Raw genomic sequence first — 71,390 nt, 5'->3', positions numbered from 1 at the left:
AACCTTAAATTGTCTTAATTTGAAATCATATTTAGTAGTTAAACTTTCTTAAACTTTTGTTTTCCTAGTTTAACTAAACTTGGTTAAATTGAGTTTAAGGCTTGCAAATGCTATCAAACGTTTTTAAACATTTCTAAATCCTTTAAACAACATAAATTTTTAGCAGTGATGCCATATTTTTGCTATTTTTAAATCTTTATAACAAAAATATGGCAACCCCGAAATTTTAATTTTTACCAAAATGTTTATTTTTTATCCCTATTTTATAAAATGGGCTTAAATTTAGCTAAACTTTATTTTAATGATTTAACCTAAACCTAGTTTAACAAATTTTAAGACATTCTCTAAGACCAAATTTTATTTTAAAAAGATTTCTTATTATCCCTAAACCAGAGATACAAGCCGAGACGGTTTAAATCGGCGGCGGCTGGCCGCCGGTAATATTTTGCAAGCCGCACCGCCGCCGACTTCTTCCTGCTCAAAAGCTGATAAAAATTGGAATCGCATACGTATTTCAGAAAATAATTTCACTAATTTGAATGGAGTTGCCACTTTTTTAAATTCTTATGACTAATTGAAAAGAGTTGCCACACAATATTGTGCTAGTATTAAAATAGTGATAACTACTATAATAATGTTAATTTGTTGTAGAAAAAAACTTATATAGAGGTAGGTTTCTATAACAGACTATAATACAGAGATTTTTCAATATAATAAACGCTTATAAGGTCAATTTTTGAAGAAAAAGTAAAATTGAGCCGACAATTTAGCCGCCGCCGATATTTTCTATAATAAGCCGCCGACCTAAAATGGTTGCGCCGCCGCCGCCGATCATTTTGCATCGGCTTGTATCTCTGCCCTAAACTCAATTTATGCGGGAAATTCTTTAATTTTGGTTTTTTACAAAAATTCTGCGAAAAATATGGCAACACCCAAAAAAATTTGTCATACAAATTAAAAACTTTTGATGGAGTTTCATATTATGGGGTTATATTTCACTAAACTTTGTTTTTGCAAGTTTAACTAAACTCGGTTGATCCAAGTTTAAGTTTTTAAAAATCCAGAATTCGAATGTTTAATGTGTGCAAACATATTTTATAATAAAATTTTTTTAACTTTTTGCATTATTTAAGAATTTTTACGCAAAAAACTGCTAAAAATATGGCAACACCAAAAAAATTTTGTCATACTAATTAAAGACTTTTGATGAAGTTTCTTTTTGTGGTAAAATTTTGCACTAATCTTAGTTTTTTCAAGTTTAACTAAACTCAGTTAAAGCAAGTTTAAGGTTTAAAACCCCAAGTTTAAGATTCTTAGATATCTGTAATAACAATAAACAATATTATTTTTTTATTCAAACAATTATTTATTGATTTTTTATTACAATTTGTTTACTTTTCTCAAATTTTGTTAAAACTTTAAAGTCAATTAATTTTGTAACTTATTTGAAAGTTTATTTTAACATTTATTTCTCTTCAAACCTATACTCATACTTACATACATACATAATCACACAAAATGAAACCCTAATTATTTCATTATTATACTAAACTCACACATGATTATTTTTAAACTTTTACTAGCTTTAAGACTATAAAAAAAACTCATACTAATATTAACGGAATAAAAATAAATCTATAAAATTATAAGAAAAAAAAATATTGTTCATAATTATAAGTTTCATTCATCAGACAAAAAACAAACATTTAAAAAAATTACTCACGAAAAAACAAACATCACTTGATTAAACACACTAATGGGCAAACAAGGAGTAAAAATATATGAAAATTATATTAATAAATTTCCATAAATTTAAGCAAATGAAATAAATAATAATGTTTAGATTTACCTTTCTTTAAGAAAAAATCATATATTAAAACAAAAATATAAGTAATAATAACAACAACAAAAAATGATAAGAAAACAAATAAGTATGAATAAAAAAATATAATTTTAAATATAAAATTAAAAAAAATTATAGATTTTATTGCATAAGGGAAAAAATGTCAAGTAAGTAAGAATTAAACTATTTTATTAAGCTTATCAAATTTAATTACAAAACCAGTGCTAAATAATGAAAAATTTTCAAAATGAATCAGACAATTTTTAAAGATGTGCAAAATTTTTAAAATCAGGGGATTTCCTAGTTAAAAATCGATTACATTACAACAACTTACACAATAAGGCTTAATAGTATTCTAATTTTATATGATAGTTTTAACATTTTAGTCATATTTAACCATTTTTCTTTAAAATTCTGCGAAAAATATGGCAACTCTCCAAAAATTTTATTTACAAAATAAATATAATTTTATTGTCTTTCATATTAAGATGTTCAAATTCACTAAACTTCCGTTTTCCAAGTTTAACTAAACTCGGTTTAACAAAGTTTAGGGCTTGAAAATCTAGTTTTTAACTATTTACTAACAGTAGAATCGTTTTACGAAATAGTTTTTAAAATTTTTGCCATATTTTATCTTTTTTCTCTAAAACTTTGCAAAAAATATGGCAACACTATAAACATTTTAGGGTAAAAATAAATATAATTTTATTGCCTTTCATATTAAGGTGTTCAAATTCACTAAACTTCCGTTTTCCAAGTTTAACTAAACTCGGTTTAACAAAGTTTAGGGCTTGAAAATCTAGTTTTTAACTATTTACTAACAGTAGAATCGTTTTACGAAATAGTTTTTAAAATTTTTGCCATATTTTATCTTTTTTCTCTAAAACTTTGCAAAAAATATGGCAACACTATAAACATTTTAGTGTAAAAATAAATATAATTTTATTGTCTTTCATATTAAGACATTAAAATTCATTAAACTACCGTTTTCCAAGTTTAACTAAACTCGGTTTAACAAAGTTTAAGGCTTAAAAATCTAGTTTTCAACTGTTTAATAACAGTAGAATCGTTCTACGAAATAGTTTTTAAAATTTTTGACATATTTTATCTTTTTTCTCTAAAACTTTGCAAAAAATATGGCAACACTATAAAAATTTTTTAATAAATATAATTTTATTGTCTTTCATATTAAGGTATTCAAATTCATTAAACTACGGTTTTCCAAGTTTAACTAAACTCGGTTTAACAAAGTTTAAAACTTGAAAATCTAATTTTCAACTAGTTACTAACAGTAAAATCGTTTTACGAAATAGTTTTTAACATTTTCGTAATATTTTACCTTTTTGCTCTAAAATGCTGCTAAAAATATGGCAACACTGTAAACATTTTTGTGTGAATATAAATATAATTTTATTGTCTTTCATATTAAGGTATTCAAATTCATTAAACTACGGTTTTCCAAGTTTAACTAAACTCGGTTTAACCAAGTTTAAAGCTTGAAAATCTAGTTTTGAACTGTTTAATAACAGTAGAGTCGTTCTACGTAATGGTTTTGAACATTTTTGTAATATTTTACCTTTTTGGTCTAAAATGCTGCTAAAAATATGGCAACACTGTAAACATTTTTGTGTGAAAATAAATATAATTTGATTGTCTTTCTTATTAAAGTGTTCAAATTCACTAAACTTCATATTTCTGAGTTTAACTAATCTTGGTTTAACAAAGTTTAGGGCTTAAAAATCTAGTTTTCAACTGTTTAATAACAGTAAACCCGTTTTACCTAATAGTTTTTAACATTTTCTTAATATTTTACCTTTTTGCTCAACAATGCTGCTAAAAATATGGCAACACTGTAAACATTTTTGTGTGAAAATAAATATAATTTGATTGTCTTTCTTATTAAAGTGTTCAAATTCACTAAACTTCTTATATTCAAGTTTAACTAATCTTGGTTTAACAAAGTTTAAGGCTTAAAAATCTAGTTTTCAACTGTTTAATAACAGTAAACCCGTTTTACCTAATAGTTTTCAACATTTTCGTAATATTTTACCTTTTTGCTCAAAAATGCTGCTAAAAATATGGCAACACTGTAAACATTTTTGTATGAAAATAAATATAATTTGATTGTTTTTCTTATTAAAGTGTTCAAATTCACTAAACTTCTTATATCCAAGTTTAACTAATCTTGGTTTAACAAAGTTTAAGGCTTAAAAATCTAGTTTTCAACTGTTTAATAACATTAAACCCGTTTTACCTAATAGTTTTTAACATTTTCGTAATATTTTACCTTCTAGCTCAAAAATTTTGCCAAAAATATGGCAACACTGCAAAAATTTGTGTGTGAATATAAATATAATTTGATTGTCTTTCTTATTAAAGTGTTTAAATTCACTAAACTTCTTATATCCAAGTTTAACTAATCTTGGTTTAACAAAGTTTAAGGCTTAAAAATCTAGTTTTTAACTGTTTAATAACAGTAAACCCGTCTTATGTAATAGTTTTTAACATTTTTGTAATATTTTACCGTTTTGCTCAAAAATGATGCTAATTTGATTGTCTTATTAAAGTGTTCAAATTCACTAAACTTCTTATATTCAAGTTTAACTAATCTTGGTTTAACAAAGTTTAAGGCTTAAAAATCTAGTTTTCAACTGTTTAATAACAGTAAACCCGTTTTACGTAATAGTTTTTTATATTTTCGTAATATTTTACCTTTTTGCTCGAAAATTTTGCTAAAAATATGGCAACACTGTAAACATTTTTGTGTGAATATAAATATAATTTTATTGTCTTTCATATTAAAGTGTTTAAATTCACTAAACTTCTTATATCCAAGTTTAACTAATCTTGGTTTAACAAAGTTTAGGGCTTAAAAATCTAGTTTTCAACTTTTTTAACATTTTGTAATATTTTACCTTTTTTCTCAAAAATGCTGCTAAAAATATGGCAACACTGTAAACATTTTTGTGTGAATATAAATATAATTTTATTGCCTTTCATATTAAAGTGTTTAAATTCAATAAACTTCTTATATCCAAGTTTAACTAATCTTGGTTTAACAAAGTTTAGGGCTTAATAATCTAGTTTTCAACTTTTTTAACATTTCGTAATATTTTACCTTTTTGCTTAAAAATTTTGCTAAAACTATGGCAACACTGCAAAAATTTGTGTTTGCAAATAAATATAATTTCATAATCTTTCTTATTATGGTGTTCAAATTCACTAAACTTCATATTTCTAAGTTTAACTAAACTATGTTTAACAAAGTTTAAGGCTTAAAAATCTAGTTTTCAACTGTTTAATAACAGTAAACCCGTTTTACGTAATAGTTTTTTATATTTTCGTAATATTTTACCTTTTTGCTCAAAAATTTTGCTAAAAATATGACAACACTCTAAACATTTTTGTGTGAATATAAATATAATTTGATTGTCTTTCTTATTAAAGTGTTTAAATTCACTAAACTTCTCATATCCAAGTTTAACTAATCTTGGTTTAACAAAGTTTAAGGCTTAAAAATCTTGTTTTCAACTGTTTACTAACAGTAGAATCGTTTTACCTAATAGTTTTTAACATTTTCGTAATATTTTACCTTTTTGCTCAACAATGCTGCTAAAAATATGGCAACACTGTAAACATTTTTTGTGTGAAAATAAATATAATTTGATTGTCTTTCTTATTAAAGTGTTCAAATTCACTAAACTTCTTATATCCAAGTTTAACTAATCTTGGTTTAACAAAGTTTAGGGCTTAAAAATCTAGTTTTCAACTGTTTAATAACAGTACACCCGTTTTACCTAATAGTTTTTAACATTTTCGTAATATTTTACCTTTTTGCTCAACAATGCTGCTAAAAATATGGCAACACTGCAAAAATTTGTGTGTGAAAATAAATATAATTTTATTGTCTTTCATATTAAGATATTCAAATTCATTAAACTACCGTTTTCCAAGTTTAACTAATCTTGGTTAAATAAAGTTTAAGACTTAATAATAAAGTGTTCAACTGCTTAATAACACCAGAACCGTTTTACGGAATAGTCTTTTAAATTTTCGTAATATTTTAACTTCTTGCTCAAAAATTTTACTAAAAATATGGCAACTCTGTAAAAAAAATGGTGTGAAAATAAATATAATTTGATTGTCTTTCCTATTAAGGTGTTAAAAATCACTAAACTTCAGATTTCCAAGTTTAACTAATCTCGATTTAACTAAGTTTAACAATTTATAACTCCCAACTGTGGATTGAAAACAAATCATTAAAAAGTTCTTGTTAGAACACAAAAACGGTAAGTTTATTATATGTTAATTATAATTAATAACTCCCAGCACTGGCTTGTTTACATTTGCAACATAACTGCTATATCAACATAACAGTAGATGTAAAAGAATAACAATAACATACATAGAAAAAACTTAAAGTTGCCATATCAAAGCAATATAAACATCCAAGTAATTCCTTTAATCACCTACACATATTGTTAAAAAGACTAGTTTAAGTTGTTTTTGCTAGTTTCTTCATCGCTGCCCATAAAAATGACTACATAAAGTCTAAATGAAATAATTTTCTACAAAAAAACACCCCGTTATCAAATATTTGAAGCATAAAAAAGTCTTTGAAATAAAAAGTAAACAAAAAAATTCACATTAATACCAAGAAAAAAATTTATATTTTTTTTAAAGATAAGAAATTTTTTTCGCAAAAACAATTAATTGTATAAACAAATTAAAAATATTTTACTCATTTTATTATAATCTTAGCTTAATAAAAAAAAGAAAAAAACTCTGTATACATTTAGTTGAACTTGAGCTTATGAAACGTTAAGTATAGAAAATCATTTCAAATATATTAAAAAAAATTGCAATTTTTAAGGCAGAAAAAAAGTATAAAATTACAATTTAAAAATTTTAAAAAATTTCTGTGTGCGTTTAAGAAAAAATGTTTAAAATATTATTAATTTTATTTAATATTTATGTGATATTTGCTTATCCTTCGACAACATATTCACGTGGTAAGTTTTAGTGTTATTATTATGATTTAAAACACGGGCCGCGAAATTTTTTTCTAGGTCAAGTTTCAAGGTTAAAAATAAACAATTTAAAAACATCAACAAACCGAGGCAAATATTTGCAAAAATTATAACAACGAAATTAACAACACTTTTAGAGGCAAATTTATGAAAAACTTATATTGGTAATTTATCTTCTATTTATTACGAGTGATTTAATGCTATTCAATTTCACTAAACTTTCATTTTCCTAGTTTAACTAAACTTGGTTAAACTAAGTTTAAGGCCTAAAAATCTACTGTTTTACTGATAATTAATTATGGAATCAAGTTATAAGAAAAATTTTAATATTTTCAAAATATTTCTTTAAAATTCTGCTAAAAATATGGCAACATTGAAAATGTTTGTTCACAAAAATAAAACTTTTTTACTAAATATTCTTTCCCAAGTGTCAAATTTCACTAAACTTTCATTATCCTAGTTTAACTAAACTTGGTTAAACTAAGTTTAAGACCTAAAAATCTACAGTTTTACTACTTATTACTAATAGAAACAATTTATAAGTAATTTTTTTTAATTCTCGTAATTTTTCACAATTTTTCTTTAAAATTCTGCTAAAAGTAGTGTTAAATTTCACTAAAATTCCATTTTCCAAGTTCAACTAAACTTGGTTAAACTAAGTTGAAGACTGGAATGGAAGCATTTTATAAGGTTCATTTTAATAAAAAAAATTTCACAAAATTCTTCATAAAATATGGCAACATCAAAAAATTATTGTTAAACTTCCGATTTTAAAGTTTAACTAAACTCGGTTAAATCAAGTTTAAGGTTTTAAAATGCAGTTCAACAAAGTTTTAAACAACAAAATTAACTTTCCTACCTTTTAACTTGCTTTCCTTAGATCATTACAATGCCAAATGCACCGATCCCGAAACAAATCGAGAATTATATATTGGGGAAGTTTTCACCCGTCCCGGTCAATGCATACGTGTACAATGCTCGGGTTCTCTGAAATTATGGGAAGATAGGTAAAGTATTATTTATCAAAAAGAAAACATTATACAATTTATTTAAATTACCGTTTTTTTTTTTTTTTTTTTTGTCTAGTTGTCAAGTTCCCCAATTGGAGGGTGATTGTTATCGTTTGCCCGCCGCCAATGAGTTTCTCGATTTCCCTCGCTGTTGTCCCAATTACGAGTGTAAATCGTCTAAATCCGATGATAAAAGTACTACCGATGAGACACGTCTTTATAATCATATGGGCCGTTTGCTACGTGAGCATATCACCCAAAGGGTTAAGGTGATGATACATGCACCGCCATCAACCACAACTTTTAATTATACGGAGGGCGGGAGAACTGCAATAACGACGAGGACTGGTGGAGATCAGAAAGAGTATAAAATCAATAATTATAGTTAGAGAAAAAAATATATTTTTTTTCATTTTTCTTGAAGGGCTTACAAATTGTGTTAGTTGGCCAAAAAGAAGAAGGATTTTGTGAAGACCTGTTGCTTAGACGTTAAATAATTTAATAAAATTTATTTAAATTTCTTTAAAAAATTGAGAATTTGAATGGTAATTTATTTAAATGGTATAATTTCAATAAAATGAATTATATTAGTGTAGGAAATCCCAGGCTTGTGAGGTTTTTCAAGAGCGACATCTATATGTCATATATGTTTACATCCATTACCATATTAATAAATTAATCGATAACACTGTTTTATTTTTGACACTTGCACTGTTTTAGCTGTGAATGTTTTAATATATTACTGCCTTATCCTTATTTATATATTTTACCTTTAAAAAGTATTAATAAAAATTTATTTAAGATTTATTAATTCAGTAAATTAATGATATTAGTAAAAAAAATCACTAGGTCTGTTGCATTAAAATAGGTACCATTTATAAATAAGTTTTTCTACAGCAATTATCATATGAATAACATTACCGACAGCACTGCTTTGACTTTAACTATTAACATAAACACTGTTTTATCATTTAATATTTTTGCAAACACTGCACTGTTCATACTAGGGCTACCGAATTAAAACGAGATAAAAACGCCAGACAAATATTAAATAAAAACAAAAATGTCATAATTAACTATAAATAGTACTAAATTAACTATAATAGTAGTATTAAAATAAAACCTATTGTATCTTTTAACTATTTCAACAAACACAACATTGTCCTTACTAGAGCTACCATATTAAAACTAGATATTTGTGTAATGTAAACATTGTTATAAAAACAATAATTTGCTAAATTAATTATTAATAGTACATACCATGGATGAATCCTATAGTCCAAAACTTAATTTAATATACATTTTTTTGCGAAATTGTTTTATTTTTCTTTTAAGTAAACTTTAACACACAAACAGCCTTTCCTTTGTTATTTCCATCAACTTTTCTTACACTGCCTTATCAGCAATTACAACCTTGTCAAATGAATACAACCCTGTGTGCTGAAAAATACCACATTGTTTTCACGAACTTGAAAAAAACGGCAAAATTGCCGAACAACATCTGCATTTCTTCATCATACAATAAGAAAGAGATAAAAGAAAAACGACATTTTAACACACACTCTATTATTAAGCGGCGTTATTTTTTTGTGCAGTTCCCGGAAAAAACGCAAATTCCCATTATCCAATAAGGATTTTTGCTGAAATATAATTGAAAAATAAAGCAATTTTCCCCAGGAGTGAAATTAAAGAAGTAAGAAGTTTTTAAAATAAAATTAATAATAAATATAATAAAAGACTTCTAAAAAAAGTGAAAAAATGTGGTTGTGAGGTGTGTGCAAAAAAACGAAAAAAAAAATTGTTAAAAGGTTGCCAAATTCCAAATAGAATATTCTACAACAAAAACCAAAAATGAATGACAAGTAGTGACGCATGTGAAAAAGTCAATAAAATTTAATATTTGCCCAAAAAAGTTAATTATTATAACATAAAACATTTTATTTAAACACAAGATTTTTTGTAATTTCTTAATAAGAAAAAAAAAACTCAAGCTAAAGTTGGCGCGGACGCTAAAAAACTTGTGTTTCCATGTCTGCTGTCTTTCCTAAAGAATTCAAAGCTTTGCAGCGCTGCGGCAGAGCCTGTAGCAAAAGAACTAAAAAAACATGTGTTTTTCACAAAATTGTGTAAACCAAATTATTAAAAATTACACATTTTTAGCAAAACTCTATATCAAATAAAATCTCGTTTTTTTCTTAAAATTTTCAACAATTTATTTCATTAACACAAGTAAATTAAAAAATGTGGCCAATTCTTTACCCTCTTTTAATTGAGGTTATGTGCTAATTTTTTTTCTTTTCTTTTTAAACTTTTTCGCACTCAACTGTCAATTTTATTTTAATTTCATGGCTTTTTCATTTGTTTGTCTCTTGTCATATTGTTTGCTGTTAATTAACATTGTCTTAAACTGTTAATTAACAGTGCTTTATTGTTCAATTGTTTACCTAAAATTGTGTAAATATTAGCAATTTTTAAAGAGTTTTTTTAAGGTTTTTATTTATAATTTAAATAATCTTTAGATTTGTTTCATTTTATTAAGCAAGTCTATATTAGTTAATTTATTTACCATTAATATTATTTGGAATTTGGCGCCTTTTATATTGACCATGTACATACTAGATATTTTGTAAGGTCAGTTATAAACGCGTGTTTTTATAGGATGATTCACTCTTTGAGTATTTCAAGATGTTAACTGTTATGAATAATTCATTTTGTAATTATTTATAAAGAACAAAAGAAACAATACAAATTAGGAAGAACACAAGCCTAATTGATTTTTATCCAAATTTTAGAATAACATATAGACTCTTATAGAAAAAACTAGAGTCTAGTCTATAGAATAGGCTAGTGTCTAGTCTATGGAATAAGCTGGTGTCTAGTCTATAGAATAGACTAGAGTCTAGTCTATAGAATAGACTAGAGTCTAGTCTATAGAATAGACTAGAGTCTAGTCTATAGAATAGACTAGAGTCTAGTCTATAGAATAGACTAGAGTCTAGTCTATAGAATAGACTAGTGTCTAGTCTATAGAATAGACTAGTGTCTAGTCTATAGAATAGACTAGTGTCTAGTCTATAGAATAGACTAGTGTCTAGTTTATAGAATATACTAGTATCTAGTCTATAGAATAGACTAGTGTCTATAGAGTAGACTAGTGTCTAGTCTATAGAGTAGACTAGTGTCTAGTCTATAGAGTATACTAGTGTCTAGTCTATAGAATAGACTAGAGTCTAGTCTATAGAATAGACTAGAGTCTAGTCTATAGAATAGACTAGAGTCTAGTCTATAGAATAGACTAGAGTCTAGTCTATAGAATAGACTAGAGTCTAGTCTATAGAATAGACTAGAGTCTAGTCTATAGAATAGACTAGAGTCTAGTCTATAGAATAGACTAGAGTCTAGTCTATAGAATAGACTAGAGTCTAGTCTATAGAATAGACTAGAGTCTAGTCTATAGAATAGACTAGAGTCTAGACTATAGAATAGACTAGAGTCTAGACTATAGAATAGATTAGAGTCTAGTCTATAGAATAGACTAGAGTCTAGTCTATAGAATAGACTAGAGTCTAGTCTATAGAATAGACTAGTATCTAGTCTATAGAATAGACTAGTGTCTAGTCTATAGAATATAGACTAGTGTCTAGTCTATTGAATAGTCTAGTGTCTAGTCTATTGAATAGACTAGTGTCTTGTCTTTTAAAATAGACTTGTGTCTTGTCTATTGAATAGACTAGTGTCTAGTCTATAGAATAGACTAGTGTCTAGTCTATAGAATAGACTAGTGTCTAGTCTATAGAAAAGACTATTGTCTAGTCTATAGAATATACTAGTGTCTAGTCTATAGAATAAACTAGTGTCTAGTCTATAGAATAGACTAGTGTCTAGTCTATAGAATAGACTAGTGTCTAGTCTATAGAATAGACTAGTGTCTAGTCTATAGAATAGACTAGTGTCTAGTCTATAGAATAGACTAGTGTCTAGTCTATAGAATAAACTAGTGTCTAGTCTATAGAATAGACTAGTGTCTAGTCTATAGAATAGACTAGTGTCTAGTCTATAGAATAGACTAGTGTCTAGTCTATAGAATAGACTAGAGTCTAGTCTATAGAATAGACTAGAGTCTAGTCTATAGAATAGACTAGAGTCTAGTCTATAGAATAGACTAGAGTCTAGTCTATAGAATAGACTAGTGTCTAGTCTATAGAATAGACTAGTATAGAATAGACTAGTGTCTAGTCTATAGAATAGACTAGTGTCTAGTCTATAGAATAGACTAGTGTCTAGTCTATAGAATAGACTAGTGTCTAGTCTATAGAATAGACTAGTGTCTAGTCTATAGAATAGACTAGTGTCTAGTCTATAGAATAGACTAGTGTCTAGTCTATAGAATAGACTAGTGTCTAGTCTATAGAATAGACTAGTGTCTAGTCTATAGAATAGACTAGTGTCTAGTCTATAGACTAGGCTAGTGTCTTGTCTATAGACTGGACTAGTGTCTAGTCTATAGAATAGACTATTGTCTAGTCCATAGAATAGACTATTTTCTAGTCTGTAGAATAGACTAGTGTCTAGTCTGTAGTATAGTGTCTAGCCTATAGAATAGGCTAGTGTCTAGCCTATAGAATAGACTAGTATCTAGGCTATAGAATAGACTAGTATCTAGGCTATAGAATAGACTAGTGTCTAGTCTAAAGAATAGACTAATGTCTAGTCTACAGAATAGACTAGTTGCTAGTCTATAGAATAGACTAATGTCTAGTCTACTGAATAGACTAATGTCTAGTCTACTGAATAGACTAGTGTCTAGTCTACAGAATAGACTAATGTCTAGTCTACAGAATAGACTAATGTCTAGTCTATAGCATAGACTAGAGAGGTCTGTAGCATAGACTATAGTTGACTTTTTTCAAAACTATTTTTTGCAATTTTGTACAAAAATCATTAAGTCTCTCTTCCACTGTCACCATTATTAAATCTATAATTTACTTCCTCCTTTCCCAAAGTGTTTTTGTTTTTCTTTTTGTGTTAAAGAAAACACAAATTTAGCATCTGCCCAGCTAAAATTCTTAATAATTTGTAATTGTGCACACACACTCACAACTTTACCTACGAAATTGCTATAAGTACACAACAGTTATTGTACGAAGGACTCTTTTTCTTAGCACATCTGTTTTCCTCCCCTAAACAAACAACAGGCTGCCTACCCGCCACTACTTTGCTAATAAAAGGTTTTGTTCTTAAGTAATAGTTAAAGCAAATTTTACGCTTTAGTTTCTTGTCTTATGTTTTCTTTTTCCCTTTTGTTATTATTACTTTTGCTGTTTTCTCTTTTATTGCTTGATTCGGTTTAGGGGTTCCTTAACCAGTTTCTTTACTTGATAAAACTAGTCATCACTAGTCCTTGTTAAAGAAAGGATCTTCACTGGAAAAAAAAGCAAATTAAAACAAAATATTTTAAGGAAATTATCTAAGATAAAGAAGAAAATTTAATAAATTTATTTAGTTATAAAAAGTAAAGAAAACAAAAAAAAAAGTAATATTTTTTCTGGTTGAAATCCTGTTTAAATAAAGAAAAAAGTGTATGGAACTCTTTTCAACTACGAAATTAACAAACAAACGCGTTTGGTTTTAAAAATCAGGAATTTAGGGTAATAGTTAGGAAAGTGAGTTAAAAGAAGCAACAAAATATCTTATAATTTTTAATAAAAACTAATTAATTTTTACCTTCCCGCTCTCTTTACAGTATTTTTTTTACGCTCACCAAATTTTATTACATTTTGTTTATATATAATTTATAATAAATAATAAAATAAAAGATGGCCCAACAAGAACAAGATATTCCAACTTTCAAATGCGTTTTGGTTGGTGATGGTGGTACCGGCAAGACTACATTCGTCAAACGTCACATGACCGGTGAATTTGAAAAGAAATACGTTGCAACATTGGGTGTCGAAGTACATCCATTAATTTTCCACACTAATCGTGGTGCCATCCGTTTCAATGTCTGGGATACAGCTGGTCAGGAGAAATTTGGCGGTTTGCGCGATGGCTACTACATTCAGGGACAGTGTGCTGTTATTATGTTCGATGTAACATCACGTGTTACATACAAGAACGTACCAAATTGGCACAGAGATTTGGTGCGTGTTTGCGAGAACATACCAATTGTATTGTGTGGCAACAAAGTCGATATTAAGGATCGTAAAGTTAAGGCCAAGAGTATTGTATTCCACAGAAAGAAGAATTTGCAAGTAAGTTGATTTATAAGTTTGTAATGTCTTAAGTATTTGATCTATAGTATTGATCAGTTTATGAGCTATAGTATAGTTTAGCTCACTCTTTGATCTATAGTATAGTTTAGATCAGTATCTAATCTATTCTATAGATCAATCTCTGATCTTTTCTATCAATCTGTCTCTCTATTCGGTACCTTCTTTATTTACATTCATAATTTTTCTACATTCTAGTACTATGACATCTCTGCCAAATCAAATTACAACTTTGAAAAGCCCTTCCTCTGGTTGGCCCGTAAATTGGTAGGTGATCCCAATTTGGAATTTGTGGCTATGCCCGCTTTACTGCCCCCAGAAGTCAAAATGGACAAGGATTGGCAATTACAAATCGAAAGAGATTTACAAGAAGCTCAAGAAACCGCCTTACCCGACGAGGATGAGGATTTGTAAATTTCCTTTTAAGACCCCAACAACAACAACACCCCCTACAACAACCACACTTTACATATTATTATTTGTTAAAAGAAAGTTGTAAATTCCTTTAATATCTCCAGGGAATTATATGTTTCTTTGTTCCATATTAAGCAACTTAAAAAAAAAAAACCTTTATAAGATTTTATTACAAAAACCAGCTAAAAAACTACAACAGAAGCTTAATTATTATAAATTTAAATTAAAAAAGAAAAGAAATAATTAAAAGAAGAAAACACACAAAATCTAATTTTAAAAAATTCAATAAAAATACAAAAGAAAACCTATTCAATAATGTTGTTCACTTTTTGCGCGGTATTTGTATAGTTTAAGGTTTTGCTGAGATTTGTTAAAAAAAAAACTCTTTAGAATTCTTTTTCTTTACATTCTTAAGCTATTCTAAAGCTCTGTACTGTTTTTTTTATTACTTTTCTTTAGTTTGTATATTTTTTTATATAAATATTTTTCTATTTTTTTTTGTAATTTATTCTGTATTTCTATCCAAAACATAATAATAATTGAATTTTTTGAATTTAATGAAAAATTACAAGATATTGGGGTTTTTCTTATCTTTTTTGGTCAAAATTTCTGAGAAAGTAGTTTAACTATCTGACTTAAAGATTGTAAACTATAGATCTATACTATAGATCAGTGTCTGATCTATACATATAGATCAGTGACTGATCTATACTTATAGATCAGTGTCTGATCTATACTTATATCTCGGTGTATGATCTATACTATAGATCAGTGTCTGATCTATACTATAGATCAGTGTCTGATCTATACTATAGATCAGTGTCTGATCTATACTATAGATCAGTGTCTGATCTATACTATAGATCAGTGTCTGATCTATACTATAGATCAGTGTCTGATCTATACTATAGATCAGTGTCTGATCTATACTATAGATCAGTGTCTGATCTATACTATAGATCAGTGTCTGATCTATACTATAGATCAGTGTCTGATCTATACTATAGATCAGTGTCTGATCTATACTATAGATCAGTGTCTGATCTATACTATAGATCAGTGTCTGATCTATACTTATAGATCAGTGTCTGATCTATACTTATAGATCAGTGTCTGATCTATACTTATAGATCAGTGTCTGATCTATACTTATAGATCAGTGTCTGAACTATACTTATAGATCAGTATCTGATCTATACTTATAGATCAGTGTCTGATCTATACTTATAGATCAGTGTCTGATCTATACTTATAGATCAGATTAGTGTCTGATCTATACTTATAGATCAGTGTCTGATCTATACTCATAGATCAGTGTCTGATCTATACTCATAGATCAGTGTCTGATCTATACTTATAGATCAGTGTCTGATCTATACTATAGATCAGTGTCTGATCTATACTATAGATCAGTGTCTGATCTATAATATAGATCAGTGTCTGATCTATACTTATAGATCAGTGTCTGATCTATACTTATAGATCAGTGTCTGATCTATACTTATAGATCAGTGTCTGATCTATACTTATAGATCAGTGTCTGATCTATACTTATAGATCAGTGTCTGATCTATACTTTAGATCAGTGTCTGATCTATACTTATAGATCAGTGTCTGATCTATACTATAGATCAGTGTCTGATCTATACTTATAGATCAGTGTCTGATCTATACTTATAGATCAGTGTCTGATCTATACTCATAGATCAGTGTCTGATCTATACTTATAGATCAGTGTCTGATCTATACTCATAGATCAGTGTCTGATCTATACTTATAGATCAGTGTCTGATCTATACTTATAGATCAGTGTCTGATCTATACTTATAGATCAGTGTCTGATCTATACTTATAGATCAGTGTCTGATCTATACTTATAGATCAGTGTCTGATCTATACTTATAGATCAGTGTCTGATCTATACTTATTGATCAGTGTCTGATCTATACTTATAGATCAGTGTCTGATCTATACTTATAGATCAGTGTCTGATCTATAATATACTTATAGATCAGTGTCTGATCTATAATATACTTATAGATCAGTGTCTGATCTATATTATACTTATAGATCAGTGTCTGATCTATACTATAGATCAGTGTCTGATCTATACTTATAGATCAGTGTCTGATCTATACTTATAGATCAGTGTCTGATCTATACTATATTTAAAGATCAGTGTCTGATCTATACTATACTTATAGATCAGTGTCTGATCTATACTTATAGATCAGTGTCTGATCTATACTTATAGATCAGTGTCTGATCTATACTTATAGATCAGTGTCTGATCTATACTTATAGATCAGTGTCTGATCTATACTTATAGATCAGTGTCTAATCTATACTTATAGATCAGTGTCTGATTTATATTTATAGATCAGTGTCTGATCTATACTTATAGATCAGTGTCTGATCTATACTTATAGATCAGTGTGTGATCAATACTTATAGATCAGTGTCTGATCTATACTTATAGATCAGTGTCTGATCTATACTTATAGATCAGTGTCTGATCTATACTTATTGATCAGTGTCTGATCTATACTTATAGAACAGTATCTGATCTATACTTATAGATCAGTGTCTGATCTATACTTATAGATCAGTGTCTGATCTATACTTATAGATCAGTATCTGATCTATACTTATATATCAGTATCTGATCTATACTTATATATCAGTGTCTGATCTATACTATACTTATAGATCAGTGTCTGATCTATACTTATAGATCAGTGTCTGATCTATACTTATAGATCAGTGTCTGATCTATACTTATAGATCAGTGTCTGATCTATACTTATAGATCAGTGTCTGATCTATACTTATAGATCAGTGTCTGATCTATACTTATAGATCAGTGTCTGATCTATACTTATAGATCAGTGTCTGATCTATACTTATAGATCAGTGTCTGATCTATACTTATAGATCAGTGTCTGATCTATACTTATAGATCAGTGTCTGATCTATACTTATAGATCAGTGGCTGATCTATACTTATAGATCAGTGTCTGATCTATACTTATAGATCAGTGGCTGATCTATACTTATAGATCAGTGTCTGATCTATACTTATAGATCAGTGTCTGATCTATACTTATAGATCAGTGTCTGATCTATACTTATAGATCAGTGTCTGATCTATACTTATAGATCAGTGTCTGATCTATACTTATAGATCAGTGTCTGATCTATACTTATAGATTAGAGTCTGATCTATACTACATAGATCAGTGTCTGATCTATACTATAGATCATTAGCTGATCTATATTATAGATCAGTGTCTGATCTATACTGTAGATCAGTGTCTGATCTACTATACAGATCGGTCTCTAATCTATTTATACCATAGATCAGTCTCTGATCTATACTTAACTGGCTAAATTTGCTAGATTTTTTGTTAAATTTTAAATCTTTATTTAAAAATTTCAAAACATTCCTTTATAATTCTCATTTAGTTTAACATTTAACACAACAAGCTGGGAATACGCCATTATAATTGTTCTTATTCTCACAAGTTACAGGGAAGGTTTTACATCTGAAATTTTTAATTAAAAAATATTAGAAAATTTCCAATGAATAATTACTTTTTTTCTTACTCTTCAATTTGATTGGTAAAAGTTTCGCTGCAAGTCACCTTCTTTAAACATTTACCATCCTTACCAAAGTCTACATATTCTTCACCTTTCTTGGTATAAGGAAAATATTTCAAGAAAATCATTTCATCTTCAGCATTCTTATAACCACAAACCGGCTGGGAAGTGCCACTGGAAACTAAATCAAATTTTCTATTAAAAAAATTAAAAAACAAATTATTTCACAAAATTCACAAACCTGATATTTGATTAACAAATACAGCCACCAATAAAACGGTTAATCCCAAAATTAATTTCATTTTGTTTAAAAAAATTAAATAAATTTTAAATTTAATATTCCTCCAACACTTGTTGTATTTGAAATGAATTGTATTTTAGAAAACTGGTAGCTTTTTATACGCTCTTGTCTTAATTTTAATTAAGCATTTAATAAGAAAATTAACAACAAAAATAAACAAAAAGCTGCACAAATATAAACAAATTAATATGAATATAAGTGTAGTATAATTAAACCTAGATTGTTTATTGTAAATCTAGCTAAAGTCTTAATGAAGGTGATTAGATCATAGATGATTTATTTTTTTTTTTTTTTGTTATTTTTACACAGCATCTGCCGACACTATTTTTTATTAAATGAGATCAAAATGCAAGAAAAAGTGATAAGAGGCGAAACGAAAATTGCACTACACTTAGCATAGACTATGGTCCATTCTATTGACTATGATTAAGCCTATTCTATTGACTTAGCTTTAGCCTATTCTATAGACTAGACTTTAGTCTATTCTACAGCCTAGACTTTAGTCTATTCTACAGCCTAGACTTTAGTCTATTCTATAGACTAGACTTTAGTCTATTCTATAGACTAAACTTTAGTCTATTCTATAGACTAAACTTTAGTCTATTCTATAGACTAAACTTTAGTCTATTCTATAGACTAAACTTTAGTCTATTCTATAGACTAAACTTTAGTCTATTCTATAGACTAAACTTTAGTCTATTCTATAGACTAGACTTTAGTCTATTCGATAGACTAGACTTTAATCTATTCTATAGATTAGACTTTAGTCTATTCTATAGACTATAGACTATATAGTCTATTCTATAGACTAGACTTTAGTCTATTCTATAGACTAGACTTTAGTCTATTCTATAGACTAGACTTTAGTCTATTCTATAGACTAGACTTTAGTCTATTCTATAGACTAGACTTTAGTTTATTCTATACACTAGACTTTAGTCTATTCTATAGACTAGACTTTAGTCTATTCTATAGACTAGACTTTAGTCTATTCTATAGACTAGACTTTTGTCTATACTATAGACTAGACTTTTGTCTATACTATAGACTAGACTTTAGTCTATTCTATAGACTAGACTTTAGTCTATTCTATAGATTAGACTTTAGTCTATTCTATAGACTAGACTTTAGTCTGTTCTATAGACTAGACTTTAGTCTATTCTATAGACTAGACTTTAGTCTATTCTATAGACTAGACTTTAGTCTATTCTATAGACTAGACTTTAGTCTATGCTATAGACTAGACTTTAGTCTATTCTATAGACTAGACTTTATTCTATACTATAGACTAGACTTTAGTCTATGCTATAGACTAGACTTTAGTCTATGCTATAGACTAGACTTTAGTCTATTCTGTAGACTAGTCTTTAGTCTATTCTATAGACTAGACTTTAGTATATTCTATAGACTAGACTTTAGTCTATTCTATAGACTATACTTTAGTCTATTCTATAGACTAGACTTTAGTCTCTTCTATAGACTAGACTTTAGTCTATTCCATAGACTAGACTTTAGTCTATTCTATAGACTAGACTTTACTCTATTCTATAGACTAGACTTTAGTCTATTCTATAGACTAGACTTTAGTCTATTCTATAGACTAGACTTTAGTCTATTCTATAGACTAGACTTTAGTCTATTCTATAGACTAGACTTTAGTCTATTCTATAGACTAGACTTTTGTCTATTCTATAGACTAGACTTTTGTCTATTCTATAGACTAGACTTTAGTCTATTCTATAGACTAGACTTTAGTCTATTCTATAGACTAGACTTTAGTCTATTCTAAGACTAGACTTTAATCTATTCTATAGACTAGACTTTAGTCTATTCTATAGACTAGACTTTAGTCTATTCTATAGACTAGACTTTAGTCTATTCTATAGACTAGACTTTAATCTATTCTATAGACTAAACTTTAATCTATTCCATAGACTAGACTTTAGTCTATTCTATAGACTAGACTTTAGTCTATTCTATAGACTAGACATTAGTCTACTCTATAGACCAGACTTTAGTTTACTCTATAGACCAGACTTTAGTTTACTCTATAGACCAGACTTTAGTCTACTCTATAGACTAGACTGTATAGACCAGACTTTAGTCTACTCTATAGACCAGACTTTAGTCTACTCTATAGACCAGACTTTAGTCTACTCTATAGACCAGACTTTAGTCTACTCAATAGACCAGACTTTAGTCTACTCTATAGACCAGACTTTAGTCTACTCTATAGACCAGACTTTAGTCTATAGACTAGACTTTAGTCTATAGACTAGACTTTAGTCTATAGACTAGACTTTAGTCTATTCTATAGACTAGACTTTAGTCTATTCTATAGACTAGACTTTAGTGTATTCTAGACTAGACTTTAGTCTATTCTATAGACTAGACTTTAGTCTATTCTATAGACTAGACTTTGGTCTATTCTATAGACTAGACTTTAGTCTATTCTATAGACTAGACTTTAGTCTATACTATACACGAGACTTTAGTCTATACTATAGACTAGACTTTAGTTTATTCTATAGACTAGACTTTAGTCTATTCTATAGACTAGACTTTAGTCTATTCTATAGACTAGACTTTAGTCTATTCTATAGACTAGACTTTAGTCTATTCTATAGACTAGACTTTAGTCTATTCTATAGACTAGACTTTAGTCTATTCTATAGACTAGACTTTAGTCTATTCTACTTTCTATAGGCTAGACTTTAGTCTATTCTTTAGACTAGACTTTAGTCTATTCTATAGACTAGACTTTAGTCTATTCTATAGACTAGACTTTAGTCTATCCTATAGACTAGACTTTAGTCTATGCTATAGACTAGACTTTAGTCTATTATTTAGACTAGTCTTTAGTCTATTGTATAGACTAGACTTTAGTATATTCTATAGACTAGACTTTAGTCTATTCTATAGACTAGACTTTAGTCTATTCTATAGACTAAACTTTAGTCTATTCTTTAGACTAGACTTTAGTCTATTCTATAGACTAGACATTAGTCTATTCTTTAGACTAGACTTTAGTCTATTCTATAGACTAGACTTTAGTCTATTCTTTAGACTAGACTTTAGTCTATTCTATAGACTAGACTTTAGTCTATTCTATAGACTAGACTTTAGTCTATGCTATAGACTAGACTTTAGTCTATTATTTAGACTAGTCTTTAGTCTATTGTATAGACTAGACTTTAGTATATTCTATAGACTAGACTTTAGTCTATTCTATAGACTAGACTTTAGTCTATTCTATAGACTGGACTTTAGTCTATTCTATAGACTAGACTTTAGTCTATTCGATAGACTAGACTTTAGTCTATTCTATTAAATAGACTAGACCTTAGTCTATTCTATTCAATAGACTAAACTTTAGTCTATTCTATTCTATAGACTAGACTTTAGTCTATTCTATTGACTAAGCTTAAGCCTATTCTATAGACTAGACTTTAGTCTATTCTATAGACTAGACTTTAGTCTATTCTATAGACTAGACTTTAGTCTATTCTATAGACTAGACTTAGTCTATTCTATAGACTAGACTTTAGTCTATTCTATAGACTAGACTTAGTCTATTCTATAGACTAGACTTTAGTCTATTCTATAGACTAGACTTTAGTCTATTCTATAGACTAGACTTTAGTCTATTCTATAGACTAGACTTTAGTCTATTCTATAGACTAGACTTTAGTCTATTCTATAGACTAGACTTAGTCTATTCTATAGACTAGACTTTAGTCTATTCTATAGACTAGACTTTAGTCTATTCTATAGACTAGACTTTAGTCTATTCTATAGACTAGACTTTAGTCTATTCTATAGACTAGACTTTAGTCTATTCTATAGACTAGACTTTAGTCTATTCTATAGACTAGACTTTAGTCTATTCTATAGACTAGACTTAGTCTATTCTATAGACTAGACTTTAGTCTATTCTATAGACTAGACTTTAGTCTATTCTATAGACTAGACTTTAGTCTATTCTATAGACTAGACTTTAGTCTATTCTATAGACTAGACTTTAGTCTATTCTATAGACTAGACTTTAGTCTATTCTATAGACTAGACTTTAGTCTATTCTATAGACTAGACTTTAGTCTATTCTATAGACTAGACTTTAGTCTATACTATAGACTAGACTTTAGTCTATTCTATAGACTAGACTTTAGTCTATGCTATAGACTAGACTTTAGTCTATTCTATAGACTAGACTTTAGTCTATTCTATAGACTAGACTTTAGTCTATTCATAGACTAGACTTTAGTCTATTCTATAGACTAGACTTTAGTCTATTCTATAGACTAGACTTTAGTCTATTCTATAGACTAGACTTTAGTCTATTCTATAGACTAGACTTTAGTCTATTCTATAGACTAGACTTTAGTCTATTCTATAGACTAGACTTTAGTCTATTCTATAGACTTTCTATAGACTAGACTTTAGTCTATTCTATAGACTAGACTTTAGTCTATTCTATAGACTAGACTTTAGTCTATTCTATAGACTAGACTTTAGTCTATTCTATAGACTAGACTTTAGTCTATTCTATAGACTAGACTTTAGTCTATTCTATAGACTAGACTTTAGTCTATTCTATAGACTAGACTTTAGTCTATTCTATAGACTAGACTTTAGTCTATTCTATAGACTAGACTTTAGTCTATTCTATAGACTAGACTTTAGTCTATTCTATAGACTAGACTTTAGTCTATTCTATAGACTAGACTTTAGTCTATTCTATAGACTAGACTTTAGTCTATTCTATAGACTAGACTTTAGTCTATTCTATAGACTAGACTTTAGTCTATTCTATAGACTAGACTTTAGTCTATTCTATAGACTAGACTTTAGTCTATTCTATAGACTAGACTTTAGTCTATTCTATAGACTAGACTTTAGTCTATTCTATAGACTAGACTTTAGTCTATTCTATAGACTAGAGTTTAGTCTATTCTATAGACTAGACTTTAGTCTATTCTATAGACTAGACTTTTGTCTATACTATAGACTAGACTTTAGTCTATTTTATAGACTAGACTTTAGTCCTATTCTATAGACTAGACTTTAGTCTATACTATAGACTAGACTTTAGTCTATTCTATAGACTAGACTTTAGTCTATTCTATAGACTAGACTTTAGTCTAGTCTATAGACTAGACTTTAGTCTATTCTATAGACTAGACTTTAGTCTATTCTATAGACTAGACTTTAGTCTATTCTATAGACTAGACTTTAGTCTATTCTATAGACTAGACTTTAGTCTATTCTATAGACTAGACTTTAGTCTATTCTATAGACTAGACTTTATTCTATAGACTAGACTTTATTCTATAGACTAGACTTTATTCTATAGACTAGACTTTAGTCTATTCTATAGACTAGACTTTAGTCTATTCTATAGACTAGACTTTAGTCTATTCTATAGACTAGACTTTAGTCTATTCTATAGACTAGACTTTAGTCTATTCTATAGACTAGACTTTAGTCTATTCTATAGACCAGACTTTAGTCTACTCAATAGACCAGACTTTAGTCTACTCTATAGACCAGACTTTAGTCTACTCTATAGACCAGACTTTAGTCTACTCAATAGACCAGACTTTAGTCTACTCTATAGACCAGACTTTAGTCTACTCTATAGACAAGACTTTAGTCGACTCTATAGACTAGACTTTAGTCTATAGACTAGACTTTAGTCTATAGACTAGACTTTAGTCTATAGACTAGACTTTAGTCTATTCTATAGACTAGACTTTAGTCTATTCTATAGACTAGACTTTAGTGTATTCTAGACTAGACTTTAGTCTATTCTATAGACTAGACTTTAGTCTATTCTATAGACTAGACTTTGGTCTATTCTATAGACTAGACTTTAGTCTATTCTATAGACTAGACTTTAGTCTATACTATACACGAGACTTTAGTCTATACTATAGACTAGACTTTAGTTTATTCTATAGACTAGACTTTAGTCTATTCTATAGACTAGACTTTAGTCTATTCTATAGACTAGACTTTAGTCTATTCTATAGACTAGACTTTAGTCTATTCTATAGACTAGACTTTAGTCTATTCTATAGACTAGACTTTAGTCTATTCTATAGACTAGACTTTAGTCTATTCTATAGACTAGACTTTAGTCTATTCTATAGACTAGACTTTAGTCTATTCTATAGACTAGACTTTAGTCTATTCTATAGGCTAGACTTTAGTCTATTCTTTAGACTAGACTTTAGTCTATTCTATAGACTAGACTTTAGTCTATTCTATAGACTAGACTTTAGTCTATCCTATAGACTAGACTTTAGTCTATGCTATAGACTAGACTTTAGTCTATTATTTAGACTAGTCTTTAGTCTATTGTATAGATTAGACTTTAGTATATTCTATAGACTAGACTTTAGTCTATTCTATAGACTAGACTTTAGTCTATTCTATAGACTAGACTTTAGTCTATTCTATAGACTAGACTTTAGTCTATTCTTTAGACTAGACTTTAGTCTATTCTATAGACTAGACATTAGTCTATTCTTTAGACTAGACTTTAGTCTATTCTATAGACTAGACTTTAGTCTATTCTTTAGACTAGACTTTAGTCTATTCTATAGACTAGACTTTAGTCTATTCTATAGACTAGACTTTAGTCTATGCTATAGACTAGACTTTAGTCTATTATTTAGACTAGTCTTTAGTCTATTGTATAGACTAGACTTTAGTATATTCTATAGACTAGACTTTAGTCTATTCTATAGACTAGACTTTAGTCTATTCTATAGACTGGACTTTAGTCTATTCTATAGACTAGACTTTAGTCTATTCGATAGACTAGACTTTAGTCTATTCTATTCAATAGACTAGACCTTAGTCTATTCTATTCAATAGACTAGACCTTAGTCTATTCTATTCAATAGACTAAACTTTAGTCTATTCTATTCTATAGACTAGACTTTAGTCTATTCTATTGACTAAGCTTAAGCCTATTCTATAGACTAGACTTTAGTCTATTCTATAGACTAGACTTTAGTCTATTCTATAGACTAGACTTTAGTCTATTCTATAGACTAGACTTTAGTCTATTCTATAGACTAGACTTTAGTCTATTCTATAGACTAGACTTTAGTCTATTCTATAGACTAGACTTTAGTCTATTCTATAGACTAGACTTTAGTCTATTCTATAGACTAGAGTTTAGTCTATTCTATAGACTAGACTTTAGTCTATTCTATAGACTAGACTTAGTCTATTCTATAGACTAGACTTTAGTCTATTCTATAGACTAGACTTTAGTCTATTCTATAGACTAGACTTTAGTCTATTCTATAGACTAGACTTTAGTCTATTCTTTAGACTAGACTTTAGTCTATTCTATAGACTAGACTTTAGTCTATTCTATAGACTAGACTTTAGTCTATTCTATAGACTAGACTTTAGTCTATTCTATAGACTAGACTTTAGTCTATTCTATAGACTAGACTTTAGTCTATTCTATAGACTAGACTTTAGTCTATTCTATAGACTAGACTTTAGTCTATACTATAGACTAGACTTTAGTCTATTCTATAGACTAGACTTTAGTCTATTCTATAGACTAGACTTTAGTCTATTCTATAGACTAGACTTTAGTCTATTCTATAGACTAGACTTTAGTCTATTCTATAGACTAGACTTTAGTCTATTCTATAGACCTAGACTTTAGTCTATTCTATAGACTAGACTTTAGTCTATTCTATAGACTAGACTTTAGTCTATCTATAACTTAGTCTATTCTATAGACTAGACTTTAGTCTATTCTATAGACTAGACTTTAGTCTATTCTATAGACTAGACTTTAGTCTATTCTATAGACTAGACTTTAGTCTATTCTATAGACTAGACTTTAGTCTATTCTATAGACTAGACTTTAGTCTATTCTATAGACTAGACTTTAGTCTATTCTATAGACTAGACTTTAGTCTATCTATAGACTAGACTTTAGTCTATTCTATAGACTAGACTTTAGTCTATTCTATAGACTAGACTTTAGTCTATTCTATAGACTAGACTTTAGTCTATTCTATAGACTAGACTTTAGTCTATTCTATAGACTAGACTTTAGTCTATTCTATACTAGTTAGTCTATCTATAGACTAGACTTTAGTCTATTCTATAGACTAGACTTTAGTCTATTCTATAGACTAGACTTTAGTCTATTCTATAGACTAGACTTTAGTCTATTCTATAGACTAGACTTTAGTCTATTCTATAGACTAGACTTTAGTCTATTCTATAGACTAGACTTTAGTCTATTCTATAGACTAGACTTTAGTCTATTCTATAGACTAGACTTTAGTCTATTCTATAGACTAGACTTTAGTTCTATTCTATAGACTAGACTTTAGTCTATTCTATAGACTAGACTTTAGTCTATTCTATAGACTAGACTTTAGTCTATTCTATAGACTAGACTTTAGTCTATTCTATAGATAGACTTAGCTATTCTATAGACTAGACTTTAGTCTATTCTATAGACTAGACTTTAGTCTATTCTATAGACTAGACTTAGTCTATTCTATAGACTAGACTTTTAGTCTATTCTATAGACTAGACTTTAGTCTATTCTATAGACTAGACTTTAGTCTATTCTATAGACTAGACTTTAGTCTATTCTATAGACTAGACTTTAGTCTATTCTATAGACTAGACTTTAGTCTATTCTATAGACTAGACTTTAGTCTATTCTTATAGACTAGACTTTAGTCTATTCTATAGACTAGACTTTAGTCTATTCTATAGACTAGACTTTAGTCTATTCTATAGACTAGACTTTAGTCTATTCTATAGACTAGACTTTAGTCTATTCTATAGACTAGACTTTAGTCTATTCTATAGACTAGACTTTAGTCTATTCTATAGACTAGACTTTAGTCTATTCTATAGACTAGACTTTAGTCTATTCTATAGACTAGACTTTAGTCTATTCTATAGACTAGACTTTAGTCTATTCTATAGACTAGACTTTAGTCTATTCTATTCAATAGACTAGACCTTAGTCTATTCTATTCAATAGACTAAACTTTAGTCTATTCTATTCTATAGACTAGACCAGACTTTAGTCTATTCTATAGACTAGACTTTAGTCTATGCTATAGACTAGACTTTAGTCTATTATTTAGACTAGTCTTTAGTCTATTGTATAGACTAGACTTTAGTATATTCTATAGACTAGACTTAGTCTATTCTATAGACTAGACTTTAGTCTATTCTATAGACTGGACTTTTAGTCTATTCTATAGACTAGACTTTAGTCTATTCTATAGACTAGACTTTAGTCTATTCTATAGACTAGACTTTAGTCTATTCTATTCAATAGACTAGACCTTAGTCTATTCTATTCAATAGACTAAACTTTAGTCTATTCTATTCTATAGACTAGACTTTAGTCTATTCTATTGACTAAGCTTAAGCCTATTCTATAGACTAGACTTTAGTCTATTCTATAGACTAGACTTTAGTCTATTCTATAGACTAGACTTTAGTCTATTCTATAGACTAGACTTAGTCTATTCTATAGACTAGACTTTAGTCTATTCTATAGACTAGACTTTAGTCTATTCTATAGACTAGACATTAGTCTATTCTATAGACTAGACTTTAGTCTATTCTATAGACTAGACTTTAGTCTATTCTATAGACTAGACTTTAGTCTATTCTATAGACTAGACTTAGTCTATTCTATAGACTAGACTTTAGTCTATTCTATAGACTAGACTTTAGTCTATTCTATAGACTAGACTTTAGTCTATTCTATAGACTAGAGTTTAGTCTATTCTATAGACTAGACTTTAGTCTATTCTATTCAATAGACTAGACCTTAGTCTATTCTATTCAATAGACTAAACTTTAGTCTATTCTATTCTATAGACTAGACCAGACTTTAGTCTATTCTATAGACTAGACTTTAGTCTATGCTATAGACTAGACTTTAGTCTATTATTTAGACTAGTCTTTAGTCTATTGTATAGACTAGACTTTAGTATATTCTATAGACTAGACTTTAGTCTATTCTATAGACTAGACTTTAGTCTATTCTATAGACTGGACTTTAGTCTATTCTATAGACTAGACTTTAGTCTATTCTATAGACTAGACTTTAGTCTATTCTATAGACTAGACTTTAGTCTATTCTATTCAATAGACTAGACCTTAGTCTATTCTATTCAATAGACTAAACTTTAGTCTATTCTATTCTATAGACTAGACTTTAGTCTATTCTATTGACTAAGCTTAAGCCTATTCTATAGACTAGACTTTAGTCTATTCTATAGACTAGACTTTAGTCTATTCTATAGACTAGACTTTAGTCTATTCTATAGACTAGACTTTAGTCTATTCTATAGACTAGACTTTAGTCTATTCTATAGACTAGACTTTAGTCTATTCTATAGACTAGACTTTAGTCTATTCTATAGACTAGACATTTAGTCTATTCTATAGACTAGACTTTAGTCTATTCTATAGACTAGACTTTAGTCTATTCTATAGACTAGACTTTAGTCTATTCTATAGACTAGACTTTAGTCTATTCTATAGACTAGACTTTAGTCTATTCTATAGACTAGACTTAGTCTATTCTATAGACTAGACTTTAGTCTATTCTATAGACTAGACTTTAGTCTATTCTATAGACTAGACTTTAGTCTATTCTATAGACTAGACTTTAGTCTATTCTATAGACTAGACTTTAGTCTATTCTATAGACTAGACTTTAGTCTATTCTATAGACTAGACTTTAGTCTATTCTATAGACTAGACTTTAGTCTATTCTATAGACTAGACTTTAGTCTATTCTATAGACTAGACTTTAGTCTATTCTATAGACTAGACTTTAGTCTATTCTATAGACTAGACTTTAGTCAATACTATAGACTAGACTTTAGTCTATTCTATAGACTAGACTTTAGTCTATTCTATAGACTAGACTTTAGTCTATTCTATAGACTAGACTTTAGTCTATACTATAGACTAGACTTTAGTCTATTCTATAGACTAGACTTTAGTCTATTCTATAGACTAGACTTTAGTCTATTCTATAGACTAGACTTTAGTCTATTCTATAGACTAGACTTTAGTCTATTCTATAGACTAGACTTTAGTCTATTCTATAGACTAGACTTTAGTCTATTCTATAGACTAGACTTTAGTCTATTCTATAGACTAGACTTTAGTCTATTCTATAGACTAGACTTTAGTCTATTCTATAGACTAGACTTTAGTCTATTCTATAGACTAGAGTTTAGTCTATTCTATAGACTAGACTTTAGTCTATTCTATAGACTAGAGTTTAGTCTATTCTATAGACTAGAGTTTAGTCTATTCTATAGACTAGACTTTAGTCTATTCTATAGACTAGACTTTAGTCTATTCTATAGACTAGAGTTTAGTCTATTCTATAGACTAGACTTTAGTCTATTCTATTCAATAGACTAGACCTTAGTCTATTCTATTCAATAGACTAAACTTTAGTCTATTCTATTCTATAGACTAGACCAGACTTTAGTCTATTCTATAGACTAGACTTTAGTCTATGCTATAGACTAGACTTTAGTCTATTATTTAGACTAGTCTTTAGTCTATTGTATAGACTAGACTTTAGTATATTCTATAGACTAGACTTTAGTCTATTCTATAGACTAGACTTTAGTCTATTCTATAGACTGGACTTTAGTCTATTCTATAGACTAGACTTAGTCTATTCTATAGACTAGACTTTAGTCTATTCTATAGACTAGACTTTAGTCTATTCTATTCAATAGACTAGACCTTAGTCTATTCTATTCAATAGACTAAACTTTAGTCTATTCTATTCTATAGACTAGACTTTAGTCTATTCTATTGACTAAGCTTAAGCCTATTCTATAGACTAGACTTTAGTCTATTCTATAGACTAGACTTTAGTCTATTCTATAGACTAGACTTTAGTCTATTCTATAGACTAGACTTTAGTCTATTCTATAGACTAGACTTTAGTCTATTCTATAGACTAGACTTTAGTCTATTCTATAGACTAGACATTAGTCTATTCTATAGACTAGACTTTAGTCTATTCTATAGACTAGACTTTAGTCTATTCTATAGACTAGACTTTAGTCTATTCTATAGACTAGACTTTAGTCGATTCTATAGACTAGACTTTAGTCTATTCTATAGACTAGACTTTAGTCTATTCTATAGACTAGACTTTAGTCTATTCTATAGACTAGAGTTTAGTCTATTCTATAGACTAGACTTTAGTCTATTCTATTCAATAGACTAGACCTTAGTCTATTCTATTCAATAGACTAAACTTTAGTCTATTCTATTCTATAGACTAGACCAGACTTTAGTCTATTCTATAGACTAGAGTTTAGTCTATGCTATAGACTAGACTTTAGTCTATTATTTAGACTAGTCTTTAGTCTATTGTATAGACTAGACTTTAGTATATTCTATAGACTAGACTTTAGTCTATTCTATAGACTAGACTTTAGTCTATTCTATAGACTGGACTTTAGTCTATTCTATAGACTAGACTTTAGTCTATTCTATAGACTAGACTTTAGTCTATTCTATAGACTAGACTTTAGTCTATTCTATTCAATAGACTAGACCTTAGTCTATTCTATTCAATAGACTAAACTTTAGTCTATTCTATTCTATAGACTAGACTTTAGTCTATTCTATTGACTAAGCTTAAGCCTATTCTATAGACTAGACTTTAGTCTATTCTATAGACTAGACTTTAGTCTATTCTATAGACTAGACTTTAGTCTATTCTATAGACTAGACTTTAGTCTATTCTATAGACTAGACTTTAGTCTATTCTATAGACTAGACTTAGTCTATTCTATAGACTAGACTTTAGTCTATTCTATTCTATAGACTAGACTTTAGTCTATTCTATAGACTAGACTTTAGTCTATTCTATAGACTAGACTTTAGTCTATTCTATAGACTAGACTTTAGTCTATTCTATAGACTAGACTTTAGTCTATTCTATAGACTAGACTTTAGTCTATTCTATAGACTAGACTTTAGTCTATTCTATAGACTAGACTTTAGTCTATTCTATAGACTAGACTTTAGTCTATTCTATAGACTAGACTTTAGTCTATTCTATAGACTAGACTTTAGTCTATTCTATAGACTAGACTTTAGTCTATTCTATAGACTAGACTTTAGTCTATTCTATAGACTAGACTTTAGTCTATTCTATAGACTAGACTTTAGTCTATTCTATAGACTAGACTTTAGTCTATTCTATAGACTAGACTTTAGTCTATTCTATAGACTAGACTTTAGTCTATTCTATAGACTAGACTTTAGTCAATACTATAGACTAGACTTTAGTCTATTCTATAGACTAGACTTTAGTCTATTCTATAGACTAGACTTTAGTCTATTCTATAGACTAGACTTTAGTCTATACTATAGACTAGACTTTAGTCTATTCTATAGACTAGACTTTAGTCTATTCTATAGACTAGACTTTAGTCTATTCTATAGACTAGACTTTAGTCTATTCTATAGACTAGACTTTAGTCTATTCTATAGACTAGACTTTAGTCTATTCTATAGACTAGACTTTAGTCTATTCTATAGACTAGACTTTAGTCTATTCTATAGACTAGACTTTAGTCTATTCTATAGACTAGACTTTAGTCTATTCTATAGACTAGACTTTAGTCTATTCTATAGACTAGAGTTTAGTCTATTCTATAGACTAGACTTTAGTCTATTCTATAGACTAGAGTTTAGTCTATTCTATAGACTAGAGTTTAGTCTATTCTATAGACTAGACTTTAGTCTATTCTATAGACTAGACTTTAGTCTATTCTATAGACTAGACTTTAGTCTATTCTATAGACTAGACTTTAGTCTATTCTATAGACTAGACTTTAGTCTATTCTATAGACTAGACTTTAGTCTATTCTATAGACTAGACTTTAGTCTATTCTATAGACTAGACTTTAGTCTATTCTATAGACTAGACTTTAGTCTATTCTATAGACTAGACTTTAGTCTATTCTATAGACTAGACTTTAGTCTATTCTATAGACTAGACTTTAGTCTATTCTATAGACTAGACTTTAGTCTATTCTATAGACTAGACTTTAGTCTATTCTATAGACTAGACTTTAGTCTATTCTATAGACTAGACTTTAGTCTATTACTATAGACTAGACTTTAGTCTATTCTATAGACTAGACTTTAGTCTATTCTATAGACTAGACTTTAGTCTATTCTATAGACTAGACTTTAGTCTATTCTATAGACTAGACTTTAGTCTATTCTATAGACTAGACTTTAGTCTATTCTATAGACTAGACTTTAGTCTATTCTATAGACTAGACTTTAGTCTATTCTATAGACTAGACTTTAGTCTATTCTATAGACTAGACTTTAGTCTATTCTATAGACTAGACTTTAGTCTATTCTATAGACTAGACTTTAGTCTATTCTATAGACTAGACTTTAGTCTATTCTATAGACTAGACTTTAGTCTATTCTATAGACTAGACTTTAGTCTATTCTATAGACTAGACTTTAGTCTATTCTATAGACTAGACTTTAGTCTATTCTATAGACTAGACTTTAGTCTATTCTATAGACTAGACTTTAGTCTATTCTATAGACTAGACTTTAGTCTATTCTATAGACTAGACTTTAGTCTATTCTATGGACTAGAGTTTAGTCTATTCTATAGACTTTAGTCTATTCTATAGACTAGACTTTAGTCTATTCTTTAGACTAGACTTTAGTCTATTCTATAGACTAGACTTTAGTCTATTCTATAGACTAGACTTTAGTCTATTCTATAGACTAGACTTTAGTCTGTTCTATAGACTAGACTTTAGTCTATTCTATAGACTAGACTTTAGTCTATTCTATAGACTAGACTTTAGTCTATTCTTTAGACTAGACTTTAGTCTATTCTATAGACTAGACTTTAGTCTATTCTATAGACTAGACTTTAGTCTATTCTATAGACTAGACTTTAGTCTATTCTATAGACTAGACTTTAGTCTATTCTATAGACTAGACTTTAGTCTATTCTATAGACTAGACTTTAGTCTATTCTATAGACTAGACTTTAGTCTATTCTATAGACTAGACTTTAGTCTATTCTATAGACTAGACTTTAGTCTATTCTATAGACTAGACTTTAGTCTATTCTATAGACTAGACTTTAGTCTATTCTATAGACTAGACTTTAGTCTATTCTATAGACTAGACTTTAGTCTATTCTATAGACTAGACTTTAGTCTATTCTATAGACTAGACTTTAGTCTATTCTATAGACTAGACTTTAGTCTATTCTATAGACTAGACTTTAGTCTATTCTATAGACTAGACTTTAGTCTATTCTATAGACTAGACTTTAGTCTATTCTATAGACTAGACTTTAGTCTATTCTATAGACTAGACTTTAGTCTATTCTATAGACTAGACTTTAGTCTATTCTATAGACATTAAAAAAATAATTTGTAAAAATGTTTGTGATTAATTGCATTATTAATTGCGCTGTTAAAAACACTTCGATAATATGTAATCAATTGTTATTCGTTTTTGGAATAATTTTGAAGATTATACAATAAAGTGTTATTTGTGAAAAGAATAAATATTTACTTTATAAATAACGTATTTTTCGTGCCTAAATTTATTGCGTTCTATGTGTTATCCGTAGTAGATAATTTTTCAAATTGCATTGAAATCCGCCAAGAGATTTTGAATAAATTTACTACAGACGGTTAGAATACTTTGTAAAATGTTAATTATTTTTGTTATGCGCATATAAATCACATAAACAACTAAACATTTAAACAATTAACTCATTTATTTAAAGATGATTGTACAACAACAATAATTAATGTGTGATTCAAGTGATATGGATATAAATGAGAAAAATATTAAGAAAGATCAGTTAAGTTTGTAATACAGATTCTTGAATCATAAATACAGACGGGCCTCTCCTACTTATTCCCAGTCACTTTGTCTTAATTTGAAATTTTCTAAATAAAGCTCTTTTTATTAAAAATTAACAACATTTTTATTTAACAAAATTTTTATAAAATTTCTTGTATTAACAAATTTAAACATTAACATATTTTCTTAATACTTTTTTTTAGTAATTATTGGAATCTTTGGTGGAGTTTTGGTTTTTTTCCATATTCATATAAAATTATTATCGTTTTGACAGACACGTTGAGGACAACAATCGGGATAGGGTTGACGCATATCCGATTCAATGCTGCAGGTGGCATTGGGTACTATATTGTGGCGGCCACAGCTGGAAAAGGAAGGAAAACAAATAAAAGTGCAATTTTACTATTACATTATAAATAGCTTGGACTATAGTCCAACATATACATATATCATCTCCACTATAATTTAAGCAATAGTCGATACGATAGTCAAGACTATGACCTGATTTAAATTGTAATTTAAAGTCTGAACTACAGTATTTCTGTACTTAGTTTAATCTGGTCTATAGTCTAATCTTTAGTATAGCCTATAGTATGGACTATAGTCTTGTATAGTCTAGTTTATAGCCTAGAATATAGTCTGGATCTACAGTCTGGAATATAGCCTGGATTATAGACTTTTATATAGTATGTACTATAGACTATTCTATAGTCTGGACTACAGTCTAGTATATAGTTTCGTATATTGTCTAGTCGAAATTCTGGCCTATGGTCTAGTATATTGCCTAGTTTATAGTTCAGTCTATAGTCCTAGTCTATAGTCTAGTCTATATCTAGTCTATAGTCTAGTCTATAGTCTAGTCTATAGTCAATTCTATAGTCCTAGTCTATAGTCTAGTCCTATAGTCAAGTCTATAGTCTAGTCTATAGTCTAGTCTATAGTCTAGTCTATTAGTTCCTAGTCTATAGTCTAGTCTATAGTCTAGTCTATGGTCTAGTCTATAGTCTAGTCTATAGTCTAGTCTATAGTCTAGTCTATAGTCTAGTCTATAGTCTAGTCTATGGTCTAGTCTATAGTCTAGTCTATAGTTTAGTCTATAGTCTAGTCTATAGTCTAGTCTATAGTCTAGTCTATAGTCTAGTCTATAGTCTAGTCTATAGTCTAGTCTATAGTCTAGTCTATAGTCTAGTCTAGTCTATAGTCTAGTCTATAGTTTAGTCTATAGTCTAGTCTATAGTCTAGTCTATAGTCTAGTCTATAGTCTAGTCTATAGTCTAGTCTATAGTCTAGTCTATAGTCTAGTCTATAGTCTAGTCTATAGTCTAGTCTATAGTCTAGTCTATAGTCTAGTCTATAGTCTAGTCTATAGTCTAGTCTATAGTCTAGTCTATAGTCTAGTCTATAGTCTAGTCTATAGTCTAGTCTATAGTCTAGTCTATAGTCTAGTCTATAGTCTAGTCTATAGTCTAGTCTATAGTCTAGTCTATAGTCTAGTCTATAGTCTAGTCTATAGTCTAGTCTAGTCTATAGTCTAGTCTATAGTCTAGTCTATAGTCTAGTCTATAGTCTAGTCTATAGTCTAGTCTAGTCTATAGTCTAGTCTATAGTCTAGTCTATAGTCTAGTCTATAGTCTAGTCTATAGTCTAGTCTATAGTCTAGTCTAGTCTAGTCTATAGTCTAGTCTAGTCTAGTCTAGTCTAGTCTATAGTCTATAGTCTAGTCTAGTCTATAGTCTAGTCTAGTCTATAGTCTAGTCTATAGTCTAGTCTATAGTCTAGTCTATAGTCTAGTCTATAGTCTAGTCTATAGTCTAGTCTATAGTCAGTCTAGTCTATGTCTATAGTCTAGTCTATAGTCTAGTCTATAGTCTAGTCTATAGTCTAGTCTATAGTCTAGTCTATAGTCTAGTCTATAGTCTAGTCTATAGTCTAGTCTATAGTCTAGTCTATAGTCTAGTCTATAGTCTAGTCTATAGTCTAGTCTATAGTCTAGTCTATGTCTAGTCTATAGTCTAGTCTATAGTCTAGTCTATAGTCTAGTCTATAGTCTAGTCTATAGTCTAGTCTATAGTCTAGTCTATAGTCTAGTCTATAGTCTAGTCTATAGTCTAGTCTATAGTCTAGTCTATAGTCTAGTCTATAGTCTAGTCTATAGTCTAGTCTATAGTCTAGTCTATAGTCTAGTCTATAGTCTAGTCTATAGTCTAGTCTATAGTCTAGTCTATAGTCTAGTCTATAGTCTAGTCTATAGTCTAGTCTATAGTCTAGTCTATAGTCTAGTCTATAGTCTAGTCTATAGTCTAGTCTATAGTCTAGTCTATAGTCTAGTCTATAGTCTAGTCTATAGTCTAGTCTATAGTCTAGTCTATAGTCTAGTCTATAGTCTAGTCTATAGTCTAGTCTATAGTCTAGTCTATAGTCTAGTCTATAGTCTAGTCTATAGTCTAGTCTATAGTCTAGTCTATAGTCTAGTCTATAGTCTAGTCTATAGTCTAGTCTATAGTCTAGTCTATAGTCTAGTCTATAGTCTAGTCTATAGTCTAGTCTAGTCTAGTCTATAGTCTAGTCTATAGTCTAGTCTATAGTCTAGTCTATAGTCTAGTCTATAGTCTAGTCTATAGTCTAGTCTATAGTCTAGTCTATAGTCAAGTCTATAGTCAAGTCTATAGTCTAGTCTATAGTCTAGTCTATAGTCAAGTCTATAGTCTAGTCTATAGTCTAGTCTATAGTCTAGTCTATAGTCTAGTCTATAGTCTAGTCCATAGTCTAGTCTATAGTCTAGTCTATAGTCTAGTCTATAGTCTAGTCTATAGTCTAGTCTATAGTCTAGTCTATAGTCTAGTCTATAGTCTAGTCTATAGTCTAGTCTATAGTCTAGTCTATAGTCTAGTCTATAGTCTAGTCTATAGTCTAGTCTATAGTCTAGTCTGTAGTCTAGTCTATAGTCTAGTCTATAGTCTAGTCTATAGTCTAGTTATAGTCTAGTCTATAGTCTAGTCTATAGTCTAGTCTATAGACTAGTCTATAGTCTAGTCTATAGTCTAGTCTATAGTCTAGTCTATAGTCTAGTCTATAGTCTAGTCTATAGTCTAATCTATAGTCTAGTCTATAGTCTAGTCTATAGTCTAGTCTATAGTCTAGTCTATAGTCTAGTCTATAGTCTAGTCTATAGTCTAGTCTATAGTCTAGTCTATAGTCTAGTCTATAGTCTAGTCTATAGTCTAGTCTATAGTCTAGTCTATAGTCTAGTCTATAGTCTAGTCTATAGTCTAGTCTATAGTCTAGTCTATAGTCTAGTCTATAGTCTAGTCTATAGTCTAGTCTATAGTCTAGTCTATAGTCTAGTCTATAGTCTAGTCTATAGTCTAGTCTATAGTCTAGTCTATAGTCTAGTCTGTAGTATAGTCTATAGTCTAGTCTATAGTCTAGTCTATAGTCTAGTCTATAGTCTAGTCTATAGTCTAGTCTATAGTCTAGTCTATAGACTAGTCTACAGTCTAGTCTATAGTCTAGTCTATAGTCTAGTCTATAGTCTAGTCTATAGTCTAGTCTATAGTCTAGTCTATAGTCTAGTCTATAGTCTAGTCTATAGTCTAGTCTATAGTCTAGTCTATAGTCTAGTCTATAGTCTAGTCTATAGTCTAGTCTATAGTCTAGTCTATAGTCTAGTCTATAGTCTAGTCTTTAGTCTAGTCTATAGTCTAGTCTATAGTCTAGTCTATAGTCTAGTCTATAGTCTAGTCTATAGTCTAGTCTGTAGTCTAGTCTATAGTCTAGTCTATAGTCTAGTCTATAGTCTAGTCTATAGTCTAGTCTATAGTCTAGTCTATAGTCTAGTATAGTCTAGTCTATAGTCTAGTCTATAGTCTAGTCTATAGTCTAGTCAATAGTCTAGTCTATAGTCTAGTCTATAGTCTAGTCTATAGTCTAGTCTATAGTCTAGTCTATAGTCTAGTCTATAGTCTAGTCTATAGTCTAGTCTATAGTCTAGTCTATAGTCTAGTCTATAGTCTAGTCTATAGTCTAGTCTATAGTCTAGTCTATAGTCTAGTCTATAGTCTAGTCTATAGTCTAGTCTATAGTCTAGTCTATAGTCTAGTCTATAGTCTAGTCTATAGTCTAGTCTATAGTCTAGTCTATAGTCTAGTCTATAGTCTAGTCTATAGTCTAGTCTATAGTCTAGTCTATAGTCTAGTCTATAGTCTAGTCTATAGTCTAGTCTATAGTCTAGTCTATAGTCTAGTCTATAGTCTAGTCTATAGTCTAGTCTATAGTCTAGTCTATAGTCTAGTCTATAGTCTAGTCTATAGTCTAGTCTATAGTCTAGTCTATAGTCTAGTCTATAGTCTAGTCTATAGTCTAGTCTATAGTCTAGTCTATAGTCTAGTCTATAGTCTAGTCTATAGTCTAGTCTATAGTCTAGTCTATAGTCTAGTCTATAGTCTAGTCTATAGTCTAGTCTATAGTCTAGTCTAGTCATAGTCTAGTCTATAGTCTAGTCTATAGTCTAGTCTATAGTCTAGTCTATAGTCTAGTCTATAGTCTAGTCTATAGTCTAGTCTATAGCTTCTAGTCTAGTCTATAGTCTAGTCTATAGTCCAGTCTATAGTCTAGTCTATAGTAGTCTAAAGTCTAATCTATAGTCTAGTCTATAGTCTAGTCTATAGTCTAGTCTATAGTCTAGTCTATAGTCTAGTCTATAGTCCAGTCTATAGTCTAGTCTATAGTCTAGTCTATAGTCTAGTCTATAGTCTAGTCTATAGTCTAGTCTATAGTCTAGTCTATAGTCTAGTCTATAGTCTAGTCTATAGTCTAGACTATAGTCTAGTCTATAGTCTAGTCTATAGTCTAGTCTATAGTCTGGTCTATATTTTAGTACATAGCCTACCCTATAATCTAGTCTATAGTCTTGGCTATCCGCTAGTCCACAGTCTAGACCGGTCTATTGTCTGTAGTTTGTACTGATGTCTGATTAATTTTTTAAACTTACAATTCCATAACTAAAACATAATCCGGACGGCAGAATATGCGTTCACAATGACCCTCCCGATTGAGGGGTGTAAAAGATTGATTAATGGGTATTGCCTGCTGTAATTCTTCATAGTAACACTGATTGGGATAATCTAAAATATTACATTTTTAAAGTATTTTTTTCCATATTAATAAAATTAAATTTTGACATCAAATTTCTTCTTTAACACACCTTTGTGAACGGCATTGCCACGATAACGCACATCAGCCAGAGCCAAACCGAGCACAAGGCTTAAAGCAAATAAATTTATTAAAAAATTCATTTTTAGATAAATTTTCTTTAATATTTTCTGAATTTTTATAAAAACACTTTCGCGCTTTAGTTTTTCTTGAACTAAAAGTAAAAACACTTGAACGGAAATAAACGTTAGTTTTTGAAATGACGATCGTGAGAGCGACTCAATTGGCGAGTGACTGTTGTAGATTCAATTAATTTTTGTTGCTTTTATATAAAATTAATTATTGTTTTTTTTTTTTATTGTTATCTTACTACCTACATACAAAACTTTTATTATAAAGAATACTGAATACGTAAATGCAGTAAAAAAGTAGTTGTTGGATATATTTTGTGTAAAAAATCTACAAGCATTTTGTAAGTTTTAATTAAAGTGATTACTAAAAATTAGGACAATCACAGAGTATTAATTAAAACGGAATAAAGGCTTAAGATATGAAAATTAAAGAAAAAAATCTAAAAACTTTTGAAATCAATTGCCATAATAACACCAAGCAAGATCGAAATATTAGTGCATTAAACATGATCTGTGATCTTCCTTAATATTTATCTCTAGTAAAGCTACTGTCTAATTTGTTTCTCTCTATCTCTTTTTCTATTGTTCTCATTTTGCTAAGAGTTTAATTAAAAATACCCATTTTTTTCTTTCGAAGAATCTGTCTAATTAAATTCTACAATAAAAAAAGATCGTGGTGAGTGAACTGTTAGAAAAAAAATTTAAACAAGATTTTGTTTATTATTTAAATACAGATATTTATTATTAAATATAAATATTTGCAAAGCAATAACTTTTAATAGAAAACAATTGATTAAATGTGGCAAAAAAATATTTAGGAGGAACTAATAATAATAAATTATATTTGTTAAACTCCAAAGAAAATGTTAGTTAATTAAAAAAAAGTTTTTTTTTTAAATTTTATTACTTAATCTATAGCCTGGACGACAAACTGAACTAAAACGTACTCTATAGTCTGGACTACAGTCTAGCCTATAGTCTGGAGTATAGTCTGGCCTATAGTCTGGACTATAGTCTAGTCTATAGTCTGGACTATAGTCTAGTCTATAGTCTGGACTATAGTCTAGTCTATAGTCTGGACTTTAGTCTGGATTATAGTATAGTCTTTAGTCTGGATTATAGTCTAGTTTATAGTCTGGACTATAGTCTAGTCTATAGTCTGGACTATAGTTCAGTATATAGTCTGGACTATAGTTCAGTCTATAGTCTGGACTATAGTTCAGTCTATAGTCTGGACTATAGTTCGGTCTATAGTCTGGACTATAGTTCAGTCTATAGTCTGGACTATAGTTCAGTCTATAGTCTGGACTATAGTTCGGTCTATAGTCTGGACTATAGTCTAGTCTATAATCTGGACTATAGTCTAGTCTATTGTCTGGACTATAGTCTAGTCTATAGTCTGGACTATAGTTCAGTCTATAGTCTGGACTATAGTTCAGTCTATAGTCTGGACTATAGTTCAGTCTATAGTCTGGACTATAGTTCAGTCTATAGTTCAGTCTATAGTCTGGACTATAGTTCAGTCTATAGTCTGTACTATAGTTCGGTCTATAGTCTGGACTATAGTCTAGTCTATAATCTGGACTATAGTCTAGTCTATAATCTAGTCTATAGTCTTGTCTATAGTCCAGTCTACAGTCGAGTCTATAGTCAAATCTATAGTTTAGTCTACAGTATAGTCTACAGTCTTGTCTATAGTCTAGTATATAGTATAGTCTATAGTCTAGACTATAGACAAGACTGTAGACTAAACTATAGATTTGACTGTAGACTATAGTGTAGTTTATAGTCTGGACTATAGTTCAGTCTATAGTCTGGACTATAGTTCAGTCTATAGTCTGGACTATAGTTCAGTCTATAGTCTGGACTATAGTTCAGTCTATAGTCTGGACTATAGTTCAGTCTATAGTCTGGACTATAGTTCAGTCTATAGTCTGAACTATAGTTCAGTCTATAGTCTGGACTATAGTTCAGTCTATAGTCTGGACTATAGTCTAGTCTATAATCTGGACTATAGTCTAGTCTATAGTCTGGACTATAGTCTAGTCTATAGTCTGGACTATAATCTAGTCTATAGTGTAGACTATAGTCTAGTGTATAATGTAGAATATAGTCTAGTCTATAGTGTAGAATATAGTCTACAGTGTGGACTATAGTCTAGTCTATAGTCTGGACTATAGTCTAGTCTATAGCCTAGTCCATAGTCTAAACTATAGCCTAGTCTATAGTCTGGACTATAGTCTAGTCTATAGTCTGGACTAGTCTATAGTCTAGTCTTTAGTCTAGTCTTTAGTCTAGTCTGTAGTCTAGTCTATAGTCTAGTCTATAATCTAGTCTATAATCCAGTCTACAGTCGAGTCTATAGTCAAATCTATAATTTAGTGTACAGTCTAGTCTACAGTCTTGTCTATAGTCTGGTATATAGTCTATTCTATAGTCTAGTCTATAGTCTAGTCTATAGTCTAGTCTATGGTCTAGTCTAAGTATAATCTAGTCTATAGTCTAGTCTATAGTCTAGTCTATAGTCTAGTCTATAGTCTAGTCTATAGTCTAGTATATAGTGTAGTCTATAGTAACTATAGTCTAGTTTATAGTCTATTCCATAGTCTAGTCCATTGTGTAGTCTATCGTCCAATATAGAGTCTAGTCTATATTCTAGTCCATAGTCTTGTTTATAGTCTGGTCTAAAATCTTCTCTGTAATCGAATCTATAGTTTGGCCTACGGCCTAATCTATAGCCTAGTCTATAGTGCAGTTTGTAGTCTAGTCTATAGTCTTGTGTTTAATCTAATCTATTATGTAGTCTATAGTCCTGTCTATGGTCCATTCTATAATCTATTCTGGAGTCTGATCTATAGTTTAGTATTTAGACTAGGTTATGGTCTAGTCTATAGTCTAATCTATAGTCCAGTCTATTGTGCAATTTGTAGTCTAGTCTAAAGTCTTATGTTTAATCTAGCCTGCTATCTAATCTATTATCTAGTCTATAGTCCTGTCTATAGCCTATTCTATAGTCTAGTCTATAGTCTTGTCTATAGTGTAGCCTATGGCCTAGTGTGTGGTCCAGTCTATGGTCTAGGCTATAGTATAGTCTATAGTCTAATCTACAGTCTACTCTATAGTCTAGTTTATGGTTTAGTCTGTGGTCAAGTCAAGACTATAATCTAGTCTATAGTGTAATCTATAGAGTAGTCTATAGTCCTATCTAATCTATAGTCTAAATTCTGGACTATATATGTAGTCTATTCAATATCCAGTAAAAGTTTATAAAAATACTTTTATTTACTTTGTTTTCACAAAGAAATTCATGACCTTGACAGTTTACTTTAATTTTTTAGTATAAAAAATCCCGTTAAAATTCTTAGTAAATATTATCATAACTTTAAAAAAGATATAAAAAGTTGTAATGACACCTTATACTTATCACTACAAGTTATTATTTAATATGATATTTAAATAAGAAATGTTAATTTGTTTAAGACAAATAAATGTTTAATACTTTGTTAAAAAGCAAATATTAATAAACATTAAACTTGAAACTTAAATTTTAAGGGTTTTACGGGGAATTAAGAAAAATATTGAGGGTTTTGTTTTTAAGTGGGAGATCAAGAAAAATTAAGACTTTGCGCATTAACTATTAGACAGACTGGTGCCGTTTTGTAATTCAACCTAGCTTTAACGTTAAAGTAGTAAATTTAACTTAAACACTTAACTATTAACGGAGATAATGACCCCTAATCAAGATAACATCTGGAGAAGCTAAAGACAGCTAGACATTTGAAAATAATGTAAATAGTTATTAATCAATTAATTTCCGTCTTTGAAGTGTGTTCACGATAAATTAATATTAATAATTTATTAAGTGTTTATTTCTCTAGTATTGAAAATGATTTACATAAATATTGATTTTGAATACTTATAATTATTATAATATTTTGACATCATCATCATCGAATCAGTTTTATTTATATTACTGACCTATTTTTTTTTTATCAAGTTTATATTTTAATGTTTTTTTTTTTTCTCAATTCGCTTGAATTTTGTTTATATTTGCTTAAATTATTCGGAAAGAAAAACAAGTTTCAATATTGACTTGATTATAAACCTGTTTTATTTTGTTTAACAATAAAACAGAACCGAACAATAGTTTTTTTTTTAATAAATATAATTAAATAAGCATTAAAACCGTTAATTTAAATATTTATAAAGACACTGCGGATTATAGTTTAATGACTAGGCTAGACTTTATTACAGATTTAACATTAGTCATTATTGTTGACTGGAATCTTGTCCAATCTATCCCACAGTATATAGTAATATACTATGGCTTATTTATTTTATAATCTATACTCTAGAGAATATCATGGACTGGCCAGTGGTCTATATTTTAGACTATAATCCGATCTGTATTATAGTCCACACTATAGATTATTGACCAGACAAAAGTCCAGGCGGTTAACTAGACTATTGTAAAGTTTATTGACTAGTCCAGAATATAGGCTAGACAATTGTCCACACAATAGGCTAGACTTTAGTCCAGACTATGGATTAGACTATAGTCCGGAGTATAGACAAAACTATAGTCCGCAGTATGGACTAGACAAAGGACCAAACTATAAACTAAACTATAGTCCAGTATAAAGGCTAAACCACAATGCAGACTATAGTCTAAACTAAAGACTAAACTGCAGCGCAGACTATAGGCTAGACTATAGTCCGGAGTATAGACTAGACAAATGTCCAGACTGTAGATTAAACTATAGTCCATACTATAAACTAAATCATAGTCCAAACTATAGACTAACCTATAGTCCAGACTATAGACTAAACGATAGTCTATATTATAGTTCAGACTATAGTATATAATATAGTCCAGACTTTAGTCCAGAGTTTATACCATATTTCAAACTATAGGCTAGACTATAGTAACGATTATAGACTAAACTATAGGCCAAACAATACACTAAAATATAGTCCAGAATATAGACTAGACTATAGTCCAGTATATAGACAAGGCTATAGTATATACTATAGTCCAGACTATAGTCTATACAATATCCAGACTAGAGTCAATACTATAGTCCACACTATACTCAATTCTATAGTCCAGACTAAAGCATAGACTATAGTCCAGAATATACTCTATACTATAGTCTAGACTTTAGTCTATTCCACTATTCCACCATACTATAGTTCAGACTTTAGTCTATTCTACTATACAGACTATAGTCTATAGTATACTCCATACTATAGGCCAGACTATAGACCACACCATATTCTATACTATAGTCCAGACTATAGTCTATACAAAAGTCCAGATTATAGTCTATACAAAAGTCCAGACTATATAAGTAGACTATAGTCTATACTATAGTTCAAACTATATTCTGTACTATAGTCCAAACTATAGTCTATACTACAGTCCATTCTATATTCAATACTATAGTCTATACTAAAGTCCTGACTATAGACCAGACTATAGTCTTTACTATAAACTATTATAGTTCAAATTACAGTTCGGACTATAGTTCAGACTATTGTCTATACTATAGCCAAGCTATGAACTGTGTTATAGTCCAGACTTTATACCGGATTACATATATATACTAAAGTCCTGACTATAGACCAGACTATAGTCTTTACTATAAGCTATTATAGTTCAAATTACAGTTCTGACTATAATTCAGACTATTTTCTATACTATAGTCCAAGCTATGAACTGTGTTATAGTCCAGACTTTATACCGGATTACAATTGATCCTAAGTTCACTTTAGAAATAATTGATATATTTTGTTTGATGTTAAATATTATTTATTTTAATAATTTGGATTACGCAAAACTCTATCCTCACATGTAACTATGGGACAACAGTCAGGGAACGGTTGGGTATAATCGTAAGCAGTATGATGACAGACACGATTTGGAGCCAGATTTTCACAACTGAAAATTATATTGGATATATAACAACAATAAACAATTAATTAAACAAACCACTTACTGTCTAATTTCCAATACATAATCCTCACGACAAAATACTTTAATACAGGTATTCTTTAAATTGGTAGGATAGAGGGTCTTATTGAAGGGAATCGTGAGATCATGATCGGTAAAATAACAATGATTGGGGAGATCTATGAAAAGAAACAAAGTTATATAAAACAATATATAGAGAAAAGAGTTATACTGATTTACCTGGATGTCTCATATTGCCCTTGTACTGTAAACTAAAACTGGCAGCATTTACAGCAACTACGGCCAATAATGCTAAAAATACTTGTCGTTGCTTAAACATTTTAATTAAAACTAATTAAAGAAAACATAAATAAAAGTTTGGAACCAAAATTAAAGTCCTTATCTTTTCTAAAAAACAATCTAAATTCCCTCTTATCAATGAAACCAAGCTTTTTAGCTGACCTTGAAAAAGATCAGCTTAATATATAGATTACTAGGTTAAATATACAAAAGGTAAACTAAAAACAATATTTTTATTAGTTATTTTTAATAAAAAAGTATTTTAAATAAATTAAAATTATAAAATAAATAAGAAAATAAATAAATTTTACACCAACTAATCCATAATACTAATAAAATATAAATAATTTAAAAATAAAAACAATTTAAATTTTTCTTAAAAATAAATATCATTTTTGCATTTAAGAATGGGGCAACATTGAGGATAAGGTTTACTAAAGTCATAGGGACTTTCATCACAGTGTCGGGGAGCCATCATACGATCACAACTGAAATAATAATAAATTAATTAATATAAACTATAGAAAAATTTTAATATTAAGAAAACACTTACTGTTTAATTTGCAATACATAGTCTTCCCGGCAATAGACCTTGAAACATACCGCATCCAAATTAGTAGGATAAACTGTTCTATTTACCGGTATGGTAATGTTATACTCTTCAAAATAACAGTGATTTGGTAGATCTATATACAACGAGAGACAATTTTAATAGTTTATTAATTGTATTAACTCGATTATGGTATCCTACCCGGATGCTGCATATTCCCCATAAATTGAAGACTAAATGGCATCACGTTCCAGGCAAAAGCAGCCATTATTGCAATAAGAAGTTGAGGTTTATGATGCATGTTTAAGTTAAAATTTTAGCAAGAAATCTGAAACCGAATACTATGTTTACTAACTACACTCTAGACTTTGGACTAGACTCTAGACTAAACTACAGAATAGACTAGATTATAGACTAAACTGTAGGCTAGACTATAGATTAGATTAAAAACTAGACTATACACTAGACTAGAAAAGACTATAGACTAGACTATAGACTATACTAATAACTAGTCTATAGACTAAACTATAGACTAGACTATAGACTAGACTATAGACTAGACTATAGACTAGACTATAGACTAGACTATAGACTAGACTATAGACTAGACTATAGACTAGACTATAGACTAGACTATAGACTAGACTATAGACTAGACTATAGACTAGACTATAGACTAGACTATAGACTAGACTATAGACTAGACTATAGACTAGACTATAGACTAGACTATAGACTAGACTATAGACTAGACTATAGACTAGACTATAGACTAGACTATAGACTAGACTATAGACTAGACTATAGACTAGACTATAGACTAGACTATAGACTAGGACTATAGACTAGACTATAGACTAGACTATAGACTAGACTATAGACTAGACTATAGACTAGACTATAGACTAGACTATAGACTAGACTATAGACTAGACTATAGACTAGACTATAGACTAGACTATAGACTAGACTATAGACTAGACTATAGACTAGACTATAGACTAGACTATAGACTAGACTATAGACTAGACTATAGACTAGACTATACTAGACTATAGACTAGACTATAGACTAGACTATAGACTAGACTATAGACTAGACTATAGACTAGACTATAGACTAGACTATAGACTAGACTATAGACTAGACTATAGACTAGACTATAGACTAGACTATAGACTAGACTATAGACTAGACTATAGACTAGACTATAGACTAGACTATAGACTAGACTATAGACTAGACTATAGACTAGACTATAGACTAGACTATAGACTAGACTATAGACTAGACTATAGACTAGACTATAGACTAGACTAGACTATTGATTAGACTATAGACTAGACCATAGACTAGACTATAGACTAGACTATAGACTAGACTATAGACTAGACTATAGACTAGACTATAGACTAGACTATAGACTAGACTATAGACTAGACTATAGACTAGACTATAGACTAGACTATAGACTAGACTATAGACTAGACTATAGACTAGACTATAGACTAGACTATAGACTAGACTATAGACTAGACTATAGACTAGACTATAGACTAGACTATAGACTAGACTATAGACTAGACTATAGACTAGACTATAGACTAGACTATAGACTAGACTATAGACTAGACTATAGACTAGACTATAGACTAGACTATAGACTAGACTATAGACTAGACTATAGACTAGACTATAGACTAGACTATAGACTAGACTATAGACTAGACTATAGACTAGACTATAGACTAGACTATAGACTAGACTATAGACTAGACTATAGACTAGACTATAGACTAGACTATAGACTAGACTATAGACTAGACTATAGACTAGACTATAGACTCTATAGACTAGACTAGACTATTGACTAGACTATAGACTAGACTATAGACTAGACTAGACTATTGACTAGACTATAGAATAGACTAAACTATAGACTAGACTATTGACTAGACTACAGACTACACTATATACTAGACTAAACAATAGACAAGACTATAGACTTGACTATTGACTATATTATAGACTAGACTACAGACTTGATTACAGACTGAACTATAGTCCACACTGTAGACTAAATTATAGTCCAGACTGTAGTCTATATAATAGTTCAGACTATAGTCTGTAATAAAGAAGAGACTTTAGTCTCTTCTATAGTTTTTACTATATTTCAGATTATAGTCCAGACAATAGTCCAGACAGTAGTGTATATTATAGTCCAGAGTATAGTCTTTACTATAGTTCATACTATAGTCTATGCTATGGACTAGACTATAGTCAAGACTATTAACTATAGTAAAGATTGAAGGCTAAACTATATGCCAGACAATAGAGTAAACAATAGCATAGACAATAGTCAATACCATAGTAAAGACAATAGTCTATACTATAGTCCAAACTATAGTCTATAATATTGTCCAGACTATAGACTAGATTATAGACTAGAATATATACTAGCCTATAGGCTAGATCATATACTATACTATGGAAGAGATTATAGCCTATATGCTAGAACATAAACTAGACTATGGAATAGACTATAGACACATTAGTCTTTAGTCTAGACAATAGACTACATACTTGTCCAGAATATTATAAATTGGACTTTAAACTTTTTTAATTTTTTAATGACTTTTGCGTTTTCGTCAATAATTTTTATAGACCTTTTGTAATTAAAAGTTGTAAAAGCACTTAAATTTCAATTTCTCTTTTTCAATATTTGATTTAAAATTTTAATATTTTTATTAGATTTATTCAAATTTTCAAATTTTTTTCTTGTAATTTTATTCAGATTTATATAACTTTTGACCGTTTCGCTTTTTTTTAACTTTATGTTTACAGAGTTTCTCGTTGACTGAAATAACATTTTCTAAATTTCTACAATTCCTTTGTTTGTAATTTCTTTCTAGAGGGTGACTAATTTAGCTGTTTTTGTTTTAAAACATTGTGATTAAATTTTGTTGCTTTCATTGGATAGATTTAAATAATAATAATAGTGTGAAAAAAATTTATTAATAAAAAGATGATGTTATAGCAAAACCAATAACAAAAAATAAATAAATTTTAACTTTGAAATAAACTGATCATAATTTACAATAAATATTTCAAAAAACAACTTTGGCTTAAAAATTTGCGTAGAATATAACAGATTTTCAAATAGAAACAAAAGCTAAAGAAAACAACAATAACAAGTGGATTAGAAATGGCCATAAATAGTGGGCACTATGGGTTGGGAATTTTTTTAAAAGTGTAAATAAGAAAATATAAACATAATATAGACTAGACTATAGACAAGACTATAGACTAGACTATAGACAAGACTATAGACTAGACTATAGACAAGACTATAGACTAGACTATAGACTAGACTAAAGACTAGAATACAGACTAGACTACAGACTAGGACTATAGACTAGACTATAGACTATAGACTTGACTATAGACTATACTATAGACTAGACTATAGACTAGACTATAAACTAAACTATAGACTAGACTATAGACTAGACTATAGACTAGACTATAGACTAGACCATAGACTAATCTATAGACTAGACTATAGACTAGACTATAGACTAGACTATAGACTAGACTATAGACTAGACTATAGACTAGACTATAGACTAGACTATAGACTAGACTATAGACTAAACTATAGACTAGACTATAGACTAGACTATAGACTAGACTATAGATTAGACTATAGACTAGACTATAGACTAGACTAGTCTATAGACTAGACTATAGACTAGACTATAGACTAGACTATAGACTAAACTATAGACTAAACTATAGACTAGACTATAGACCAGACTATAGACAAGACTATAGACTAGACTATAGACTAGACTATACACTAGACTATACACTAGACTATAGACTAGACTATAGACTAGACTATAGACTAGACTATAGACAAGACTATAGATTAGACTGTAGACTAGACTATAGACTAACTATAGACTAGACTATAGACTAGACTATAGACTAGACTATAGACTAGACTATAGACTAGACTATAGACTAGACTATAGACTAGACTATAGACTAGACTATAGACTAGACTTTAGACTAGACTTTAGACTAGACTATAGACTAGACTATAGACTAGACTATAGACTAGACTATAGACTAGACTATAGACTAGACTATAGACTAGACTATAGACTAGACTATAGACTAGACTATAGACTAGACTATAGACTAGACTAGACTATAGACTGGAGTATAGACTAGACTATAGACTAGACTATAGACTAGACTATAGACTAGACTATAGACTAGACTATAGACATAGACTATAGACTAGACCTATAGACTAGACTATAGACTAGACTATAGATAGACTATAGACTAGACTATAGACTAGACTATAGACTAGACTATAGACTAGATAGACTATAGACTAGACTAGACTATAGACTAGACTATAGACTGGACTATAAACTAGACTATAGACTAGACTATAGACGACTATAGACTACTAGACTATAGACTAGACTAAGACTAGACTATAGACTAGACTATAGACTAGACTATAGACTAGACTTAGACTAGACTTAGACTAGAGTATAGACTAGACTATAGACTAGACTATAGACTAGACTATAGACTAGACTATAGACTAGACTATAGACTAGACTATAGACTAGACTATAGACTAGACTATAGACTAGACTATAGACTAGACTATAGACTAGACTATAGACTTGACTATAGACTAGACTATAGACTAGACTATAGACTAGACTATAGACTAAACTATAGACTAGACTATAGACTAGACTATATACTAAACTATAGACTAGACTATAGACTAGACTATAGACTAGACTATATAGACTATAGACCAGACTATAGACTAGACTATAGACTAGACTATAGACTAGACTATAGACCATACTATAGACTAGACTATAGACTAGACTATAGACTAGACTATAGACTAGACTATAGACTAGACTATAGACTAGACTATAGACTAGACTATAGACTAGACTATAGACTAGACTATAGACTAGACTATAGACTAGACTATAGACTAGACTATAGACTAGACTATAGACTAGACTATAGACTAGACTATAGACTAGGCTATAGACTAGACTATAGACTAGACTATAGACTTGACTATAGACTAGACTATAGACTAGACTATAGACTAGACTATAGACTAAACTATAGACTAAACTATAGACTAGACTATAGACTAGACTATAGACTAGACTATAGACTAGACTATAGACTAGACTATAGACTAGACTATACACTAGACTATAGACTAGACTATACACTAGACTATAGACTAGACTATAGACTAGACTATAGACTAGACTATAGACTAGACTATACACTAGACTATACACTAGACTATAGACAAGACTATAGATTAGACTATAGACTAAACTATAGACTAGACTATAGACTAGACTATAGACTAGACTATAGACTAGACTATAGACTAGACTATAGACTAGACTATAGACTAGACTATAGACTAGACTATAACTAGACTATAGACTAGACTATAGACTAGACTATAGACTAGACTATAGACTAGACTAGACTAGACTATAGACTAGACTATAGACTAGACTATAGACTAGACTATAGACTAGACTATAGACTAGACTATAGACTAGACTATAGACTAGACTATAGACTAGACTATAGACTAGACTATAGACTAGACTATAGACTAGACTATAGACTAGACTATAGACTAGACTATAGACTAGACTATAGACTAGACTATAGACTAGACTATAGACTAGACTATAGACTAGACTATAGACTAGACTATAGACTAGACTATAGACTAGACTATAGACTAGACTATAGACTAGACTATAGACTAGACTATAGACTAGACTATACTAGACTATAGACTAGACTATAGACTAGACTATAGACTAGACTATAGACTAGACTATAGACTAGACTATCGACTAGACTATCGACTAGACTATAGACTAGACTATAGACTAGACTATAGACTAGACTATAGACTAGACTATAGACTAGACTATAGACTAGACTATAGACTAGACTATAGACTAGACTATAGACTAGACTATAGACTAGACTATAGACTAGACTATAGACTAGACTATAGACTAGACTATAGACTAGACTATAGACTAGACTATAGACTAGACTATAGACTAGACTATAGACTAGACTATAGACTAGACTATAGACTAGACTATAGACTAGACTATAGACTAGACTATAGACTAGACTATAGACTAGACTATAGACTAGACTATAGACTAGACTATAGACTAGACTATAGACTAGACTATAGACTAGACTATAGACTAGACTATAGACTAGACTATAGACTAGACTATAGACTAGACAATAGACTAGACAATAGACTAGACTATAGACTACACTATAGACTAGACTATAGACTGGACTATAGACTAGACTATAGACTAGACTATAGACTAGACTATAGACTAGACTATAGACTAGACTATAGACTAGACTATATACTAGACTATATACTAGACTATAGACTAGACTATAGACTAGACTATAGACTAGACTATAGACTAGACTATAGACTAGACTATGACTAGAAGACTATAGACTAGACTATAGACTAGACTATAGACTAGACTATAGACTAGACTATAGACTAGACTATAGACTAGACTATAGACTAGACTATAGACTAGACTATAGACTAGACTATAGACTAACTATAGAATAGACTATAGACTGACTATAGACTAGACTATAGACTAGACTATAGACTAGACCATAGACGACTATAGACTAGACTATAGACTAGACTATAGACTAGACTATAGACTAGACTATAGACTAGACTATAGACTAGACTATAGACTAGACTATAGACTATAGACTAGACTATAGACTGGACTATAGACTGACTATACTGGACTATAGACTGGACTATAGACTAGACATAGACTAGACTAGACTATAGACTAGACTATAGACTAGACTATAGACTAGACTATAGACTAGACTATAGACTAGACTATAGACTAGACTATAGACTAGACTATAGACTAGACTATAGACTAGACTATAGACTAGACTATAGACTAGACTATAGACTAGACTATAGACTAGACTATAGACTAGACTATAGACTAGACTATAGACTAGACTATAGACTAGACTATAGACTAGACTATAGACTAGACTATAGACTAGACTATAGACTAGACTATAGACTAGGCTATAGACTAGACTATAGACTAGACTATAGACTAGACTATAGACTAGACTATAGACTAGACTATAGACTAGACTATAGACTAGACTATAGACTAGACTATAGACTAGACTATAGACTGGACTATAGACTGGACTATAGACTGGACTATAGACTAGAAAATAGACTAGACTATAGACTAGACTATAGACTAGACTATAGACTATACTATAGACTGGACTATAGACTAGAATATAGACTAGACTATAGTCTAGACTATAGATTAGACTATAGACTAGACTATAGACTAGACTATAGACTAGACTATAGTCTAGACTATAGATTAGACTATAGACTAGACTATAGACTAGACTATAGACTAGACTATAGACTAGACTATAGGACTAGACTATAGACTAGACTATAGACTAGACTATAGACTATAGACTAGACTATAGACTAGACTATAGACTAGACTATAGACTAGACTATAGACTAGACTATAGACTAGACTATAGACTAGACTATAGACTAGACCTATAGACTAGACTATAGACTAGACTATAGACTAGACTATAGACTAGACTATAGACTAGACTATAGACTAGACTATAGACTAGACTATAGACTAGACTATAGTCTAGACTATAGACTAGACTATAGACTAGACTATAGTCTAGACTATAGACTAGACTATAGACTAGACTATAGTCTAGACTATAGATTAGACTATAGACTAGACTATAAACTAGACTATGGACTAGTCTATACAAGAGACTATAGACTAGTCTATACAAGAGACTATAGACTAGACTATCAACTATAATATATACCAAACTATACATATTTCGACTATAAACGAGGATATCTAACTATAGACGACTACAGGCCAGACAGTATACTAAAATATATCTTATCTCTAGTCTAGTGTATATTCTTATCTATAGTCTTGACTATAGTAAACATTATAGACTCTATTATAGTCCAAACTTTAGACTAGACTATGTATAGTCCAGATTGTTGATATGATTATAGTTCGTACTACAGATTAGACTATGAAAAATCCTATAGTCCTGACTATAGACTAGTCTATAGTGCAGACTATTGACTACATTATAGTCCTACATATATTCCACACTATAGACTTGACCACAGTCCAGACTATACAATAGATGCATGCTATACACTCTGGACGAGTCTAAATGTTTATAGTATATAAAGTCTAGACAATTACGTTGTTCCTGTAAATGTTCCACCATATTTATGTTAATTTTTTTGGAAAAGAAATTTAAAAATAAACGAATATTTATAATGTTATTTTGAAACAAGCGTATCTTGCATGCATTTAACAGAAAATCCCAGAGTCAAAAAGTGTTTGTTTTAATTATTATAAGTATTATTGATATTTATTTTATTAGACATACGCAAACAATTATAATATAAAAAATCCTTAAATAAATATTGATTTTTAACAAAAATATTGGGAATTAAAAAAGAAAACAAAAACAAATATACAGTAGCTGTTAACACTGTTTCCAGAAGAAATGTTTAAAGCATTTAGATTTTAAAAAAGTTAAGTTTAATATTTAAGACAGCAAGACTTTCAATTAAAATAATAGAAAACGGGTTTAAATTTCAATGCAATTTTAAAAAGAAATGCAAGATAATTTAAAATTTAAAAACATTTCTAATAGGAAACGGTTTATATATATATTTTTGTTCCTAATTTATTGATCTTTTTTAATAATAATTATTCTGCAAATAATAATAGAAGAAGAAAAAAAAACAACTTGTTTATCCTAATTTTGGATCTAAAGAATTGTATAAATAGCTGACCAGTTCTAGCTAAAGATAATCAGTTGTTTTCTGAAACCTCCAGCGATCGTATCAAATAACAATAATATTATCTTTACTCAGAAAAAATGAAGAGCTTCCTGTTTGTTTTGTTCGCTTTTTTGGCTGTTTTCGCTTTTGTTCAAGGTAATTTAATTTAATTGTTATTTAATGATAATTGTTTAAAAACAATTTCGAAAATATTTCCTTTAATTTTTAGCCGATGACTGCAAAATTGATGGTCATGTTGTAAAAGTGGGAGAAACTTACTCTTTGCCCGGCAAGTGTTCAGAAATTAAATGTAATGGACCTGATTCTTTTACTGCCAAAACGTAAGTGCTTGAAAAATTAATTTCGAATTTCGAAACTGTCGAAATTTTCTTAACATTTCAAGTTTTCGAACTCGATTTTCTAGAAAAACAATTTTATGTAAAATATTTTGAAAAATTAAAAAACACAGTTTACCAGCTCTGCAATTTAACACTAAAATATCGTTTAGAATATTAAAGATTGTAACATTTTCTCATTATTTCCAGTTGCCCTCCGGAACAAAGCTTGAAAACCTGCAAATTAATACCTCAAGACAATACCAAACCTTTTCCTGAATGTTGTCCCCGTCATGAATGTTAAACTTTAAATTTGTATTCAGTTATTTTGTCAATATAAACAAAAGAAAATAAACATATATTTATACAAAAAATTAAACAAATATTCTTATATTTTCAATTTAAAACTTTAAAAGTCTATAGTTCATAGCCTAGTATATAACCTAGAATACTATATAGTCTAGTCTATAGTCTAGTCTATAGTCTAGTCTATAGTCTAGTCTATAGTCTATTAGTCTATAGTCTAGTCTATAGTCTAGTCTATAGTCTAGTCTATAGTCTAGTCTATAGTCTAGTCTATAGTCTAGTCTATAGTCTAGTCTATAGTCTAGTCTATATAGTCTATAGTCTAGTCTATAGTCTAGTCTATAGTCTAGTCTATAGTCTAGTCTATAGTCTAGTCTATAGTCTAGTCTATAGTCTAGTCTATAGTCTAGTCTATAGTCTAGTCTATAGTCTAGTCTATAGTCTAGTCTATAGTCTAGTCTATAGTCTAGTCTATAGTCTAGTCTATAGTCTAGTCTATAGTCTAGTCTATAGTCTAGTCTATAGTCTAGTCTATAGTCTAGTCTATAGTCTAGTCTATAGTCTAGTCTATAGTCTAGTCTATAGTCTAGTCTATAGTCTAGTCTATAGTCTAGTCTATAGTCTAGTCTATAGTCTAGTCTATAGTCTAGTCTATAGTCTAGTCTATAGTCTAGTCTATAGTCTAGTCTATAGTCTAGTCTATAGTCTAGTCTATAGTCTAGTCTATAGTCTAGTCTATAGTCTAGTCTATAGTCTAGTCTATAGTCTAGTCTATAGTCTAGTCTATAGTCTAGTCTATAGTCTAGTCTATAGTCTAGTCTATAGTCTAGTCTATAGTCTAGTCTATAGTCTAGTCTATAGTCTAGTCTATAGTCTAGTCTATAGTCTAGTCTATAGTCTAGTCTATAGTCTAGTCTATAGTCTAGTCTATGTAGTCTATAGTCTAGTCTATAGTCTAGTCTATAGTCTAGTCTATAGTCTAGTCTATAGTCTAGTCTATAGTCTAGTCTATAGTCTAGTCTATAGTCTAGTCTAGTCTAGTCTATAGTCTAGTCTAGTCTATAGTCTAGTCTAGTCTAGTCTAGTCTATAGTCTAGTCTAGTCTATAGTCTAGTCTATAGTCTAGTCTATAGTCTAGTCTATAGTCTAGTCTATAGTCTAGTCTATAGTCTAGTCTATAGTCTAGTCTATAGTCTAGTCTATAGTCTAGTCTATAGTCTAGTCTATAGTCTAGTCTAGTCTAGTCTATAGTCTAGTCTATAGTCTAGTCTATAGTCTAGTCTATAGTCTAGTCTATAGTCTAGTCTATAGTCTAGTCTATAGTCTAGTCTATAGTCTAGTCTATAGTCTAGTCTATAGTCTAGTCTATAGTCTAGTCTATAGTCTAATCTACAGTCTAGTCTATAGTCTAGTCTATAGTCTAGTCTAGTCTATAGTCTAGTCTATAGTCTAGTCTATAGTCTAGTCTATAGTCTAGTCTATAGTCTAGTCTATAGTCTAGTCTATAGTCTAGTCTATAGTCTAGTCTATAGTCTAGTCTAGTCTATAGTCTAGTCTATAGTCTTGTCTATAGTCTAGTCTATAGTCTAGTCTATAGTCTAGTCTAGTCTAGTCTATAGTCTAGTCTAGTCTATAGTCTAGTCTAGTCTAGTCTATAGTCTAGTCTAGTCTATAGTCTAGTCTAGTCTATAGTCAGTCTAGTCTATAGTCTAGTCTAGTCTATAGTCTAGTCTAGTCTAGTCTAGTCTAGTCTAGTCTAGTCTAGTCTAGTCTAGTCTAGTCTAGTCTATAGTCTAGTCTAGTCTATAGTCTAGTCTAGTCTATAGTCTATAGTCTATAGTCTATAGTCTATAGTCTATAGTCTAGTCTAGTCTATAGTCTATAGTCTATAGTCTGTAGTCTATAGTCTAGTCTAGTCTATAGTCTAGTCTATAGTCTAGTCTATAGTCTAGTCTATAGTCTAGTCTATAGTCTAGTCTATAGTCTAGTCTATAGTCTAGTCTATAGTCTAGTCTATATAGTCTAGTCTATAGTCTAGTCTATAGTCTAGTCTATAGTCTAGTCTATAGTCTAGTCTATAGTCTAGTCTATAGTCTAGTCTATAGTCTAGTCTATAGTCTAGTCTATAGTCTAGTCTATAGTCTAGTCTATAGTCTAGTCTATAGTCTAGTCTATAGTCTAGTCTATAGTCTAGTCTATAGTCTAGTCTATAGTCTAGTCTATAGTCTAGTCTATAGTCTAGTCTATAGTCTAGTCTATAGTCTAGTCTATAGTCTAGCCTATAGTCCAGTCTATAGTCTAGTCTATAGTCTAGTCTATAGTCTAGTCTATAGTCTAGTCTATAGTCTAGTCTATAGTCTAGTCTATAGTCTAGTCTATAGTCTAGTCTATAGTCTAGTCTATAGTCTAGTCTATAGTCTAGTCTATAGTCTAGTCTATTGTCTAGTCTATAGTCTAGTCTATAGTCTAGTCTATAGTCTAGTCTATAGTCTAGTCTATAGTCTAGTCTATAGTCTAGTCTATAGTCTAGTCTATAGTCTAGTCTATAGTCTAGTCTATAGTCTAGTCTATAGTCTAGCCTATAGTCTAGTCTATAGTCTAGTCTATAGTCTAGTCTATAGTCTAGTCTATAGTCTAGTCTATAGTCTAGTCTATAGTCTAGTCTATAGTCTAGTCTATAGTCTAGTCTATAGTCTAGTCTATAGTGTAGTCTATAGTGTAGTCTATAGTGTAGTCTATAGTCTAGTCTATAGTCTAGTCTATAGTCTAGTCTATAGTCTAGTCTATAGTGTAGTCTATAGTGTAGTATATAGTCTAGTCTATAGTCTAGTCTATAGTGTAGTCTATAGTGTAGTATATAGTCTAGTCTATAGTCTAGTCTATAGTCTAGTCTATAGTGTAGTCTATAGTCTAGTCTATAGTCTAGTCTATAGTCTAGTCTATAGTCTAGTCTATAGTCTAGTCTATAGTCTAGTCTATAGTCTAGTCTATAGTCTAGTCTATAGTCTAGTCTATAGTCCAGTCTATAGTCTAGTCTATAGTCTGGTCTATAGTCCAGTCTATAGTCTGGTCTATAGTCTAGTCTATAGTCTAGTCTATAGTCTAATCTATAGTCTAGTCTATAGTCTAGTCTATAGTCTAGTCTATAGTCTAGTCTATAGTCTAGTCTATAGTCTAGTCTATAGTCTAGTCTATAGTCTAGTCTATAGTCTATAGTCTAGTCTATAGTCTAGTCTATAGTCTAGTCTATAGTCTAGTCTATAGTCTAGTCTATAGTCTAGTCTATAGTCTAGTCTATAGTCTAGTCTATAGTCTAGTCTATAGTCTAGTCTTAAGTCTAGTCTATAGTCTAGTCTATAGTCTAGTCTATAGTCTAGTCTATAGTCTAGTCTATAGTCTAGTCTATAGTCTAGTCTATAGTCTAGTCTATAGTCTAGTCTATAGTGTAGTCTATAGTCTAGTCTATAGTCTAGTCTATAGTCTAGTCTATAGTCTAGTCTATAGTCTAGTCTATAGTCTAGTCTATAGTCTAGTCTATAGTCTAGTCTATAGTCTAGTCTATAGTCTAGTCTATAGTCTAGTCTATAGTCTAGTCTATAGTCTAGTCTATAGTCTAGTCTATAGTCTAGTCTATAGTCTAGTCTATAGTCTAGTCTATAGTCTAGTCTATAGTCTAGTCTATAGTCTAGTCTATAGTCTAGTCTATAGTCTAGTCTATAGTCTAGTCTATAGTCTAGTCTATAGTCTAGTCTATAGTCTAGTCTATAGTCTAGTCTATAGTCTAGTCTATAGTCTAGTCTATAGTCTAGTCTATAGTCTAGTCTATAGTCTAGTCTATAGTCTAGTCTATAGTCTAGTCTATAGTCTAGTCTATAGTCTAGTCTATAGTCTAGTCTATAGTCTAGTCTATAGTCTAGTCTATAGTCTAGTCTATAGTCTAGTCTATAGTCTAGTCTATAGTCTAGTCTATAGTCTAGTCTATAGTCTAGTCTATAGTCTAGTCTATAGTCTAGTCTATAGTCTAGTCTATAGTCTAGTCTATAGTCTAGTCTATAGTCTAGTCTATAGTCTAGTCTATAGTCTAGTCTATAGTCTAGTCTATAGTCTAGTCTATAGTCTAGTCTATAGTCTAGTCTATAGTCTAGTCTATAGTCTAGTCTATAGTCTAGTCTATAGTCTAGTCTATAGTCTAGTCTATAGTCTAGTCTATAGTCTAGTCTATAGTCTAGTCTATAGTCTAGTCTATAGTCTAGTCTATAGTCTAGTCTATAGTCTAGTCTAGTCTAGTCTATAGTCTAGTCTAAAGTCTAGTCTATAGTCTAGTCTATAGTCTAGTCTATAGTCTAGTCTATAGTCTAGTCTATAGTCTAGTCTATAGTCTAGTCTATAGTCTAGTCTATAGTCTAGTCTATAGTCTAGTCTATAGTCTAGTCTATAGTCTAGTCTATAGTCTAGTCTATAGTCTAGTCTATAGTCTAGTCTATAGTCTAGTCTATAGTCTAGTCTATAGTCTAGTCTATAGTCTAGTCTATAGTCTAGTCTATAGTCTAGTCTATAGTCTAGTCTATAGTCTAGTCTATAGTCTAGTCTATAGTCTAGTCTATAGTCTAGTCTATAGTCTAGTCTATAGTCTAGTCTATAGTCTAGTCTATAGTCTAGTCTTAGTCTAGTCTATAGTCTAGTCTATAGTCTAGTCTATAGTCTAGTCTATAGTCTAGTCTATAGTCTAGTCTATAGTCTAGTCTATAGTCTAGTCTATAGTCTAGTCTATAGTCTAGTCTATAGTCTAGTCTATAGTCTAGTCTATAGTCTAGTCTATAGTCTAGTCTATAGTCTAGTCTATAGTCTAGTCTATAGTCTAGTCTATAGTCTAGTCTATAGTCTAGTCTATAGTCTAGTCTATAGTCTAGTCTATAGTCTAGTCTATAGTCTAGTCTATAGTCTAGTCTATAGTCTAGTCTATAGTCTAGTCTATAGTCTAGTCTATAGTCTAGTCTATAGTCTAGTCTATAGTCTAGTCTATAGTCTAGTCTATAGTCTAGTCTATAGTCTAGTCTATAGTCTAGTCTGTAGTCTAGTCTATAGTCTAGTCTATAGTCTAGTCTATAGTCTAGTCTATAGTCTAGTCTATAGTCTAGTCTATAGTCTAGTCTATAGTCTAGTCTATAGTCTAGTCTATAGTCTAGTCTATAGTCTAGTCTATAGTCTAGTCTATAGTCTAGTCTATAGTCTAGTCTATAGTCTAGTCTATAGTCTAGTCTATAGTCTAGTCTATGGTCTAGTCTATAGTCTAGTCTATAGTCTAGTCTATAGTCTAGTCTATAGTCTAGTCTATAGTCTAGTCTATAGTCTAGTCTATAGTCTAGTCTATAGTCTAGTCTATAGTCTAGTCTATAGTCTAGTCTATTGTCTAGTCTAAAGTCTAGTCTATAGTCTAATCTATAGTCTAGTCTATAGTCTAGTCTATAGTCTAGTCTATAGTCTAGTCTATAGTCTAGTCTATAGTCTAGTCTATAGTCTAGTCTATAGTCTAGTCTATAGTCTAGTCTATAGTCTAGTCTATAGTCTAGTCTACAGTCTAGTCTATAGTCTAGTCTATAGTCTAGTCTATAGTCTAATTTATAGTCTAGTCTATAGTCTAGTCTATAGTCTTGTATTTGGTTGTTTATTTTATTTATTATTATAAATATTTAATTATGTTTGTTTAAATGAGGAATGGGCAAACATTTTAAACAAAAAACCTTTAGTAAATATTGATATTTACAAAAAAAAAAAAATTGGAAATTTTTAAGAAAACCAAATACACAGTAGCTGTTAACACTGTTGTCATAAGAAGGCAGAACAGCAGAGAAATTAAATTATAGAATAATTCAGAATTAAAGAGAAAAGAAGCTGAAATTAAGAACATTTCATATTGTTCCCTAAATTGTTAATATTTTTTAATAATGACTCTCTCTCTCACACACATTTGTAATAGAAAAAAAACAACTTGTTTAACCCAAGATTGAACTTAAAGCCCTTGTATAAATAGCACACCAGTTCTAACTAATGCTAATCAGTTGTTTTCTAAAACCTTAAGTGATCGCATCAAAAACATTATCTTTACTAAGAAAAAATGAAGAGCTTCCTGTTAGTTTTATGCGCAATTTTGGCTATTTTCGCTTTTGCTCAAGGTAATTTATTAATTTTAGTTATTTTTTAATGATAATTGTTTAATAACAATTCCGCAATTGATTTGTCTAATTTTAGCCGATGAATGCAAAATGAAGGTCATGTTGTGAAAGTGGGAGAAACTTATTCTTTACCCGGTAAATGTACTGAAATCAAATGTACTGGACCAAATGCTTTTACTGCCAAAACGTAAGTGTTTGATGTTAATTATTAAAAATTAGGTTTTCGAAATAAGTTTGAATTTAAAATTTTAATATTTTCAATTTATTTCCAGCTGTCCCCAGGAACACAGTTTGAACCCTGCAAATACATACCCCAAGACAATAGCAAACCTTATCCTGAATGTTGTCCCCGTCATGACTGTTAAACTTTTAATTTGTATTAAGATTTTGTAAAATAAATTATAAAAAATAAAAAAAAACTAATTTTTAATAAAAATTTAAACAAAATAACAAATCTTTTTCTTTAATATTTTATTACTTTATTAAAGTGTTTGTTTTTTTATAAATACATTGTTTCCTTTTTTTTAAATTACTTAAAAATACATTTGTTTGTTTTTCTGGCAAAAAAATTTTACTATTTTTTTAATATTTCAATTTGTTTTCTTTTTCTTTTTAATAGTAAACATTTGTCTCTTATAAATCGTATACCAATAAAAATTAAATATATATTAATTAGCTTGTTTAGTTTAATAAATGTTGAAACATACATATAACTATGTTCAATACAGATTTTAATATTAAAAGTGTAAAAGCTAATAGTTATTTATCATTCTTAATAATTATATTAATTTTTTTTTTTTTTCAAATATATATTTTTAAATATATAAATTTTACGAAAAAACCTGAGCTAATCTAGGCTAGTGTTTACTTTTTTCTTTAAATTTACTTTTTTTAATGGACTTATTGAAGAAGTTAAAACAAATAATATTGTTATAAAAAAAGTAGTTTAAAACATATAAATATTACTGCCTACTTTTAGGCTTAAGCAAAAATAAATATATTTTGTCTATAGTCAAGTCTATAGTCTAGTCTATAGCCTAGTCTACAGTCCAGGCTATAGCCTAGTCTATAGTATAGTCTATACTCTAGGCTATAGTCTAGGCTATAGTCTTGTCTATAGCCTTGTCTATAGTCTAGTCTATAGTCTAGCCTATATTTTAGTCTATAGTCTAGTCTATAGTCTAGGCTATAGTCTAGTCTATAGTATAGTCTATAGTCTAGTCTATAGTCTAGTCTATAGCCTATTCTATAGTCTAGTCTATAGTCTAGTCTTTAGTCTAGTCTTTAGTCTAGTCTTTAGTCTAGTCTATAGTCTAGTTTATAGTCTAGTCTATAGTCTAGTCTATAGTCTAGTCTATAGTCTAGTCTAGTCTATAGTCTAGTCTAGTCTATAGTCTAGTCTATAGTCTAGTCTATAGTCAACCTATAGTCTAGTCTATAGTCTAGTCTATAGTCTAGTCTATAGTCTAGTCTATAGTCTAGTCTATTGTCTAGCCTATAGTCTAGTCTATAGTCTAGTCTATAGTCTAGTCTATAGTCTAGTCTATAGTCTAGTCTATAGCTATTCTATAGTCTATTCTATAGTCTAGTCTATAGTCTAGTCTATAGTCTAGTCTATAGTCTAGTCTATAGTCTAGTCTATAGTCTAGTCTATAGTCTAGTCTATAGTCTAGTCTATAGTCTAGTCTATAGTCTAGTCTATAGTCTAGTCTATAGTCTAGTCTATAGTCTAGTCTATAGTCTAGTCTATAGTCTAGTCTATAGTCTAGTCTATAGTCTAGTCTATAGTCTAGTCTATAGTCTAGTCTATAGTCTAGTCTATAGTCTAGTCTATAGTCTAGTCTATAGTCTAGTCTATAGTCTAGTCTATAGTCTAGTCTATAGTCTAGTCTATAGTCTAATCTATAGTCTAGTCTATAGTCTAGTCTATAGCCTAGTCTATAGTCTAGTCTATAGCCTAGTCTATAGTCTAGTCTATAGTCTAGTCTATAGTACTCTATAGCCTAGTCTATAGTCTAGTCTATAGTCTACTTTATAGTCTAGTCTATAGTCGAGTCTATAGTCTAGTTTATAGTCTAGCCTATATTCTAGCCTATATTTTTGTCTATAGTCTAGTCTATAGTAGTCTATAGTTTAGTCTATAGTCTAGTCTATAGTCTAGCTAGTCTATAGTCTAGTCTAGTCTATAGTCTAGTCTAGTCTATAGTCTAGTCTAGTCTATAGTCTAGTCTATAGTCTAGTCTAGTCTAGTCTAGTCTATAGTCTATAGTCTAGTCTATAGTCTAGTCTATAGTCTAGTCTATAGTCTAGTCTATGGTCTAGTCTATAGTCTAGTCTATAGTCTAGTATACAGTCTAGTCTATGGTCTAGTCTATAGTCTTGTCTATAGTCTAGTCTATAGTCTAGTCTATAGTCTAGTCTATAGTCTAGTCTATAGTCTAGTAGTCTAGTCTATAGTCTAATCTATAGTCTAGTCTATAGTCTAGTCTATAGTCTAGCCTAGTATATAGTCTAGTCTAGTAGCCTAGTATATGGCCTAGTCTAGTCTATAGTCTAGTTTATAGTCTTGTCTATAGTCTAGTTTATAGTCTAGTCTATAGTCTAGTCTATAGTCTAGTCTATTGTCTAGTATATAGTCTATAGTCTAGTCTATAGTCTAGTCTATAGTCTAGTCTATAGACTAGTCTATAGTCTAGTCTAGTCTATAGTCTAGTGTAGTCTATAGTCTAGTCTAGTCTATAAACTAGTCTATAGTCTAGGTCTATAGTCTAGTCTATAGTCTAGTCCTATAGTCTAGTCTATAGTCTAGTCTATAGTCTAGTCTATAGTCTAGTCTATAGTCTAGTCTATAGTCTAGTCTATAGTCTAGTCTATAGTCTAGTCTAGTCTATAGTTTAGTCTATAGTCTAGTCTATAGTCTAGCCTATAGTCTAGTTTATAGTCTAGTCTATAGTCTAGTTTATAGTCTAGTCTATAGTCTAGTCTATTGTCTAGTACATAGTTTAGTTTATAGTCTAGTCTATAGTCTAGTCTATAGTCTAGTCTAGTCTATAGTTTAGTCTATAGTCTAGTCTATAGTCTAGTCTATAGTCTACTTTATAGTCTAGTCTATAGTCCAGTCTATAGTCTAGTTTATAGTCTAGCCTATATTCTAGCCTATATTTTTGTCTATAGTCTAGTCTATAGTAGTCTATAGTTTAGTCTATAGCCTAGTCTGTAGTCTAGTCTATAATCTAGTCTAGAGTCTAGTCTATAGTCTAGTCTATAGTCTAGTCTATAGTCTAGTCTATAGTCTAGTCTATAGTCTAGTCTATAGTCTAGTCTATAGTCTAGTCTATAGTCTAGTCTATAGTCTAGTCTATAGTCTAGTCTATAGTCTAGTCTATAGTCTAGTCTAAAGTCTAGTCTATAGTCTAGTCTATAGTCTAGTCTATAGTCTAGTCTATAGTCTAGTCTATAGTCTAGTCTATAGTCCAGTCTATAGTCTAGTCTATAGTCTAGTCTATAGTCTAGTCTATAGTCTAGTCTATAGTCTAGTCTATAGTCTAGACTATAGTCTAGTCTATAGTCCAGTCTATAGTCTAGGCTAAAGTCTAGTCTATAGTCTAGTCTATAATCTAGTCTATAATGTAGTTTATAGTCTAGTCTATAGTCTATAGTCTAGGCTAAAGTCCAGTCTATAGTCTAGTCTGTAGTCTAGTCTATAGTCTAGTCTATAGTCTATACTATAGTCTAGTCTATAGTCTAGTCTATAGTCTAGTCTATAGTCTAGTCTATAGTCTAGTCTATAGTCTAGTCTATAGTCTAGTCTATAGTCTAATCTATAGTCTAGTCTATAGTCTAGTCTATAGTCTAGTCAATAGTCTGGTCTATAGTCTAGTCTATAGTCCAGTCTATAGTCTAGGCTAAAGTCTAGCCTATAGTCTAGTCTATAATCTAGTCTATAATCTAGTCTATAGTCCTAGTCTATAGTCAAGACTATCTAATCAATAGTCGATAGCTTAGTCAATAGTCTGGTCGAAAGTCTTATCTATAGTATATTTAGTAGTCTGGTCTAGTCTATTATAACCAAATATATTTTCAATTTATTTACAAAATTTCGAATTAAAATTTTTAAAAATTATAAAAAAAACTAAAAATTCATTAAATCGTTTATACGTATATATGTATGTATTTCTTTTTGAAATAAAACAATATTAAATTATAAACTAATTAGCCAACTATTTAGAATTAAGACTGTCTTTTTTTTATATAAAATCCAACATCTGACATACAAATTCTAACAAAAAAAAAGAAACAGTTTCTGTAATTCTCTATTATTTAAAAACTAAAAACAAATTTTCGGGAAGTGTAAGTAATAAAATGAAATTAATTAAAAGTAAAATAAATTGTTAAAATTTTTATAAAACTACAATTAAAACTAAAAGTATGGGATTAAAAAATAAAAATTATAGTTAAATGTTTAGGAAATAGAAAGAGAAACAATCACAAGACTAATCTTGCAAAGAATCAATAGTACTTGTTGTTAATGAAGTGGACATCAGCCGCTTAACATCCGCCATTAGCAAATCTCATTGGCGAGCCGAACGTTCCGTTTCCATTAGGCATTCACGCACCAATATGCGTGCATGAACAATGCCACGTTTCAGGCGTTCTGTAGAAGTGCGCGAACCGGTATAGGTGGGTCGTATATCACGACCCATCTCCTCGATTATAGCCAATAGTTGGGCATATTTGGTGAGGCCATTATTTTGAGAATTATTTTGCGCAGAGCCCCCAAATTGGAGCTGGAAGAGGTCATGGCTGTTGCAAGGTTGGAGGCCATATTGTTGCCTAAGATCAGGGGTGAAGTAGATTGTGGGTATTTGAGTTGTGAGGGTGTGGAGACACTACCACCACCACCATTTGAGGTAATGCTAACATTATTATGGTTTGTATTTGGTATGGGTGTCATGGACAGCTGAGAGGCTAAGGTAGATGACAAGACCGAGGCTCTTGATTAGCGGGTGTTAAGGTTATTGAAGGTGAGGCAGTTGTATTGGCTTGCTGCTGCAGTAAAGCTAATTGAGCCTGCAGCTGTTGGGTGTACTGCAAGGCAGCCGCCGCTACAGCCGCATTTGAGGTATTACCACTGGCCACCGCTGCTGCCACTTGACTTAGTTGCTGATGATAGTCACGCTCACGTTTCGAGTGGGCATACAGGTCACGACTGCTGGACGAATGAGCCACACGGATATCATCCCTTTCCGTAGACGTCAAACCGTGGGAATGACGTTCTCGCGGCGCATGATGTATAGCGGATATTTGGATTTGTGGCTGTTGTTCGCGTTGCTCACGCTGCTGCTGATAATTGTAGAAATTTTGTACCTGTGACCGTGGTATTGGGGTCACAGTGACGTCACTCAATTTAGATTCTACTGCTTGTATGTCCATTATATCCATGTTTAGGTTTCACTTCTCAAAAAACAAATTATTTTTTAAATAAATTCAAATGAATTATTTACGCTGTTAACTATTTCAATTTTATTGTTAAATTTTTGGTTTTTTTCTTTAAAGTTTTGGTGTGTTTTGGTTTAATTTTTCTTTTACTTTTTTTGTTACAGGAGAAAAGCAGAATATTTTTCTGTAAATGTCAAACGTAGTAGATGAAAAAAAACATTATACTTAAGTGTTGTTGTTTGTGTGAATAACGGGTAATTGTTTTGTTTACGTTTCGTGTGAAAGGAAAAGTAGTAAATTAAAATACACAGTTGCCAGAAAAGGTATTAAATTTAAAATTCATAACAAAAAGTACACTGGTAGAAAAAAATTACGCTAAATTTTTTTCAAATAGTAAAGGTCTTGAGAGTTGTTGGACTTCACAGTTGTTTTGTTTTACATTTCTTTTTCTAATATTCTGCACCCAATACCGCCTTCTTTAATACATCAAAAATGTTAGGGTTGCCGTTTTATATGTATTCAAATATCAACTAGATTTCTGCAAACCGGCTTTAAAATAATTGAAGAATTATCGAAAAGTGGAAGTGAAATTTATTGTCCTAACGAAGTCGAAAAATGGGCTATATGTAAGAAGAAAGTCGAAGAATCGATTTTCGCAATAGAAGCCGGAAAAAGTCGAATAAAAGCGAAAGGACAAAAAAAGTAGGAAAATGATCTACAAGCCTACCTTTCATGAAATACAAAAGTCGAAAGGTGGACTTACTTACTTACTTAAATACTTACTTACTTACTTACTTACCTTACTTACTTACTTACTTACTTACTTACTTTACTTACTTACTTACTTACTTACTTACTTACTTACTTACTTACTTACTTACTTACTTACTTACTTACTTACTTACTTACTTACTTACTTACTTACTTACTTACTTACTTCCTTCTTCCTTACTCTTCCTTCCTTCTTCCTTCCTTCCTTACTTCCTTACTTACTTACTTACTTACTTACTTACTTACTTACTTACTTACTTACTACTTACTTACTTACTTACTTACTTACTTACTTACTTACTTACTTACTTACTTCTACTTACTTACTTACTTACTTCTTACACTTACTTACTTACTTACTTACTTACCTTACTTACTTACTTACTTACTTACTTACTTACTTACTTACTTACTTACTTACTACTGTACTTACTAATTACTACGTACTTACTTACTTACTTACTTACTTACTTTACTTACTTACTTACTTACTTACTTTACTTACTTACTTACTTACTTACTTTACTTACTTACTTACTTACTACTTACTACTTACTTACTTACTTACTTACTTACTTACTTACTTACTTACTTACTATTACTTACTTACGTACTTACTTACTTACTTACTTACTTACTTACTTACTTACTTACTTACTTACTTACTTAGCTTACTTACTTACTTACTTACTTACTTACTTACTTACTTACTTACTTACTTACTTTACTTACTTACTTACTTACTTACTTACTTACTTACTTACTTACTACTTACTTACTTACTTACTTACTACTTACTTACTTACTTACTTACTTACTTACTTACTTTACTTACTTACTTACTTACTTACTTACTTACTTACTTACTTACTTACTTACTTACTTACTTACTTACTTACTTACTTACTTACTTACTTACTTACTTACTACTTACTTACTTACTTACTTACTTACTTACTTACTTACTTACTTACTTACTTACTTACTTACTTACTTACTTACTTACTTACTTACTTACTTACTTACTTACTTACTTACTTACTTACTTACTTACTTACTTACTTACTTACTTACTTACTTACTTACTTACTTACTTACTTCTTACTACTTACTTACTTACTTACTTACTTACTTACTTACTTACTTACTTACTACTACTTACTTACTTACTTACTTACTTACTTACTTACTTACTTACTTACTTACTTACTTACTTACTTACTTACTTACTTACTTACTTACTTACTTACTTACTTACTTACACTTACTTACTTACTACTTACTTACTTACTTACTTACTTACTTACTTACTTACTTACTTACTTACTTACTTACTTACTTACTTACTTACTTACTTACTTACTTACTTACTTACTTACTTACTACTTACTTACTTACTTACTTACTTACTTACTACTTACTTACTTACTTACTTACTTACTTACTTACTTACTTACTACTTACTTACTTACTTACTTACTTACTTACTTACTTACTTTTACTTACTTACTTACTTACTTACTTACTTACTTACTTACTTACTTACTTACTTACTTACTTACTTACTTACTTACTTACTTACTTACTTACGTACTTACTTCTTACTCTTACCTTCTTACCTTCCTTCCTTCCTTACTTCCTTCCTTCTCTTCCTTCCTCCTCCTTCCTTCCTTCCTTCCTTCCTTCCTTCCTTCCTTCCTTCCTTCCTTCCTCCTTCCTTTCCTTCCTCTTCCTTCCTTCCTTCCCCTTCCTTCCTTCCTTCCTTTTTTTTTAATCTTCTCCAATACATTTTCCAATCCCATATTTGCAACAAGTTTATGCTTTTAAAGAAATGATTTACCTGGCAACCCTCACAAGAATACGTTGCTTACAATGACAGCAAAAAACGTTTTTTCGTCCTTTTATTATGACGTAACAAGACACATGAGAAAAATAGCAAACAGCTGTTCAATAAATAACGGTCATAAGGTAAAACCGAATCACAAATGCATGAAAAACATAAACATTGTAGAGTAAATACAAATTTTAAAGACTGCTACAATTTAATGTGAAAAAATAAAACTTTAATAAAAACCCGCCCTAAAAGTTGTTTTTTTTAACAAATAATTAGCAGCAAACAATTTTTGGTTGTCGAGGTAACTGTTATTGCCATTAAGGTGACGACGAAGAGGGATTTTTTATTAAATGTAACAAAATAAAAGAGAAAAGTGGACTAAAAAGAATAAAAACAATAAAAAAAAACTACCACAAAAGTAGCAAAAAAATAATATGACATATAGAAGAATATAGAAAAAAGTGAATAAAATCGTGTGCATGATTGTACAAGTACAAGCTGTTTTTTTAGTTTTTAAGTAGGGGCCGCTCTAAAGGCAGCAGCGGCTTTTAATTTCAACAGTAGCAGTAGCAGCAGCATAAATCTAACAACTAATGCCGATACACATTAACTATAAAACTAAAAAAATTGATTTGATTACCATTTTAGGAAATAGTTAATTGAAAAAAGTGTTATTTATCAAAAAAGAATTAAAGCAAAAGTGTGAAAAATTATTATTAAAGAAAAGACAACAGTGGCAGTGTGTTTTAAAAAGGGGTTTGTTGAATTAAAAGTGTTTTAAAAATGGAAAATTTTGTTAAAAAATGTTTAAGAAAATAATGAAATGACAAACAAATTATTTATTTATAACTTTTTTTCTTGGCTTCATTATTCATCAGGGATTTGCTTGCATAAGACTTTAATTACAGTTTTCTATTGGTGTTTTATTGTTGGTATCTGTTACCATTTTCAGTTCAGTGTTTTTTCATTATAATGTAGATTTTCTTTGTTTTCATTCATCTACTTACTTCCTCTTT

The 71,390-nt window shown here is 29.8% G+C and overlaps 8 protein-coding genes across 10 annotated transcripts; 3 read left to right on the top strand and 5 right to left on the bottom strand.

Moving 5' to 3' along the window:
* Positions 1-6,638: 6,638 nt before the first annotated feature.
* Positions 6,639-8,417, top strand: LOC119612292. Of its 2 annotated transcripts, XM_037968050.1 has the most exons (4): positions 6,639-6,855; positions 7,754-7,880; positions 7,960-8,247; positions 8,308-8,417. In XM_037968050.1, the coding sequence occupies exons 1-4, from the start codon at positions 6,783-6,785 to the stop codon at positions 8,324-8,326; spliced, it is 507 nt and encodes a 168-aa protein (XP_037823978.1). In that variant the 5' UTR covers positions 6,639-6,782; the 3' UTR covers positions 8,327-8,417. The 2 variants fall into 2 exon arrangements, with proteins under 2 accessions (XP_037823978.1, XP_037823977.1); XM_037968049.1 differs by having other exon boundaries at positions 7,960-8,417.
* An 882-nt stretch (positions 8,418-9,299) lies between these two features.
* Positions 9,300-14,938, top strand: LOC119612287 (GTP-binding nuclear protein Ran). The gene is made up of 3 exons (XM_037968043.1): positions 9,300-9,576; positions 13,627-14,134; positions 14,351-14,938. Exons 2-3 carry the CDS (start codon positions 13,700-13,702, stop codon positions 14,564-14,566), a joined length of 651 nt encoding a protein of 216 aa, XP_037823971.1. The 5' UTR covers positions 9,300-9,576; positions 13,627-13,699; the 3' UTR covers positions 14,567-14,938.
* A 3,035-nt stretch (positions 14,939-17,973) lies between these two features.
* Positions 17,974-18,568, bottom strand: LOC119612284. Its single transcript, XM_037968041.1, has 3 exons — positions 18,408-18,568; positions 18,173-18,347; positions 17,974-18,111 (listed from the first exon to the last, which is right to left on the bottom strand). The coding sequence occupies exons 1-3, from the start codon at positions 18,466-18,468 to the stop codon at positions 18,033-18,035; spliced, it is 315 nt and encodes a 104-aa protein (XP_037823969.1). The 5' UTR covers positions 18,469-18,568; the 3' UTR covers positions 17,974-18,032.
* A 15,946-nt stretch (positions 18,569-34,514) lies between these two features.
* On the bottom strand, positions 34,515-39,878 carry LOC119612283. Its single transcript, XM_037968040.1, has 3 exons — positions 39,613-39,878; positions 39,400-39,532; positions 34,515-34,773 (listed from the first exon to the last, which is right to left on the bottom strand). Exons 1-3 carry the CDS (start codon positions 39,701-39,703, stop codon positions 34,656-34,658), a joined length of 342 nt encoding a protein of 113 aa, XP_037823968.1. The 5' UTR covers positions 39,704-39,878; the 3' UTR covers positions 34,515-34,655.
* A 5,602-nt stretch (positions 39,879-45,480) lies between these two features.
* LOC119612288 lies at positions 45,481-46,021 on the bottom strand. The gene is made up of 3 exons (XM_037968044.1): positions 45,885-46,021; positions 45,691-45,823; positions 45,481-45,632 (listed from the first exon to the last, which is right to left on the bottom strand). The coding sequence occupies exons 1-3, from the start codon at positions 45,982-45,984 to the stop codon at positions 45,509-45,511; spliced, it is 357 nt and encodes a 118-aa protein (XP_037823972.1). The 5' UTR covers positions 45,985-46,021; the 3' UTR covers positions 45,481-45,508.
* A 233-nt stretch (positions 46,022-46,254) lies between these two features.
* LOC119612289 lies at positions 46,255-49,348 on the bottom strand. Of its 2 annotated transcripts, none has more exons than XM_037968047.1 (4): positions 49,078-49,348; positions 46,696-46,822; positions 46,498-46,630; positions 46,255-46,432 (listed from the first exon to the last, which is right to left on the bottom strand). In XM_037968047.1, exons 2-4 carry the CDS (start codon positions 46,793-46,795, stop codon positions 46,321-46,323), a joined length of 345 nt encoding a protein of 114 aa, XP_037823975.1. In that variant the 5' UTR covers positions 46,796-46,822; positions 49,078-49,348; the 3' UTR covers positions 46,255-46,320. The 2 variants fall into 2 exon arrangements, with proteins under 2 accessions (XP_037823975.1, XP_037823973.1); XM_037968045.1 differs by having other exon boundaries at positions 49,161-49,348.
* Positions 49,349-55,527: 6,179 nt separating this feature from the next.
* On the top strand, positions 55,528-56,225 carry LOC119612285 (la1-like protein 13). Its single transcript, XM_037968042.1, has 3 exons — positions 55,528-55,672; positions 55,746-55,857; positions 56,062-56,225. The coding sequence occupies exons 1-3, from the start codon at positions 55,615-55,617 to the stop codon at positions 56,153-56,155; spliced, it is 264 nt and encodes an 87-aa protein (XP_037823970.1). The 5' UTR covers positions 55,528-55,614; the 3' UTR covers positions 56,156-56,225.
* A 10,417-nt stretch (positions 56,226-66,642) lies between these two features.
* On the bottom strand, positions 66,643-67,937 carry LOC119612291 (GATA zinc finger domain-containing protein 7). Its single transcript, XM_037968048.1, is given in 3 exon segments — positions 66,643-67,105; positions 67,108-67,331; positions 67,334-67,937. Coding segments are annotated over 3 exon segments (867 nt in total). The 5' UTR covers positions 67,773-67,937; the 3' UTR covers positions 66,643-66,901.
* Between the last annotated feature and the right edge of the window lie 3,453 nt (positions 67,938-71,390).

This window comes from Lucilia sericata, unplaced genomic scaffold (genome assembly GCF_015586225.1).
Source record: "Lucilia sericata isolate MDLA Ls3-8-SP2 unplaced genomic scaffold, ASM1558622v1 Contig001643F_arrow, whole genome shotgun sequence".
NCBI classification, from domain to species: domain Eukaryota; kingdom Metazoa; phylum Arthropoda; class Insecta; order Diptera; family Calliphoridae; genus Lucilia; species Lucilia sericata.
Note: the sequence above shows the minus strand (reverse complement) of the source record. Positions and strands in the feature narration are given on the sequence as shown.

Coding starts and splice junctions, on each gene's coding strand:
- LOC119612292 (XM_037968049.1), top strand. CDS start 6,783: ATGTTTAAAATATTATTAATTTTATTTAATATTTATGTGATATTTGCT. Junction 6,856..7,753: donor TTCGACAACATATTCACGTG/GTAAGTTTTAGT, acceptor TGCTTTCCTTAG/ATCATTACAATGCCAAATGC. Junction 7,881..7,959: donor CTGAAATTATGGGAAGATAG/GTAAAGTATTAT, acceptor TTTTTTGTCTAG/TTGTCAAGTTCCCCAATTGG.
- LOC119612287 (XM_037968043.1), top strand. CDS start 13,700: ATGGCCCAACAAGAACAAGATATTCCAACTTTCAAATGCGTTTTGGTT. Junction 14,135..14,350: donor ACAGAAAGAAGAATTTGCAA/GTAAGTTGATTT, acceptor TCTACATTCTAG/TACTATGACATCTCTGCCAA.
- LOC119612284 (XM_037968041.1), bottom strand. CDS start 18,468: ATGAAATTAATTTTGGGATTAACCGTTTTATTGGTGGCTGTATTTGTT. Junction 18,348..18,407: donor ATTTGTTAATCAAATATCAG/GTTTGTGAATTT, acceptor AATTTGATTTAG/TTTCCAGTGGCACTTCCCAG. Junction 18,112..18,172: donor TTTACCAATCAAATTGAAGA/GTAAGAAAAAAA, acceptor TAAAAATTTCAG/ATGTAAAACCTTCCCTGTAA.
- LOC119612283 (XM_037968040.1), bottom strand. CDS start 39,703: ATGAATTTTTTAATAAATTTATTTGCTTTAAGCCTTGTGCTCGGTTTG. Junction 39,533..39,612: donor TGGCAATGCCGTTCACAAAG/GTGTGTTAAAGA, acceptor GTAATATTTTAG/ATTATCCCAATCAGTGTTAC. Junction 34,774..39,399: donor TATGTTTTAGTTATGGAATT/GTAAGTTTAAAA, acceptor TTCCTTTTCCAG/CTGTGGCCGCCACAATATAG.
- LOC119612288 (XM_037968044.1), bottom strand. CDS start 45,984: ATGTTTAAGCAACGACAAGTATTTTTAGCATTATTGGCCGTAGTTGCT. Junction 45,824..45,884: donor GGGCAATATGAGACATCCAG/GTAAATCAGTAT, acceptor TTCTTTTCATAG/ATCTCCCCAATCATTGTTAT. Junction 45,633..45,690: donor TATGTATTGGAAATTAGACA/GTAAGTGGTTTG, acceptor TATAATTTTCAG/TTGTGAAAATCTGGCTCCAA.
- LOC119612289 (XM_037968047.1), bottom strand. CDS start 46,795: ATGCATCATAAACCTCAACTTCTTATTGCAATAATGGCTGCTTTTGCC. Junction 46,631..46,695: donor GGGGAATATGCAGCATCCGG/GTAGGATACCAT, acceptor CGTTGTATATAG/ATCTACCAAATCACTGTTAT. Junction 46,433..46,497: donor TATGTATTGCAAATTAAACA/GTAAGTGTTTTC, acceptor TTATTATTTCAG/TTGTGATCGTATGATGGCTC.
- LOC119612285 (XM_037968042.1), top strand. CDS start 55,615: ATGAAGAGCTTCCTGTTTGTTTTGTTCGCTTTTTTGGCTGTTTTCGCT. Junction 55,673..55,745: donor TGTTTTCGCTTTTGTTCAAG/GTAATTTAATTT, acceptor TTTAATTTTTAG/CCGATGACTGCAAAATTGAT. Junction 55,858..56,061: donor GATTCTTTTACTGCCAAAAC/GTAAGTGCTTGA, acceptor CATTATTTCCAG/TTGCCCTCCGGAACAAAGCT.